The following is a 70232-nucleotide window of genomic DNA, read 5'->3' on the forward strand; positions in this document are numbered from 1 at the left end:
GAGGACCTGGAGGGAAATCCGTGGATCTGCCTTTACCCTGCCAGGCCCAAGGGACACCCCATCCTCTTGTGCTCATCCCACCAGCCCTGGGAGGGACACAGGGTTAGGGGCATTTGGGGAGTGGATGGTGCTGGGAAGGAGGGATGGTGGTAAAGAGAAGGGGATGGCCGTGGACTCACACATGTGTGCAGCATTCATGAAGAGGAAGGGGATTGATGGTGGGATAGTGGCAGAATTAACTGATTGCATGAAGAATTGATTGGTGAGGAAGAAGCATCACAGGGCAGGGAAATCCCACAGGGACAGCCAGAGAGAGGAAAAAAAACCCCAAGGAGAAAAAGGGAGATCGTGCTACTGGGCTCTGAAGACTTAATCTGGTAAATTCTTTCAGCATGTGGTGTGCTGGCAAAGCACAAGGGGGAGGAAAATACCTGTTTGTGGGGAAAAAACCAAAAATCAACATTTCAACTGTTGTGTTTCTTCTGAAATGAAGAGCAAGACCTTCCCCAGCCATCAACCAGCAGCACATGCTTCCCCATGTTAGGGAATGGGGAAATTTATATCTGAGCCTCTTCTCTGGCCTTTTTCAATTCCACCCATGAGAGAGATGAGTTCAAGACATTGTGAAAACCATCTGGAGACTCATTGAATAGCTGTGTGGTCCCACTTTGAGTAGCAGAGACATAGCACAGCCTCCCCTGCTCCGGTCCTGCCAGGGATAACAAACCCCAGAGCCGCGGGCTCCGGGCACCTCAGCCTGGAGCGGAAAAATCCCCTCTGGAGTTTTAGGAGGGTTTTTAGGAGGGTGTACATAGTGGAGGTGTTTTGGCAACCATGATTCACAGAGCTGCTGGATTCCAGCACAGCCATGACCCCAACCATGAGAACCACCTCAGTTTGGAACAACCTTTTGGAAGCATTTCTGAACACCCGGGGAATTTGAGTCAAGTGCTGAAAGGGATGTAGACAACACTCTGGTTTAAAAAGCTCCTTCAACCAGCATTGCTGCAAAAAAGCCATTCTATGGCCCAAAAAGACCCACTGCTGATGACATGTGAGGGCACTAGGTTGAATGATGGTGAAGCCATAACCCTTTTTTTGAGAACAAAGCAAACAATTGAAGTCACTGGTGCCCTGGTCTGGGATGGGAATGGGTGGGAAGGGATTTCCTGGGGGAAAACCAGCATCTCTGGGGGCTCTGGCCTGATACCCTTCTGCAAAGGCCTTCAGCACATTTCTTGAAGAAACAGCTGGAAATGTTCCAGCAGCAAATGTATCTGACTCCAAAAAATATCTTGCTTACATTAGAAGTGTCTGGATGGTGAATAATGTAGAGAGGAGAAAGTGTCATGGGGCAATTAATAAGCTGAGGCTGTACATGGTGGCAAGGAGAAGAAAATATTAGGGGAAGTGACAGGCAAAGTCAATAAATAGTGGAGTGGTATTTGGGAAAGGTCTGGCACTTCTGCAGCTGGCTGGGCACAGCTCCCTTGAACACTCCAGCACTGTCTTTTTCTCCTGAAGCTGGAATTTGCCCATCAGCTGCAGAGTGCAGGATGGAGACAGCAGGTTTCCTCTCCATCCATCCCCACATCCTTTTTCCCACTGGGTTGGCCTGTCAGGGGAGTGCAGTGGTTTATCTTTACAGTTCCTGCTCCTGAGAAAGTTGTAGGATTTGAGAATTTTAGGTTGTCAGGTGAGGTTTGTTGTGGAAACCAGGGTGGTGCAGGATCCAGACAGTGTGAGGTGAGAGCTGGGGTTTGTACCCCCTCCTTGTACACCCACAGCAGGTTACCCAATAAAATGAGAGACCCCTCCAGGGGGTTTGCAAACCCCACTGAGCATCGTGTGATGGATCTTGGCACAAGGGACAAACCAGTCCCACAGGGCATGGTCGGGGCCGAAAGAGTAATTTGAGCAGGCAAAAAGATCAACCACAGGTTTTCCCTGCCAAAGGAGAAATATGACTTGGGACAAATAAATTCCATGTTTGCCTGAACAGAATAATCTGCAAATGCAATCAGCCATTTGAGTGATTGATGCTCCTTGCTCTGCTCAAACTTCTCCGTCAAAATTGCGGGGGAAAAAAAATTGCTGCTGAGGAGAAACTCAGATCTCTGAAGTGCAAAGGACACAGCCACAAAACCCAGCACAGCCCCAAGGGAACTAACAAGAGTACAGAGCAGCATTTGATGTTCCTGAGCCTGCTCCAAGCAGCCCAGCTCCCCAGACCGGGAATCCGATCACGGTAACAAAAGCAAACAAACCACGGTTTAAATAGAAGCAAAAACGTTGGAAGGGAAAAACCAATGAGAGCAAATGTTTACTCCGAAGATGGGATAGTTTAGAAATTATGGCTGGGAGCCAACTCTGCAATATTTTTAGTTTCAGAAGGTTTGCAAACCTCAGCTGCCAATGTGGCCCTGGCTCCTCTGCCCTTGGATCAGTGACCTGCTGCAGGTGCAGATCCAGACACCCCTGGGGAGGAGCAGGAGGAAAGGTTCAATGCCTCATTTTGGGGGACATTAGAGAATGGTTTGCAATTTATCAGCTAATTATGATTAGAGCAGAAAAGGTAAGGTAATTATCATGGTTATGGACACACAGTGAAGCTCAGGGGGGCAATAACGGAAAACAAACAGACCCCAAAATGCAGTTTTAACATGGATTCATTCATACTGAGAACAAGTTCTTGCTATCTTTAGTTAAAAACCCAACTTGGAGAGCTGCTTTAAGAAGATGAAGTTCTGGGATTGTGATAGGAAATCACGAGGACTTAAGGAATTCAAGAGGAAACCACAAGCCTTCCAGTGCCTACAGGGTCTCTGGGAGACCCAGAGAGAGACAGGGGACAAGGGACTGCAGGGACAGGACACAAGGAATGGCTTCCCACTGCCAGAGGGCAGGGATACATGGGATATTGGGAAGGAATTATTCCCTGGGAGGATGGGGAGTCCCTGGCACAGATTGCCCAGAAAAGCTGTAGCTACTCCATCTCTGGACGGTCTTTAAGGTCCCTTCCATCCCAAATCATCCCAGGATTCTATGACCAAAACCTGGAAGCAGCAGAAGAGAGTGAGGATTGGACACTCAGGCACAGCTGCAGCAGCCAGTGCTGTCCTGTGAACACATCAAGGAGAGCTCAAGTACAGAGATAAGAGATACAGACAAGAGAGATAAAAATGAAGATGCTGCCTTGTGTTGTGACTGCCGCGTAAGGGAAGGACAACGATGCGATGGCTGAGCCCTCCCGGTGCCAGCCCTCCAGGGCAGCCAGCCCCGGTTCTCCCTGAGCACTGCCGAGGTCAGCCCCACACACAGAAGAAACAAACCAGCTGTGAACTTATATTAATTTTATTCACATTTCCAGAGGAAAGCATCAGTGGAGTGCAAGGTCATGGCTAGTGTGGAAAAGCTCAAGTATTTGGTTTAAAACAGGCAGACATTTCTGAGGCTGAGCCGAGGCCCTGCTCTCTTCCCCTGCACATGCTTCCAGTTCAAGTAAAAGGAATCTCCAAAATAAGCTGGCTTATCACATCATGGGGGGGATGTCAAAAACTTTAAAGCTCTCTGTGGTATAAATCCCTAAGTAGGGCATAAAAGTAGCACGCAGGAAATCTTGTACAGCTGAACTGGCTTATCCCTGGGCCAAGTGTTGGGCTTTTCCTTCAGCGGCAGAGTTTTGCTGTCAGCGATGCCAAATGCTCCTGTCCAACTTTAATGTGATTCATTACCCAGAGCTGAAATTTGCTGCTACTGGATTACGGGGATGATTGTTGGTGATGGCACAGAAAAAATTTAACAGGACTTCCAGCCGAGGAGAAGAAGAGGAAAAGAGAAAAATTCTGATTGCTTTGAATTTCAAAAACAACAAAAAGGGAACAAAAACACAGCCAGGAATAAGATTTTGGGAACTGGAAATTCCTAACTGCTCTGCTGGCCCATGGGAACTTGTCACAGCTCCGAGTTGGTTCTAAGGAATATACCTGTATTGCTAAGAGGCTCGTGGGTTCAGCTGGGCCAACAACTGGCTCTTGCTGACATCCAGCAGACTCAAAATCCTCCCAACCCCAGGTGACATTAATCAGCTTCAGTTTTGCTCCCCACAGAGCAAACTTTTGGATTTTTGCTTCAAAGTGCACATTTCAAATTACACAAGGCAGGCATCAGATAATCAAAGGCCTCTGCAGAGCCCTGGCCATGGCACAGGCCTGGAGCAGGACTGGGAACGTGCAGAGCAGAGTTTGGACTGGCAGCAGGAACAACTCACTGAGACACAGCGGGAAGCAGCACGCCCCGACACAAGCGGCATGGCACCAGCAACTGATGAATTCCTAAGTTATGGGGCTAAAAGATGAGATGGCTTAGTTTTTTTGCTATATTGTAAATATCAGGGAGTTTTAAATATGTCCAGGGAAGACACTGGAAGTCTTTTTGTCCTGTGAAGTTGCTGGATTTAATTGGAATACAGCTATATTTAGGAAAGGAGTGGGTAATAGATGTGTGCACATTCTTGCTTGCTCTACAAAGACAATTATCAGATTACAAAAAAAGGCACAAGAAGCACATTCCTCCTTCTTTCATCCCTAAAAGGTTCCTCCTTCCCCCCTGCTGAAAGCACTGTGCTGGCTGTCACTGAACAACCTCCAAGTACACATTTTCCTCTTTGATCCAGCTGGCTCGGAAGCCCCAAGGATTAAAGATTTCTCTTCTGTTTGAATAATGTCACTGACTAGAATCTCATGGCTTGTTTAACTGATTCTCTTTATCCTCCACCTATATATAGCAAAAGAAATGGAATTAATATTATATTTTGGTTTATTGCTAGAGGCAATCTGCTGTCCCCCCCAAATCAGGCTCCCAAAGGAAGGAGGTGAAACAGAAAATCTGGCAGGACTTGCTTGTTTGAAACAAGAAAAAGGCAAAATTGCACTTGCCCCACCTGGCTGGGTGTCACAGAGGGGGGAACTGGGGCAAGGAAGGGCTCAGGATTATTTAGCAAGTCAGTGGAGAGCCTGGAATAAAACAGCCCAGCTCTGGATCTTCTGTTCCAGTTGTCAAGAAACAATTTTGCTTTGCCCAGAAGGTGAGTTCTGTCAGAGGACAGGACATGCCACTTACAATTCAAGTCTTAATGTTGACACTGGATGTGCAGAGCGGGATAAAGGAATGTGGCTCTTTGGTGAATATCCTGGTTATCATACTAAAAATGTATTTTACTAAACTAAATTCACCCCTTGGCCTAGTCCTTAACACTGCAATAAATTTCTCCCCTGCAGCTGCCTGGCTGATATTTAATGGTTCAGCTATTAAATATCCCACCAAACCTGTGTCTTCTCTGTGAAGGCTTAAACTCCTAAAATTCTTATTAAAAATAAAAAATACATGGAAACAAACTGCTCTAAATATTATTCCAGGACTGAATTGCTTCATGGGTGTGGATTCTATTTACAGTTTTAAGGAACCTTCTGCTTCAGACAAGTCACAAGAACCTTCTCAGCAGTAGGAGGGTTGGACAAAGGATGTGGGTGACACAGGAAGGGGGAACAAGTGTGTTCCTTGTGTCACCACACAGTCATGGACAGCGTGTTCACTCTGTTCCTGACAGCTCCTGGGAAGCCACGCTGGTGGCAGAGATGCCAAGGGAGTTTGAGGTGCCTGTGGATGGATGACATCACCATGCAGTGTCCTGAGACACCCACACAGCCTGGCAGAGGCTGAGGGCAGAACCTGCCTTTGGCAGCTCCAGGTCACACCCCCAGTGCTCCCACGGGTTCCCACACGCAGGATTCAGCCTGGCAGCTATGGATGAGGGGCTGCAAGGTCTGCCTGAGCTGAGGTGGTTCAAGAACAGCCAAACAGCCATCGGGGAGAGTGGCCAAAGGGAGAGCCACGAGCTGGTGCTGCCAGCAGCAATGGGAACATCACACGGAGCCCAGCAGGACTCACCCCATCTGCCAGGGCTTCCATGGGGAGAGGACAACTTGGGAAGTGCCCATGTAGAAACCCTCACCCAGGATGTCAATGGGCATGCTCCTTAAACTGGCTCTGCTGGAGCAGGAGCCACCCGTGCTCCCAGCCAGAGCACAGGCTGCACATGCAGGAACACAGCCCCAGGCTCCACACCTTTCCCCACACACAGCAGCTCTCTTTTGGGAAGTAATTGTTCCCTATTTTGCTGTTTAAGTCCTGATTCCTCTCCAATCTCACATCCCTGTGTGCTCTGCCTGCTGCCCTGCCCTCCAGCTCTCTGGCAGAACACACCTGAGCCCACCTCAAGGGACAAAGACCAAAGCACTTCACATTCATCAGTTTGGATGGTTCAAAAGAAAAGCCATTTGTTTCTTGGAAATCTGTTTACACACACTCTCTGGCCACTGCTGGCTTTCCAACTCCTATTCCTAGCATTTGGCTGACAGTGGAGAGGGCAAGAACAAACACACACCAATGCCCAAGTGCTCCTGATTGTGCCATTTTGCCAGGTGTTCCTGGCACAGAAGGAGCTGCACAAAAGCACTGATGGGAGAATTGCAGCTAAAACACATCTCTCTGTCTCCAGCAGCAGATGCCCTTATGGGATCTTTGCCTAACCAAAGCCCACCTGACAGGGAATGACAGGAATGAGGATATTTTGCTTGCTGGCAGAACCAATGCAAGTCATCCCTGATGGAAACCCTCTGCCCACACTCCCTTCCTGCCAGGGTACAAGCAGCCCAGCAGCCAAGGGTATCACAACAACCAGGATCAGTATGAAAAACTGGAATTTAACAATCAGTCCTGAAAAGGTCAGCTCCTGAGTCACAGCAGTGAAGGATATGGGGGAATTGCTTGGAAGTGCATATTTTTTCTCTCTTATTACACAGAGCACATTAATCTCGCTGGTGATCACTCAGTCTTTCAGGCACTATCACTGGACACAAAGCCAGTCTTACTCAAAACTTTCTTCTTGCTCCTGCAGCTCCACCAGTGCTACCCTGGATTCCCCTTAGAACTGGAGGTTTCTTCTTGATCTCAAAAAGAGATTGATATATCAAAACCAAATTCAATTACAAAATATAATAATATCCTCTTCTTGGAAGTGAAGCTGCCTCATATTCCAGACTGTGGCAGGATTTTTATAACCTCAAACCATTTTTACTAAATTCTACTTAAAATACATCAGAGTCCCAATCCACCTGTCCAGCGTGTTGTAATGCTCACAGCTGAAGATCAGCTGTCAAGTCCTCCTGGATCTGCCAAAAGCCTCTTCTCAGTTGTCTTCTGCAGACTTGAACATGAGGATAGCATTGTAGATCTTCAGGGCAGGGCCCAGCTTGATGCTGAGTATTTTAACGATGTCATTCTGCTTGAGGAGCAGGAAGGCCTCGCCATCAATCTGCTGGAGGTTGGAACACAAACAGGACAGGGATTAACCACCAAGGCACAGGCAGGATTTGCACTTCTGGTCAGTCTGGATTCTTGCCTATTCTGGCCCTACACCCCATGATGTCCCCTTTCCAAAGGACACAGACCTCATCTCACAGCGCTTTCCCTAGAACTGGAGAAGCTCCATGTGTCCTGCCCATGGCAGAGGCAGAATGAGATGAGCCTTTCTAACTCAAACCATTCCATGATTCCATATGCTATATAGACTAAGGCATAGTGAAGATGCAATATGGCTGGAAAAACAGAGTCTCCTAATCCATCAACAAGGACATATATTTGATTAGATGCAAATTAAGTAAGTGATGAACATACTACCATGTGAAAATACAGGATGCTGTAGGTAGCAGCGAGTAAATCATGACACGCTGTTTCTGGAAAAGGTTAAAAATTCACTTGAGCAAGAACATCCACAGAGACAACACAGATATAATTAATATAAACCCCAAATGCTGCAGGGATGAAGCCAAAGATTAATGGACACAGACAAACATTAAGTGTCTCCCTAAGTTATTCCATTAAAATCCATTTACAGAGACTGACAGTGTCTCCTCCTCTCACTTGATGCTCACCAGTGCAGCACACAGCACTGGACAGTCAGCCCAGCCAGAATAACAATTCTGCTATTTTTGTAGTCTTCCCAAATAGAGTATTTTTGGATGTCAATGCCTGGTGCAAGAGGAAACATAGAATAAACTCAGAGAACACATGATTAAAGCGAAGAGCTGGGAGCCAGGAGATTTGGTTTTCTCACTCTCACCACACAAGAGACCCTCAGCAAGTTACTTAACCTGCTACTGAGAGTAACTGGGAAGTTAATTCCTGCACTGGGAATGACAGCAACGTTCCCAGACCACAGATGGCCACACCATGTCCTTGAATCTTATTTTCAAGCTGCCTCAAGTCTACACTGCTGCAATGAATGTGTTAAAAATAGCCTGAAACAAATAGGACTGTGCTGCTTAAATTAAATAACAGAGTCAAGAGGAGCAGAAAACTGCTGGAAAACAGTCCTACATTTCAAAATGGTTTTGTGTCCAACATTATTTATTCCTATGCTTCATTTTCACTGCACTTCCTTACACTTGCTTATTTTAAACAGTCCTGCCCTGAACTGGACCTAGAAGCAAGTCTGTGCTTTATTATTCATTCCTTTGTTCTATCTTATTTGGATGGGTTTTAGAATTCTGTGCACAATTTGTTCTCTTCACTCCTAATGTAAGCAGGAACTTATCCCCCTCCAGTCCCCCACCAAGGGAACCCTGCAAGGGATTTATTTGTCCTGGACATGAAGCACTTGGAGGCTGATCCTGGACAGTGTGGGGGAGTTCAGTTCTCACTCACACCTGTATTCTGGCCAAAGACAAACTGCTAAAAGGATTTTAATTTCAAACCGACAATGTGGTTTGAGCATAAACTGGAAAAACAACACAAGCCCCTCTAAATCAGGCACAGGGAACCACACTTTGAGGCTGCAGAAAATAAGGATTAGAACAGACTGGCTATGGCACTCTCAGAACCAGAAAGTATTCACTGTGTTCAGGACCTGAAGAAATAAAATACATGAAGAATGGTTGGATTTATTGGGAGATTTGCTGGTACATCTCACTTCTGTATGCACCTTCCCTAGAAATCCCTTTAACACAGCTACAGTGAAAGATGGGTTCATTTGAACAAATTTCACTATTCCCACTATATTCAGTTCACGAGTATTCCGCTGTATTGTCACATTGTGGACAGTGCTTTTTGCAAGCCTCTGTTTCTTTTGTTTCCTATTTTGTGTGAGTCTGCACAGTTTATAAAACAAGGGAAAACAAAACACAGATACATAAATCCACAAACTGCCCTGCAGCCTGATTCCCCCTGAAAGGGAGCCAGCTCTGGAGCAGACATCCATTACAGACCTGCCCTTTCCAGTCACTGCCATGCAGGAGGAGTAGCTCCAGCCCTTCCCTGGCGCTCTTACAGTCACACAGGAAAGCTCTGAGGACAGAATCACAGAACCATGGGATGGTTTTGGTTGGAAGGAATCTTAAAGCTCATCTTGTTCCACCCCCTGCCATGGGCAAGGACACTTTCCACTATGCCAGGAGGCTCCAAGCCCTGTCCAACCTTGCCTTGGACACCTCCAGGATGGGGCAGCCACAGTTTCTCTGGGCACCCTGTGCCAGAGCCTCATAGGGAGGAACTTCTTTCTAATGCCCACCCTCCTTCAGGTTAAGGCCATTGTCCCTTGTTCTGTCACTCCTCATCTAAAGATCCTCTCCAGCTCTCCTGGACCCCTTTAGGCCCTGGAAGGGGCTCTGAGCTCTCCCTGGAGCCTTCTCTTCTCCAGGGGAGCACCTCCAGCTCTCCCAGCCTGGCTCCAGAGCAGAAGGGCTCCAGCCCCTGGAGCATCTCTGTGGTCTCCTCTGGATTCACTCCAGGAGCTCCACATGCTTCTGATGCTGGTGCCCACAGCTGAAGGGAGCTCTGCAGGTGGGGAATCACCTGAGCAGGACAGAGGGGAAGAATTCCACCCCCAACGAGCTGCCCACACCGTGATGAGTCCAGGACAAGGTGCATCTGTGCAAATTCATTGGGGGCTCCTAAAGAACTTCCAAGTCATACCTGTAATGTAAGTGGAAGCTGAAACACCCAAGAGATCCCTGTCTGTGATCCACCTACAGAGCTGTGCCAAAAACCAGGACAGCCACACCCTGTGCCCACGGAGGTCTCCCAGAGGCCATGGTGAACACACCAGGAATGGGACCAGAGCCCAGCCCATGGCAGTACTGACAGGACACAACTCACACAGGACATGCTCTGACTTCCCTCTGACCTCTGCTTGTCGAACAAAAGGTTCCCCTCCTGCTCTCACCCCAGCCCACAAGAGGAAGCCAACAATTCCTGGGAATCCCTGTGCCTGCCAGGCTCCCCAGGAGAAACAGGCACATATCCTCGTTAGAGGCAGCAGATGAGATCCTCACTAACCATTCCAACAGGGCATCTTTAGAGCAGTGCCAAAACCATGGCACAACGGTCCAAGACAGGATGTTAAGCATAAGCTCCATGATTGAAACTGCAGGGGAAATTTAAAGCAGCAGGATGCAATTAGCCATGGTGGAATTCAGCTCCATGCTGAGGCTGCCTCCTAAATGCCACTGCTCTGCAATGAAATGGCTGAGCAGGTCTGAGCTCTCTGCTGTAATTCCAGGGATCTGCAGCACAGGGTCTGGGCACACCCCACTTACCTCTTCCCTGAACACAGATGCTTGCTCTTTGCAGCCAGGTAAACGCTGGATAAAGTTCACCACCTGCAATTGCACGTAAGAGAAAGGAAACACAGACAATTAAAATGAGAGACCATGAAGAAAAACCCTTTTATTTCTGTATGAGAATTCCCTATGCAAGAATTTTTAAAACTTTAATACTAAGAACTCTCACATTAATGAAAGATATAGATGGAAATCAGGGCTGGGTTGTTGCTGCAACTCCTCTGCATATTTTGGCTACCACCAATAACTGCCCCTATTGCCATTTGACCATTTCTCTCCTTGTAAGAATCCAGTTTCTCCACTCCTCTAGAAGGTTTTCACAGAATCAACATTACTTTTCCAGATAAAAAGCTATATATGGCTTAGACTACTTTAAATTCACTCACAACTTCACTTTCTCTACAGTACTGCTGGAAAGTAAAACTAACATGAAAAAAGGATTTAGACAATTTCCCAAGATGGCATGCCTGTAAGAGACAAGATAAACCAAATGAACGAGCACTGCTGGTTTACCAAAATGCAAAGGCAGAGGAGCTGGAAAGGAAGAAGGAACGAAGAAGAGAAGGAAAGGAGTTTTGGTTTCATTTAATCTGTGCTGGGTGCACAGGATCCAGGGAACCAAGCGGATTAATTTTACATTTCACATCAGGGAAAACCTTTCTAGGCAAGGAATCTGTTAACATTTGGAATAATCTCCCTGGAGTCATGCAAGCAGCCCTGGGGTTACATTATATAACACCAAAGAGTGTGAGGAGTAGCCCTGTGTGCAGTCGAGGATGACTTAATGTGCATTGTCTTCTCCAGCTGCAGCTTCACTGGTTCACAGGAGATTTGTATATTGAGGCATAATCAGAACAAACATCTCCTGTTAATTGGGTTCTCCCTTGCAGGAGCAGCTCTGCTTCATGAGGCATAACCATGTGAGTTGTTGCAGATGTGACATTTCTTCCCTGTACACAAACAAGCAGTTGGGAGGGGTCACTGTCAGATTCAGGCTCCCTTCAACTCAAAACTGTCAGTCTCCCCTAAATCACATCTCTGTACCTCCAGACCATCCTACCCCCAGACTTGGAGTCATTCCCTCCCCCCCAGTTCCAGGCAGGCAGAACGGGGCTCTCAGAGTGCCCTCCGGGTTTGCTCTGCCCTGGCAGGAGCAGCTCTGACTCCTGCAGTTTCTGTTATGTAACCTGAAAGCAGAGCATCCCTCTCCTTTGTCCTCCTCTTCCGCTCCATCTCAAAGGCAACCCCTAAAATGTCTCTGATAGATGGTGACTCCAAATTTCTTCTGTAGAAGTGTAAACTCCTATTAATAACCAATAACAAAACACTGCTTTCCTTCTGAGTCCCCCTGTCTGCTAATAATTAAAACACAAATGAAAATCGTTCTGCCAGGTCTGGCTTCTTTGAGAATTTACAAGACAGTTGGACCCTTGGGGCAATAGCTGAGTGCTCTTCACTGTCTGTGGCACTGAGAAGTTGGCAGACATCTCCAGGGAATGACCTGGGCTTGGCTTGTTCCTGTATCCTTCCCTGCACAACTGCTGCTGGCTACTGTCACTGACACGGAGTGACAGACCTTTGATCTGCCCCAAAGTCCTTTGTAGGGACACTGCAAGCTCCCTGCATCACTGGAGAGGTCTCTTGAGCAAACAGCAGCCCTGGGGTTTACCAGGAATGGAGAACAGAGAGGGAAGAAAGCTGCAAGAGAAGAAAATGGGAGAGAAGGTCCCCTGGACACGAGACAGACCCCACTGAGCCACAGGGACCTGCCTGGCTGTCACTGCTGGGGAGGAGGGCTCCAAAACCAAGATAGGGCAGTTGAGGGACGAGGGAGGCTTGGGAGCACAAGAACAAACACCACAAGAATCCTACACAACCCCACAATACTGGCAGGGAAGCCTTGAACCCTGAGAAAGGTTGTGACTGGGAGGGCTCAAAGTGAGGGTGGGACAGGTGTTGGACAGGTTGGGAACATCTCAGTGGGATCAGAGCTTTTCTATAAGGAGGTAAAAGTCTCCTGGCCCTTCCTGCTGTAACCATTCCATGGCTCAGAACTGCCTGCTGGAAACTCTTACACTCTCAAAGCACACTGATGAAGGGAAAGGGCTTTGAAAAAGAGCTTTGTGCAATCCTGAGAACACACTGGAAACTGGACACGACCCTTCTGGAAGGTGCTGATGTGTGGCAGACACACTGAGATCAGCACAGGATTGATGGCCCGTGGTGATGAGGCAGCCCCACACCACACCCCTTCAACAGCTAATGCAGGACTGGTCCCCTCTGAGGTCACAGAGGAACTGTGATTTAGAAATCTACTTACACTTGGCAAAAGGACAGTCCCCTCTGCCCAGGCACTGGCATTTGAAGCAGGATTAACTAATGAACAATACAACTCTAGCACATCTTAATGTTCTATGAGTCAATAGTATGTGCTCTGAAAACATGAAAGGAAGCTTTCAATAAATACCAAAGCAGCATTAAAGTAACTTCTCTTAGTGAGTGCTCAGTGTTACCACGACTTTCTTAGCTTGAGGGCCCCTAAATACTGCTACTGCTGCTGCTCTGCCATTTCAGCTGCTCTCAACCAGCAGAAAATTAAAGCAACTTTTTTTTTCTTTAATGTGGGTTTTGTAAAATAAAAACAGTTCTTCAGCCTGAAACCAAAGGAGAATTTTACACCCCCATCACTCCTGTTTCAGATCAGCACAGGACTCCTTTGGACTCCTTCAGGACTCCTTTGTGCAGCAGAGTTCAAAGCACAACCCAATGGCAAATGTTTGCCCTGCAGGAAGATGTTGGGAGCCCAAATGCCGACAGACCAAATGTACTTTGGACTCCCTAAAACACAGCAAGTCCTGCTGCTTTCAACTCCCAGATCTGTGGCTGCATTGCACTGCACATGCTGATCCTGCAAATGCTCAGAGAGAACCCCAATTGATTCTTCTGGGAATTTGTGATGAAGATGATTTTCAAAACCAGACGCAGTTTACTGAAATTCAAGATAAAACCTGTAATGACTTCAGCCAGTACATTGTGGTGCTGCAACTGAGCTTTTTAATGTGCCATTCACACTGCTACCAGCAACCAAAAGTTCCCCAGTTGTTTCAGGGTGCAGCAGAGTTCAGTTTATTCTGGGTTTGAATCACTATATCCAGTGCCCTGCATCCATGTCTGTGGTCCCTACTCACACACATCTGTTATCAAACTAATATCCCAGTTAAATCTACCCAGCAGTTGCTTTAAAGGTCAACTGCAAAGGACAAATTTTATTTGGCTTGGATCCTGACACTGTACTCTCATGAAGCAGCCTCCCGATTTATCCAAAAGAAAGAGATTTTGATTATCATGTCAGAGGATTATCTGCTTCTGACTTTATTGATTTGATAAAAGGTCTTTTGGACAAATCATTGGAAGCTTTCTCAAAAGGACGGGAACAGTAAATCTTTCAGAGATTTTTTTTTCCTCCTTGGTATGAATTTAATTCTAAGACATTTTTATTAAAAAGAACAAAAAAACACAACCAAAACCCAACACTACTACCAAACCACAACAACTCAACAGAAAAAAGGACCAGGTTTTAAAACATCAGCACTAATTGCTCTGTCCCTTGTCAAACTGCTGTGGTTCCCATCTCCCACATCACTGCAAATCCCACCAGACTCCTACCACTCCTCCAGCATGAAGAACAAAGTCAAGATAGGATTTATCTTAGGGAAAATGCACTTTCTAAAAGTTTCTGAAGATCCTCTCTGCATCATGAGCAGCAGTACCTTTTTCCTGCTTTGCAGATTCCCTGCATCCTTGCAAGCACAACTCTACAGCACATTTCTCTGGAAATAAATGTCCTGCAATTAAGCACCAGGATCCAAATTATAACCACTTCCCAAGCGCAGAGAGAAATATTATTTATGCCCAAGGCATCGAGGCAAAAACCAACTACTCAGCACACAGAACACTCTGGCTTTTTCACACACCACCTAATTACAGGAGACATCTCAAGAGCTGCAGAGACACATCTCCAGCTGCACAGCTACCTCTGCCAGAAATCAGGTCAGGCTGTGGGCAGTTTTGTTCCTAGGGAATCAGGCAGGGAGATGCAGCAGGAGTGGGCATGCACAGTGCAGTTTGGAATTCTCTGCACTGTAAAAGTGAATCAGCAGGAAAGTCACAGGAGAGGGGGAGGGAGATCAGAGAAAGGGAATCTGCTGTCAGAATAATGCTTCAGGCCTGAGGACTGAGAAATCAAGGGGTAAATAAACAGAGGGAGGGAGGGAATCCTGTTAAGGGCACTAAGCTGTGGATACCAGAGGGTTAACAGGAGTCCTTCCCCTCCCTGATAAAGGGTCTTGGGTCTAACTTCCAGCTGAGTCAGCTGTGGCACATGCACAGCAAACAGAAGAGCACTGCCTAGGAGAGGGAAGGAAATAAACATGCCTCCCAGTAAGCACTCCAGAGGAAGAGTGCTCTGGCATTCCTGCATCCCGGGAGAGCAGAACAGGGAACAGGTAACTCACCTCCTCCACAGTCCATTTGGCAACTTGTTTGGCTGTCAGGCCCGAGACCTCCGGCAAGAGCCTGCAGTGCTGCTCCCAGAAGAGATGGAGGCGGTGGGTCGGGTTAGAGGCCAGGGAAGGCATGAAGATAGACTGGTGGAGGGCCTGCTGGAGATCCAAATCAGTGCCTGAAAAAGGAAACAAGACAAGTCAGAGCCAGGCTTCAAGCAGGAGCAACTACAACAAAGCAGGAAGAAGGGTCACAGCCTGGAGGGGAGAGCAGAGCCAGGCACGGCTACTGTGTGGCACACGGCGCTCTCAGGACGTTCTCCCCCTCCCAAGCAGGAGAAAGGGGGAAAAAAAGACAAGATTGCCAGGCTGGAGGCTTTATCGTTAGCTTCTTCCCTGGAAAATGATGTCATGCTGCTAACAGAGAAGATGTTTGCAGCATTTTATTGACAAGGTGGAGGAATTCTGGTAACAGCATCCTCAGCTGGGAACTGATGGCACCGTTCCAGCCCCAGCTGTAGCCAGAGCTCTGTGCTGCCAGCATGGCCTGGGCTCACTCCCCAGGAAACTCCCAGGCCAGGAGTGCTCAAGGTACCTCCAGACATCAACTCCCTCCTCATGTGTCAAGTGAAGCTCTGAAAACCAAGGCAAAAAAAGGAGGAAGGAATCACCCCTCCCTAATGAGATCACTGGAGCAGTGCAGAGTCACGGTCCTACAGGGATGTGCTGGTTATACAACAGGAAGCCAGGCAGAGGATGGGAGCAGGCTGGGAAGCACTCCTCTGATTTACAGCGGCACGGGGGGCTACCCCCGACCCCCCCCCTGCCGCAGGCTGCCCAGCGCCATCCCGTGGCATCCCCGAGCATTCCCACTGTATCCCAGCCCTCGGGAAGGCTCCGTGTGCCTGGAGCAACCGCTGCTCTGCCCCTGCTGCTCTGCTGCCCCTGCTGCACTGCTGTCTCTACTGCTCTGCTGCCCTGCTGCCCCTGCTGCTCTGCTGCACTGCTGCCCCTGCTGCCCCTCCTACTCTGCTGCTCTGCTGAGTGGCTCTCACTGGGCTTGGGTGTAAGATGCAGGGGGTAAGCAGTCACTATGTGGAATGCACAAAGGAAAATGGCAGAAATACAAAGAAAAAGCAGATTCCCGGGGTTTGCCAGCTGCCCCCGAGCTGAAGGGGAAGCAGCTCTGGAAGTAAAGCCTCTCCTAGTGAACGGTCACTCTCCTGGCCTCAGAGCCCACTCAGCTCATCGCCACATCCCTAATGGTCATGAGACAGCACCAAATAACATTAAATTTCTAATAATGAAACCAAGGGAGGATAAATAAAACCTGAATAAGAACTGCTCAGTTCAGGAGCTCTTGGTGGAGAGATGGCACAGGACCTGCTCCTGAGAGGGCTGTCACCCCCTCCTTCCCTGCTGCAGTGGTGGGGACAGACAGCACCTGGTCTTGTCCCCACCTCCTGCTCCAGGAGGTCCCACTCGTGCCTAAGGTCTCCCCCACTGCCACATTCCTGCTGGGTGGGCATTGCTTCCATCTCAGACCAATTCCTTTTCTCCACTAAGCACAAATCCTTGGACTAAGCACCCAAACCATGACCTAGACAAGTGACTTTCCCTCTGACAAAGAAGCAGTGATCTCATAGTTTAAACACAGCTGGGAGGAAAGCTCTGGGTAATTGTGAAATTACAGGTCATTGGATGATTGCATTTCCCTCCCCTGATTTCCACCACTCCCTGGAAGGTGAATGTGATGGGAAAGTGGGCAGCTTTCCCTGCCAGCTGCAACTGCAGCTTGGAGCTAGCAGAACCCTCAGTTCTGACTGCAGAACTAGGTAAAAATGAGTATTAAAAAAAAAAAAAAAAAAAAAAAAAAAAAAAAAAAAAAAAATAAAAAAAAAAATAAAAAAAACCCCAACATCCAGGCACCTGTCCCAGTTTGTGCCTGCTTAGCTATTTTTGATTGGAGACTTATTACCATCTTAAATCCTCCTAAAAGCCTGGTCAGCTCTGTTCTCTGAAATGGCTTTTTATAGTAAATCTGAAAGTTAAGCATATGGTTTTCTAAAGTGATAGCAGAAAGCTGCTCTGAAAACTTAACCTGTCACGTACCAGGAAAAAAACCACTCTGTTTTTCCATTTAGCTTTTCGTTTTCCTTTTAATCCTTCAGAGAACCTTTAAAAAGCCCTCCAATGATTCAGAATATGTTTCTGAATAACCATGAGGGTCTAAAAAAAGGGGTTGATGGAACCTAAACTATCTGCCAGGTTTTGAGCAAGTCTCCCTTGAGCCCTGTGCTGACTCTGTCCCAGCCTGACACAGGTCACAGACTGTTTAGGAGCCCCTTGTCACTACAGAGGAGTTAGCAGTGGCACAAAAACCAGTGCACACTTGTCTTCTCAGTTAATAAATACAAGGCTCCACTCTACAAAGTGTTGAACCTTTCACTTCTAAGTGATTTTACCCTTTCTCCTCATTTTAAAGGAATTGCCAACATCTCCAGCATGTGTTTTCTCTTGACTGTGGAATCAAAGACAAAAAAATCTGTGATTTCTCAATGATCCTTGTGACTGTGGGGATATTGCACAGATAGGCACACACACAGAAAGAAGGAATAAAACTTAACCAACCTTTCCCATTGCTTTCCTGTTTCACTAGCTGAAACTTGATATAGGCATGTGAGCACCCGAGCCTGAAAGCAACAATTACAAAACATTTCAGAAGACACAGAAATGAATGTAATTTCTTCTCCATACAAAGATACATGAGATTTATAGAAACTAAAAACTTTTTCCTCTTAAAACAAGCAATAGCTCCATCCCTGACATCTCTCAGAGCTAAGGGCTGTTCTATTGAATTCATGGCCTGAACTCAGATCTGAGTTTACTGCAGAAAAGAGAGGGCCCAAAACAACAGGAGGAAGGGAAGAGATTCACCATGTCATTGTAAAACACTCTGCTGCCAAACTTCAGTCAAGTTGGGCTGTTTGTTATTTACATCTTCATTTCAGATACAGCAGCAGCAGCCTCAAGAAACACAACTGTTAATGCATGACAAAAGTCTTGTTTACGTTTTTGGTGTGGCTTTGATGTCTGCAGAGGAATCCTCCTCTCCCCAGCCTCTCTCCCGACTGTCTTCCGATTGCTCTGATGGAGTGTGGATGCTGCTTTGACACCACTTTTCACTGTCTGGTGCAGATTTTCTGGAAAGACAGATAAATGACAGTAGCTGAGCTGACATCCTCTGTTCCCTTTTCCCACAGGAGAGCAAAGCTGGCTGCCCCTGGCAAGTGAGAGCAACAACCACCACCTTGTGGCAGAACTCTCCTCTTCCCTTCATGAATACAAAGTGCTTTGTTCCTCTTCTGCAAGGATTGAGAGAGTTTAAGTGAAATAAATCAGCCTCTGTAGACTCAGGCTCTGATCCCAGCAGCTACAGGAAACCACTGCGTTATGGTGAAAGCAAGAGATTTAAGATTTCTGAAACTTGATACCTCTGGATAACATTTAAGAGTTTCCATGACTAAGTTTGATGCATAAACTGAGCTACAGAGCTGGCCAAGGGAGGACAAGCAGAAGGATGATACCAGACTTACAGGCTGAATTCGGACCTCCCACTACCAGGAAATGAAATACTTAGAAGAAAAGAAATATATTACAATTCTAAAATGCCACTTATTCTGTGAGAATTCAGAATCTCACAAGAGCTTTATGGTAAAAGTGCCATTGAAATGCAATCAATTTTGGTGTGGAAATTAGGGAATGAAGATGCCTGCATAGTTGTAGCATGGGAGGAAGCAATTTGGCCGTGAAGGCTAGGGAGGAGAAAGAAGCATTCATTCCTTTTTTCTGGACAAATAGATCTTGAAAATGTTATAAATCTAAACAAACAGATGAACTTTAAAATACAGAGAAGCCTTCACATACAACAAAAAATCAGAGTATTGCTGGAGTTTGCCCTAGTGAGACTGGATTTGTGAAGACTAAAAATGATCTTAAAAATCCTTCACATCCTGGTCTGTCCCATGACAGGTTTAACCGACTCCTGCACTCCAAGAACCAAGGCACAGTTTCCATCAATGCTGCTCAGTCGCAAGATTTTCTTGTGAGAAAACAAAGTATCTGAGAGTGCTCAGCTTGCTTGCTGCTAAGTGATACACACACAGTGCTCAGCCGACCCAGGATGGATGACAGGTACTGTTTAATAGTGCAAAATAGCCTTGGCTTGACAGTTTTAGGACAGGAAACAAAGGACAAGAACATATTTCAAACTGAAACAGCAAAGAAAAATTTAGGGAAACAGAATGCAATTTCTTTTGTTGGAATATGACCAGAGCACCAGGATTAAAGAATCAAGAAATTTATTAAGGCATATGAGGGTACAGAAGTGCACTGCTCCGTGTTAAGAGTGACTGGGGCACACGTCAATATTACAGACAGATGAACTCAGTGCTCCGCTGTGTTGCTGCCAATTCCAGTGTTTTTCATCCTTTTAAATTGTTTTGCTCCCTAGTACCTGGCCAAGAGTAAAATCCAGCTCACCTGGATTGTGAAGAGTCGCCCTGAGAAGACTCCCCTGCTCCCAGCAATGGGCCAGGGGTCTCCAGCCTCCTGGCTTTCTGCATGATGTTCCCAGGGGAAGGTCTCTCCCCACTCAGCCGGTCCTGTAAGAGGTTTTCTCTGCTGAGGTTCACATCAGAGTATGGACAGCCAACTAAGCTGTGATGGAGAAACAAAAAGAGAAAAGACAATGAAAGCTTTACAGTCATACAGTCTTCCCTACCTCAGGAAGAGAAACCCATCACAAACCCAGAAAAAATGAGGCCACAAACACTCAGGAGGTGCCATTACTCAGCTCTAAGTGTGAGAAAGCAGGGGACTATATGGCAGAACTAAAACCCAAAGTCATGTTGTTAAAGAGCCACCGCAGAGGACAAGAAGAGCTCATCCTCTCTAACTTGCTTATCAGAACAACATTTCATGAATCAACAGAGTTCTGCAACTTTCAGTCTGAAAAATTCAAAGCCCTTTGCTGCATTATAAGCTACCAGGTCTTCTGACCTCCCACCTGAGATTGTTTTCTTGCTCTTAAAATAATTTACTTGAGAAAAAGCTTCCTCTTCCAAGAGCACACAAGAAATCAAAACAAGAGCAACCTCTCCTCACTTAGACTTTAACATCCTACCCATGCCCTCTCCTCTTAGTAACTGCCTTCTTGCATGTTGTTCTTGGGTATATCATTTCACAAATATAACTCCTTCAGTACTGCTGGAATGTAGAAACTGGAGTGAATGAATCTGTTTGCATTGCAGCTATCACAACTATAGTGGTATAAACAAAATTTATGCTCAAACAGCCTGCTTAGACACAAGAGGGAGCTGTGATTGCAGTTATAGCTATCTCCAGAATAACTACCCTGAGATCATTTCAGTGCGGTGCAGTTGCTTGGTGCTGTATCATTATTATTATTGTTGTTGTTGTTGCAGCTGTTGTTATTGCCATTAACAGCACTCATCCACATACGTGTAATGTGTTCCGTATCGGGGGCCCCGCACGTGCCCGATCCCCTGGCAGCCTGGAGTAGGACACGTCTGTCCCACTGCTCCCTCTGGATCTTCAGCACCTGAGAGTAGTGAAAAACGGAAGATAAACAGATTTGCACATGAGGAGCAGATTGCACTTAGGAAATTATCCAGCATAACAACAGCGTGTGCTGTATTTACCTAGAGGGACCTGCAGAGCGTGTCCAGTTTTGTCACACCAGCCTACAGGATGGATGTCAGGGCTGTCTGCATCCACCCAGAAATCGTAGTGATGGTCCCAGCCATCAAAATGTATCTGAAAGAAGCAGAAGTGTCAGAGAAAGACACAGTTCAGGGCACGACTCAGTTCTTATGTTAACTACCCCTTTTGTTTCACTTTGCTCAGCTTGGGGCTGATTAATTCTATCTTTCAGATCAATTTTTCAGTCAGGCAAAATCACCTCTGTGCTCAGTTAACTCTTTGTTTTCCTGCATCTGTGTTTCACAGAATAACCAGGTTCTGGTGACACAGTCTGTCACCGCACAGCCCGTGGGATGCTCTAACATGTGAAGTCCAAAGCTATGCACACACAATGCTTATTTGTTTTGTTTTCTGTGGATCCCAAAGCCCATAAAAGCCAACAAGTTTGGTGAGTTTTGCAGTGAACAAGCTGCAATTTTCTGCTGGCTGAAGAGACTGGCAGTAGCTCAGATCCAGGTCAGGTTAACAGAGACTGAGGATCACTGGAGTTTAAAGACTACTGGGTTGTTCATGCAGGAAAGTTTCAATGCATGAATTGAGTAACATGCCACTATGGACTGGCAAAGCTTGGCTTTTGTTCACAGCAATGAGACTCACAATTAACCAGCTAATGGGGAGTGAACTCCACTCCTGCCCATGTAATCACCCTTTGGGAAGGAGATCTGTGGCCATGGAGTCTCCATCAGTGCAGCCTCCACTTTAGCTGGCTCATACTTAGTTTCTCAGAAGCCAAAGCACAACAGATTATGTGAGCAATATATTTGCATGAAAAGACTAGGTTAAAATGCATTTATGTGACAAATTTGCACTGGAGAATGATGCTGCTTCCCACATGTACCAGGGTTTAAATTGCTTTGGGTTTTCCTTTCCTGGTAGGAAAAAAACACAGTCAGGCAGCTTCTCCAGCAGAACGCTCCTGCTGCCATCAGTCACAGAGATCACAGGGAATATGCCAAGAGATGGGACATCACACTGTCAGGTGTTAGTTCAAAACAGTTACTTTAGAACAGTAACTTACACCACGCCAATTCCATCAGATTTCAGCAAAACAAAGCAACAGGAACCATTTCCAGCTGGGCAGGCCTGGATGCCACAGCAGCTGCCAGGCTGTTGTTTGCTGCTCCTTGTTCCCAAGCGCTGTTTTCCCTGCGCTGCCCATCCCAGGGCTCTCAGCACAGGCTCTGCACTTGGGAGCAAGGTCATACCTTAATGCGATGGTTGTCTTTGTCAATGATTGTTGCCACTCTTATCAAGATGGGATTTCGTCTGTCCACAGCCTCTAACTTCATATTAACCTGGAATCCGTGAGGAGGACGCTGGAAGAGAGGATTGTAGGCAGAATGCTAAGAAGCCTTGGAGTTCAGAGCTGGCACCTGCTCTGAATGAAATGTGCTTCAGTTTCCATCCATCCCTAGCTGCCTTTGGAGCTCTGGGTTATCTCACATGGCAGACTGTTCAGAGGCTAAAATCAGAGTTTCCAAGAGGTTAAAATCACTGATTCCAAGAGGACTTAGTTGAGTGTTTGTCAGCAGCCCCAAACTGCTGGAGAGGCAGCCTGAGGTGGCTCAGCACAGAGAAGCTGTTCCAGCCAGAATAAGAGACCCTTCCCTCACAGACAAAAGGCCAGGGACCATCGCAAGTGGCTCCACAGCCTGAAAGAACACCTCCCACATGGCAGGGACAAGATCTTCTCTAGAAAAGGAGACCAAGAGGGGAGAGATCCCAACAGTCCATATGAATGTCTCCAGGGCAAGTGTCAGAGGATGGTGCCAAACTCTCCAGGAGGGCCCAGTGACAGGAAAAGGAGCAATGGCCCTGAAATAATACACTAAAACCTCAACACAAGGAAGAACTTTCCATGGAGGGTAGCAGAGCACTGGAACAGCTGGCCAGGGAGGGTGTGGAGTCTCTGTCTCTGGTGACATTCCAAACCCGCCTGGATGCAGAATTCCAAATCCACCTGTGTCACCTGTTCCAGGTGACTCTGCCGTGGCAGGGGGTTGGAATGGATGATCTCCAGCCTCTCTTCCAACCTGACTATTGTGTGATGTCACACCAGCAAGGACAGTGGCCAGTTCCCCACTTTTCACATCTGAACACGCCATCGGGTGAAGCCTCTCTTCACTACCCTACATCCTCCCTGGCATCAGCTACAGCTCCTGGCTATCAGAGTTACCCTCATTACACAGATTACTCCTTATGACAACACCTGTGCTGCTCATGAACAACTGCTGCGAGCTGCTGTGCTGGGGCTCACAGCAGCTCTGGCCGCAGAGCCTCCCCTGCAGAGGTTCACTCACCCTTTTCCTCAAACCCTGAAGATTTTGGGGAAACTCCAGAATGTCCTTTGACCTGATGTGTGCCCTTTGCAGTACACTATGTAACCTCTAAGCAGCAGTTTTTACCAATTTTTCTATTTATCTGATTGCAAATTCCTCCTCTGACCTCCTCAGCAGGGGGTTATGATGGTCATCCAAAACATGTCCCTCTTCACTTCTGCACACAGAGGTGAGGGTTTTAGCAAGAAATTATAAATTGTCTATTTGAACATGACTAGGTTAATGAATTATTAAAATCACTCTTCCCTCCCAGTCTTCCTTACCCTTGTTATTGCCAGTGGCTGGGGGCAGGAAGGAGATGCACTCTTGAGCTAAGGGGTTTAACTCCACACCTGAAGTTCCTCTTTGGCCATTTCACCTGGACACAGACATCTATCAATGGGCTGTCAGACACTGGACACACCACAAAACAGACAATCTAAACTGCTTTTACTTTCAAGAACATCTTATTAAACCAGCCAACCTTGTCTGTCCTCCTTGAAGAAGGAGCTGAGTGCTCAAGGTCCAAATCCTGCCCAGAAGAGGAGCCAGACTCTTTGCTTAAGCCTTGCTGAAGGGTTGCTGCCCTTTTGGCAATAGCTTATGAATGTTTTGGAATTGCCAGCCCAAGAGGATGGGTGAAATAACAATGCTTACATTGGAGCTGTCTCCTGAGTTTTTGGGTGGAGAGGGCAGAAATCCAGACCCAGGACCTGCTATTTGTGCTGATGACCCGTGTCTCCAGACTACATAAGATAGCTCTTTAAAATTGTTAAAAGCTAATTCAGTGAGAAATGCCTGTTCTGGCTCTCAACCCGCATTTTATATACTGATTTCCTGTAATTGCTAGCTGAAATAATAATAATTATTTTTAAAAAATCAATACCTTTGCCATTTATTTGCACTTCAGTCCAACCAAGCCAAAAAAACCCCTGAGGTTTGATCTTGAAAGAGTCCTATTAACTTCTGATATATCAAATACCTTTTCTTTTCTGTCTCATTTTTGAAACACAATTTTAGATGCTAATTTGCACTCTGGAGTTTCATGAGGGCCAGAATTGGTCTTTCTACTCTTCTCTCAAAGCCTTATACCTGAAGGAGCAGAACAATGGCTGCAGAAATGTCTGGAAAACAGGAAAGAAGGCAGACAAGGCAGCTGCATCTCCCTTGGGAAGACACTTCACTTTGGAAGACTACAAAGAAGGGAGTTCTCAGTACTGAACAGGCTCCCTGTCCTGAGCAAAGCCCTCTTATGTTCAGATGACATCTCTCACCACACTTTATACCCTGAAAATCTGAGGGAAGAAGCCACAACGACAAATCTTATAGAGGACTTGGGCTGGGAGTTTTAAGTTCACATTTTCCAGCTCTATTGGGATTTCAAAAGAGCTTAGTCCACCCTTGGGGCAACAGCTGTGTCCCACTGACAGGCTCCACTCCTCATCCTGCCTGCCCCTGGCTCCAAGGTGGTTCCCAGCTATGGGAAACCTCAATCCCAGGGATGTTTTGGATGTGCTGCAGAAAACTCCAGTTAAAGCCCTACAGTTCTCTGAAGAGGCAAAAACCTCTTCCACCTCCCTGACACCATTTTGCAGCCTGCACTAACCTCATGTGGACACCTGCTGAAATCTGGCAATTATCAAATCTGTCTGGCCAGATTTTTGCCTGTCTTATCTGAGGCCTCCCTGATTGCTTTTCCTCCTCAGTCCCAAAGACCTTTCCACAAAAATACACAGGAGGGCAGCAGGTATTAACCTGCAACTCCCACTTCAGAGAAAGGAGCCAAGGCAAGTGTCATGATGGCAAAGGAGAGTTTTTAAACATAATGTGAAGTTTAGCAAGGTGAGCCAGCAGCGTGGAATGGAAAAAAATCAAATTAAAAGTACAGTTATTTTAGAGGCTTTTGGTTTGTTTCTGCTCACAGTGAGATTCCAGATAAACACACTGAATTGCAATGAAAGAAACAAAAGCTTACTGTCTCAAGGTTGAGAGAAACACCTTCACACTGAGTCTGCAGGATGGACTTAGGGGCTTGGTAGAGATGCTCTTTCATCTGTTAATACATTTATTTCTGTGGAGGGCACAGCTGGCTCCTCCCCAGAAGGACTACGATCTGTATCAGCACACGTAAATCCTTGATATGAACTTCTCTACCTTAATTCCAGCCTCACCAGCCAGGGAAGTACGGATCTGCACAACTGCAAGGTGCATTTTAGAAAGGTTTTTAAAACTTCATGTAGAGGGGACACCAGATAACTGCACTCTTTCTCCTCTCTGTGCCCTCTGCCAGGCACTTCCCACTTACCTCTGGAAGCTTCTGGACTGAAGGCTCTGCCCTTAAATCTGCTAATGGAGCCACTGAAGATACTTAAGTCAAAAACCCTTTCCAAGCCAGCCTTCCATAGCATTAAAAAACAAAAAAATCTTGTATTTTGCTGTGTGTTTTTGTTTTAGCAGCACTGAGATGATCTTAAACTCAAAGTAAACTACAGTTTCACCTTCCTCGCACAGACAAGGTGAACCATGCTCAAATAAAGCCTCCAGCAAAAAAGGGTGGATAACAGCACCTGAGCAAGAGCAATCAAAGACATTCACATACCAGTTTAAAGGCTCTTGCTGGGGCTGCTTGGGAATTAGTTTCTTCCAAGTATTTCTCCCATGAGAAGGCTTTGGAATCCCTGTGTCCTGAAAAAACAGAGAATAAACACTTCTGTAAGAAAAACCCCACATTTACTGTTACAGACAGCAAAAAGGCAGCTCTGTGACACTCTAATGAGCACTTACAATGGATGGTGCTGGAAAGTGGCCTGTTTGCTCCTACCCACCACCTCCAGAACCCAGAGCAGCTCTGCCAGTTCCCCAGTTTTACACTGGGCTTGAACCCTGGTGAGTTCACTTCTGCACAGCTTAATCAATTCTTATTCTCTAAAGAAAACTCCAATTGTGAGCTAGACAGAGGATTCTGTGTTGTGTAATGGCATCACTACATTAATTTCCTGTTTTATTAACTGCTCTCTGTGTGAGCACCTGTAAGACTGTAGAACTTTCTCCTCTCCTGCTGCCTGCTCACCCAGGCTGAGTAAACCCAGCAGCCTGGAGAGAAAAGAAAAGGCTCCATGGGTGTGCTGCTCTAACAACAGTGAGATGTCTCCCTGGCAATTGCATTTAAGAAACTGCTCTACGTTTTTCCTATTTCAGTAATGTTTACCCCCAGGACAGGTTCCTGTTGGCAGGAGGGTGCAGTGACTAAATGCAGAGCACAGTCTGCAAAATGCTGCATTTAAATCCTTCAGGAGAGAGACCAGAACTGGCTGCAGGTGTTGTGGGGGCACAAGAAATCCTGATATGAGCAGAGAACTGCAGAGTCCTGCCCTGCTGAACCTTCCAGGAGCAGGGACAGATGTGGTGCTGCTGAGAGGGAATGTTCATGACCCCTTCTACATCTATGGTGAAGACACCGAGGCCAATTCCCCCCATGCAGAGGGACTGGGCAGTGATTCCTGCTCCACTGAACCTGGAATAGAGCAACTACAGGAATTCTTGCTCCAGGGCTGTCAATCTGACAAATGTCAGGCTTTACTTTTTTATGTTTGCTATTTTTAAGGTGAATGTGCACTTCCAAGGCCTGAAAACAACACTGGTTTCCCTGTACATTCTGTCCTCTCTTATGTGCCAACATTCTCTTCATTTACCAAATTCCAGTACAGCAGAAAGAGATGTGGATTCAGTTACTCCTTGATTTCCAGAAATTCCATCTAGGAAATCATTAGAGCATGGTGCTAACAGTGCCAAGGCTGTAGTTCAATCCCTGTACAGGCCATTCATTTAAGGGTTGGACTCAATGATTCTTGTGGGTCCTTCCAACCCAGAGTATTCTGTGATTTCCAGAAATTCCATCTAGGAAATCATGGTACAGATCCCTTTTTCTCCCAACTCACCTTGAAGAAAATGCTGAAAATCCTTCTCCCTTTCTCCCTTCCAAAATCAAATTCAATTATAAATTACTAAACCCTGTTCCCTTTTGTCCTAGCTTTTTCCCTAATAAAGAACTGTTATTCCTATTCCTATATCTTTGCCTGAGAGTCCCTTAATTTCAAAATTATAATAATTTGGAGGGGGGTGGTTTACATTTTCCATTTCAAGAGAGGCTCCTGCCCTCCTTAACAGACACCTGTCTTTTCAAACTGAGACAGATTTCTTCAATGAACTATGAAACAACATAAATTGCAGCAGCAAAAAGCAGGAACAACAATATTGTTCAGGCAGTAAAGAGTTCAGAAGCGAACATAGAACCTGCAAGTATGTAATTACGTGGAAGATATAGTTTGCAGGTTTTTTTGGCTGAGGCAGGAAGTAAGTCTCACTTGCAACCTACCAGGTGGTGTTGTCAGTGGGGTTCCAGTTTCTTGGCAGTAGCCGACAGGATGGATATATGGGCTGCTCGTTTCACACCTGAATCAAAGAGGGAAAGTTGGCACCAGTCAGATGGAAAGCAAAAAGAAAGGCAGGATTTCAAATGCTGTCTGATAGGCCTTTGCTGGGTGAGCAGATGCTTTCAGTGGGTGTGATCACGGTGTAGAAGACAAGCACTGCCTTGTTAGAATGTGTAACACTGGATTTTCAAGGCATTCAAGCTGTCCCAAAAGAAAGGGAAATACAAAGTAAATCTTGCAATGGTTTGGGTTGGAAGGGACCTTAAAGCCCATCCCGTTCCACCCCTGCCATGGCAGGGACACCTCCCACTGTCCCCAGGTGCTCCAAGCCCTGTCCAGCCTGGCCTTGGGCACTGCCAGGGATCCAGGGGCAGCCACAGCTGCTCTGGGCACCAGTGCCAGAGCCTGCCCACCCTCCCAGGGAACAATTCCTTCCCAATATCCCATCTAACCCTGCCCTCTGGCAGTGGGAAGCCATTCCCTTTGTCCCGTCCCTCCGTCTATTGTCCAAAGACCATCTCCAGCCCTCCTGGAGCCCCTTCAGGCACCACAAGTTTTCTTACTTCCAATGCTTCCCAGACAGCTCAGGCAACCCCCAGTGGCTCTGTACTGACCTGCCCAGCACCCAAACAGAAAGGGAACTACCGGGCAACTTTGTGAAAACCCCAAGTAATTATTCAGATGCCTGAAAACTGATATAAGATCCCAACTTTAGGGCCTGCATTTAACACAAAGCCAGTCTACCTTCAGACATGTATCAGAAATAGAGTCTTTTACCAGTAGTCGTAGCTCTCATCCCAGTTATCGAAATGGATCAGCAGCCGGTTTTCCACCATGTCTGTGATGGTGGCGACACAAACCAGTGACGGGTTCTTCTTGTCCACTGCCTCCAGTTTCATTCCCAGACGAAACCCAGAAGGTGTGACAGGCTGAGGAACAGGACACCAGGAAAGAGAAATCAGCCACATTCTTGACCAAGCCATTGAAATCCCCCTTATAAACTCCTTTGACCCCAAAACCCACAGACCAAAACACACTACAGTGACTATCAAGAGGTTTGCAGACATGATTTTCCCTGAGTCCTGGCGGTGACTATTACTGAAAATAGTTAATGTGGCTCAAAAAACCAGCATTTCCAGGTACACTGACCATTGCAGCCTCCCAGGCTGAGACACCCTGCAGTGATTTGCTGAGGATAATGGGCATTGCACATCCTCTTTTACAGGTGGAAACGTTAGGAGAGTCTTCAAGAAGATGAAGTGACTGAGTGGGAAGTAGGGCAGAGCTGGGCCCTGATCCTACTGGAGTCAGTGACTGTCCATGTGCAGCCTCCAATCCACCAGCCCGTGGGCTTCATGTCATCCCAGTAACATGGAATGGGATGGAGGATTTCACAGGAACTGAGGTTAACAGCCACTGAGAGAGCACCAGTGGGGAAGGATGACAAATGCTCAAGATCCACAGCTCCACAATGAATCCCACGGCACACATGAGCATGCTGCTGGAATCCAGAAATTATTTTGGAAATGATTAAACTAGATGAAAGTGACACAAATATCTTGACTGTAGGGGCACAGTAAAACAGATGGCTGTAATATATTTAATAAATGGTTCAGTAAATCTCTTCCTCCAGCATTAAGGAGGAAGGGAAATACAAATTCTTTCTCTGGAAAGTCAGTGACTGGGGAAAGAAAGAAAAATTGTACGAGTTTTCCTTCTTAAAAATAAAACACAGCAGGAAGTAGTTTGCATCTGATTGTACTATGGTTGTACCTCTGACATAAGCATATTAAAACCACATACTTGTTCTGGTCAAAACTCACTTAGCACCAGACCTATTGAAACCCCTTCTATTCCATATCACCACTTACACTGCTGAGGGTTTTAAAAAGGCTTTTTGGAGCTGCTTGAGCTTTGCAGTTCTTCAGATAAGTAGTCCAATTAAATTCTCCCTCCTTGAAACCTAGGAAGAGAGAAAAAAGATTGTTTTCCATGGCCCTGGTACATTCTGGTGGGTTTTTCATAAATGGAAATTACCTGTAAAGGATATGAACTCTGCATGATAACTGCCCTGCTATGATCTCCAGAGGCTGGGCATTTCAACTAAACCAGCTCTCTCTTTTTCACCATAATGTCCAATCATTAATCTCAACCTTCAAATGTTTCTAGGAAATTGAATGCAGGAAAGAACTGAACACAGAAAAGAAGCAAGTTCTGAAGCACAGAGAGACATTCAATCCAGAGTTTCTACTGTAACTAATAATGTCAGTCTTTGGGAATATCACAGAGAAGATATTTTGCTCTTTTGTGAGTCACTGTGTTAGTTAAATCTCTACCCTTTAGCCTCTCAGATTGAGTTCCACGATGAAATCACACTAAAAATGAAATATGCAGAGACAGGATATCTTAGTAGAATTTATGGTTTCTTATACACTGCTCTATTTTCTGTCATACCTTTAGGAGGGAGCAGCTTATGGCTTGTTTTTTCACACCAGCCCACAGGGTGGATGTCTGAGGAATCAGCATTAGCCCAGAAGTCGTAGCACTCTGGGTAACCATCAAAGTGCAGCCGCATCCTGTACCCCTGCACCTACAGTGAGAGAAGCTCTGATTATCACCAAGGGTCACAAAGGAGAAAAATAATCACTAATAAAACACTCCCTCATATTTGCACTTACAGAGAAAGTAACTTAGGATCGCATTTATTTCTCAGAAACTCTAATTGTATTTTAACTAATTTGCTCTCCCAGTTTCCATGCTCCTCTTTCCCCACTTCAAACAGCTGGAAATAGAACTGGTCAGTGGAACCTCCCTGAGCCCCTGCCCCATCCATGAACACATTTCTGGAGTACAAAAGCAGCCACAGAATATAAATGTCTATACCAGATCAACCCAGATTTCACATAACTGAAGCTGCATAAAAGCATTCTGACTTGTTTCTATTTACTAAGTCATAGGGCCTCATGGCATTGTTCTTTTTCATATCTGTTCACTACAGGCAATTAACAGGTTTGCTATTCTTAGTTACAAATGCAAAAATATGCCAGTAAGATTTCAGGCAAAGATCCTTAATTACATAACACCTTTCTTTCAGTGTCACCTTGAACTCCTACCATTAATTAACTAACTAAAGTACTATTATTCTTATGTTTCTAGTTTTTATTGAAAAAAAATTATAGATGTACATGGGACTTTTGGAATCAAAAACAAGAAAAGCAACTACCTCAGCAACTGTGAGAACACAGAAGCGAGAGGGGTGCTCAGGATCCACCCCTTCCAATTTCATTCCAACTTTAAATCCATTTCGGCCTTGCGGGAATGACTGATACTGTGAGGGGGAAAGAAACATTTGTTTTTAATTCCTAAAGACAAAATCTATTGCAGAGCAGTCATAACATACTTAAGACTTCAATTTTTATATTTCAGGCTTCAAATGCTCAACTCAGAGAAGAAAATCCCACCCCAAGTGACTGTGGCTCCAACAGACAGGTACAGGCTCAGGGATCAGTAATGGCACCATCACCATAATTCACATTTACTCCTTATTCTAATTAATCTCTCAAAACCACTGCACTGTTGCAATTAGCTACAAACACACCTTTGAGCAGATGCAGAAATGAGCTCTTCTCAAACACAAAAGAATCCCCTTCCCAGCTCAATGCAGAATCTAAGAGCTGGGAAAGCTACAATCAATCACTTTGTGTCAGTCCAGACTCTCACCAAAAGGTAACTGGTCATCTTCAAATGGTGAAAGGGACAAGGCAGGCTTGATCTGCAGCCTAGTTTTACAGTTATTCTAGAAAACATTTGTGTCTTTCATTTATCTGCAGTCTTAATCCAAGTGAAACAGTTGAAATACAGTAAAAGTTTAAAAGCACCCTGAACTGGGATTGCAAATGATCCAGTGCAGGACTGGACCTTCCTTTTAAGCTCCTTCTGGAAGGACCAACAGCTCTGGGCTCTGGAGAGCTCACTGGGAGCTGCACATTTAACTGAGGTGCAGAGGCAGCTTCACCAAGCTGAACTCAGCCTCTGGCACTGCCATGTGCCATGCACCCTCCCTCCTGGCACTCCCCACCGTGCCCACACCATCCCCTGAGCCAGCAGACTCATGGCTTCCCACAGGGACAGGCTGGGAGGGCTCTGTACAGTCCCACAGGATATGTGACAGACAGCAGGCTGTCCCTCCCCAGCCATTCTTGGAAGCTGCCTAACTGGTCCAGAGCAGAGCAGATCAGATCCAAACAGCTGCTGCTTATTTGTGAGATTCAACCAGCATTTTTTACACCCTGGTCTGGGATGAGACACCCAGGGCAAATGCCTGTTTCCCTGGCCTACTTGTACCAAAGCAACTCAGAAAGACAAGTGCTAGCTTAAGGGTGGTCTTCAGTCCCACCTCCACCGAGCTGGTAATCCTGTGACTGCCAGTAATCCTGTGATGTTGCCCAAGAAAAACAGCAAGAGAGTGAAAAAACCTGCCAACCTCTCTGAACAGCTTTTGGGGAGCAGCTGGCATCTGTTCCTCTTCCAAGTAGGAAGACCAGTTCCATACCTTCTTCTTTCCAGGAAGCACTAATTAATCAAAAACAACAAGAAAATGAAAGCCTCTCTCTGATGCCTCCTGCTCTGCTTCTGCTCCTCTTTTTTCCTTCTCCTCCCACGTTTGCTGTGGCACCCCAGAAGAGGCAGTGTTACTCAGCTTCTGAGGAAAGGTTTTGCTTCCCTTCTTTGCTTTTGCTTGCTTTTGGAAATTTCAGCAATAGGAAAACCGTGCTCATTCCTCAGGAAATGAAAATTTATTGTATCACAGGTCAAATGAACTGTGGCATCTGGACTGCTGGCAAGCTGCCCGGGGGAAAGTGCCAAGGGAAAGTCCGGACAAGACAGAAAAACTTTAAATTATGGGAATTAATTCCTCCTCCTGACATTTCACAGAGGAATAAGGGGTTAAATATAAACTAACAGGCAGCAAAGAGAGGCATATAATTGCAGCTAAAATAAGCCTAAAATAAAATAAGTGATTTTTTTTGCTAAATTCACAGTATTTTTTATATACACACATATATTTATAACCTCCTAATAACACAATGAATCTACTACAGAGGCAGCTCCCAGATGATGACAACAACTTGGATTCATTGTAGTAGAACCACAGTCATACACACAGAAAATTACATTCTAAATGTATATTAAAACTCTCCCACCCAGTTACATATATTAAGGTATTTAATACATTTAACTCATAATCTACAATCAATCATGTTGTTTACAATTTATTTTCTACTTAACACTGTAGGCTGTGGCTGAAGCTCTCCAAAGTTAATGAAAAAAAGATTCTTATTGTCTTCAGAGAGCTCTGCATGAAGCTGGCTCCTTCTAGATCCTTACCCTGTATCCATCATGCAGGCAAATCCAGGATACTCCTGCTAATACACCTCTGAAGCTGACAATGGTAAAAGGGTTATGTACCTAATAAGCTGTTCTGAATGTGAAATGAGCTCTCCTGTCCTTTATTCTTCTGTTTATTATTATTCACTTTATAATAGCTACTAAAAAAATCTATAAACATTAAAGAAAAGAGACTATGAGCTTAGCTCACCTTGTTTTATTGGTTTAGTGTTTCTGCGGCTTTTCATATTATTTGATTTATTCTTCTCCTAGACACAGATATGTTAAAAAGAAGTTTAGCAAGATTGTTTTTCCCTCCCTCTGATCATCTCACAATGCAGGTACAACACGGATGTAACAGGTATCTAAAAGGACTACTAGCCAGCATTGCTGTCTCTTGAACAACCCTGAAAGACCATCAGGAGGGAATGTTACACAGATAATGCTGATCTTGGTATCCCAAAGTGCTTTACAAGTCATTTAATATATGCTACTGAAGTTCATTTAAATGTGGCTGTTAAAGAGCAGCACAGGACCAAAATCTCCATTACAATACAGAGGATCTGCTCTCTGCAATGCAGAATTTGCTGCTCACATCAGCAGCCTTACTGGAACACTCCTTTTTCCTTCCCCTTTCTTACATCCATCTATGCAAGGGAATGGATACGGGGGAAAAAGGGAAGTGATGAAGCCCTGAAGGAAGCAGAAGCTTCAAGTAACTCCTGTCACAGATGAGCACCCCAGACAATGTGGTCTCTCTGTGTCACACTCCACGCCCCACCATCATTCCCATTTCTTCTGTGTGTTTGCAAACTCAGCCTTGCTTCCTCCCAGGCTGTCATTTCTCAGAGCAAACCAAAACCAGGCAAAATGTGCCATACAAAGCTGCCTGCCAAACACTCCCCAGAAGGCACAGGGGCACAGTTTCTAATGAGAACGAGGAGAAGGGGGAAGAGACAGACTGCAAGGACTTCTGAAAACATCCATCCCTTAAAACATCTCACCCACATCCCAGAGAAAAGCTGAGCAAGACAATGAATTAAACTGCCCATAACAGCAAAGGCTGCAGCTTTATTGCCCCTGTTCTGCCATACAGAACCCTGCATTATGTGAATAAACATAAAATGGCTCAGAGCGGCACTGATGGGCAGGAGCAGAGCACGGGGCCCCAGGAGGGAGTTAGGGGCTGCAGGAAAATGAAGGAAAGATCAGATCAGGACTGAGGTACTGCTGTTTATACACCACTAATACAGGTTTCTGGTGGTGCAGTGAGAGTACATGTAAGTATGTAATAAAACCCAAACAAACCCTGTGGTTTGACACTGATCTACACACACCAGTATTTGAGTGTGGCTATTCTGGAGACATGTGGTGTTATTACTGTGAACTCCTGACTTTCACTTCACCTGAGCTATTCATTCACCCCTGTGACTCCTCAGAACAGATATTCCCATCACTGATGTAAATCAGGATCAGACTCAGACCATTCCCTGGGTACAGAACAAGCTCCCTCAGCCCAGTTGTCACTGCACAAGGAACTCTGAGACAACTGCCCCTGCTTTTCACAGCTCTCCTTAAAGGAAGTACATGCAGCCTCATTTACCTCATCCTCATATGCATTTTCCTCCTCATCCTCCGAATCCAGAGGCAATCTTCTCTTCCTCCGGAGACGTCTGACAGGTCTGCCAGCCTCAGCCACTTGACAGCCACTGCTGGTAGTAAGATTTCCATTATTTCCCATTTCTGCACTTATCTGGAATGTCTTTGATATCATTAAACATCCAAAATTAAAAACAATATAAAATTAAAACATTATTCCTGCACTGTTTCCAGTGTCTCTGAACATCTTGGAATGAGGAGGCCTGGGCTGAGGACCTGAAGAAATGAAAGGTGTCTGCAGGATTTCCTGGATATAGAACTGTAACACTTGGTCTGACAGGTTCATTCTACTCACAGCAACACCATGCTCCCTTTAAGTGATTTCAAACAAAAAATGGGAAAAATCTGGGATTTCTGTACCTCTCCCTGTGCTGCTGGGAGCCTGTTTGATTGCAACTCTTTCCATTCTCAAAGCAATCCATTTGCTCGCAGGTTTGGGAATCAGAGCAGGGCACGGCTTGTCTTGGCACTGCAGGAGTAAAGAAAAAGACAACTATCAAATTAAAATGTTAAAACACCTTTCAGGCAATGAGTTCTGTCAAAGTCCTTTATAAACTTTCATTAACTGACACTCATATCCCATTGTGAGGGAAGTAACTATCACCAGGGTGCTGCCACACCAGCTAGGCAGAGAAAACCCCCTTTTATTTGTAATGTTTTTATTTTGGAGCACTGGTCTCCAATAGCACTCTCAGGCACATCTTGGTTGACTTGATGATCTTAAAGGTCTTTTCCAACGTTCATGACTCCTTGATACTATTGTGAGGGAGCTCTGCTGAAACAGTGAGTAATTTCATCAAAGGAAACTGGTGATTTACAAAGTAAGCGATGCTGAACAGCCTGAAGAGCTGACCCCGGAGAAGAATGACCCACGTTGCAGCAGTTTGTGGAGAACTGTTGCCCATGGGATGGACTCACTTTGAGAAGTTCGTGAAAAACTGTCTCCCACAAGAGGAACTCCCTGCTGGAGCAGGGAAGGACTCTGACTCCTCTCCCTGAGCAGCAACAGAAACAACCTTGTGATAACCCCCATTCCCATCTCCCTGTGCCGCTAAGGGGAGGACAGAGAGCTGGGAAGGAGGGAGGGGTCTGACACTCACCCCTGCTCCAGCACAGCCCTGCACACACTCAGCCTGTCCTGCCAAGGACATCACAGAAATTCCAGATGCAGAACCAGAAAACCCATCCAGACACACATAGGGCAGCTTTGGAAAAGGCATGATACGTGGCAGACTTCAGAGATTCATCCTTGGAGCTTAAAACACAGGCCATGCAGGAACACTTTACTGGTCCAGATAAAATTATTAAAGTGTGTTAAATAGTGTCACTATGCATCTTTTATTACTCCTGACCTGTAAATGCAACCAAGCATAAAAAAATTAAACTAAAAAAACCACCTTTCTGATGAGCCAATAGCTGCAAAGATTACCCATTCCTTGATCTTCCTTACTGTGTGCATTATGGAGCTACTGAACTCCAGAATGAAAGAGGCAAGTCAAAGGTGGTTGCATTTGCAAGCTCTGCTCCAAAGCTTTCATTCCAAGCACTTCCTTAGTCTGAGACCTTTTCTCAGCCATCTGCACTTCACTGAAAGTTCAGTCTGAAAGCATTTGCTTCACTCTGAAACAGGGCTCCTTTGTTGAATGGAGAAGCCCCGCCTTCTACTCCTGTGTGCTTCCTGGCCTCAGGATCCTGCCTCCAGCACCCTATCAAAGCTTCATCCCAAATGTTCTTCCCTCTCTTTATCTAAAGCTTGTATTTCTTAAAGCTTCAAAGATGCTGGACTTGCTTCTGGAAGGCTCACATTCTTCTTTGCAGACCGAAGGAGACAGAGCATCATTTCATTTCAACACAAAGAGAAATGTCCCATTCTGAAGAAATGATAATTCTAAGTGGACTCAGCTTCCTGCAGGATTCCATCCTGTTCATCTCCCTCAAACACTTCAGAAGCAGCAGCATCCTGGTGCAGATTCCAGGGGCAGAGGCTGATGGGACAGCTCAGTGCCATGGCAGAAGGACAGTGGAAGGAGATCCCCAAGCTCCACATGCTGTTCCAGACAGAGTTCCTGTGCCCAGGAGCTGGGAAGGTGCCCATGGTACTGCAGGAGCAGAGGTCTCCAGGGCAGTGATGCCCCTGCACATGAATGAACAGTTCTGGTTCTGCCCAAACCGGTGCAGACGGAGGCTGGGGCTCCCTCCTGCCAAAATCTCACAGTGCACCTGTGACCAGGTGAGCTGGGGAAGCCCAACCCAAATCCCAGAACACAAAAATTTGTATTAGAAAAACAATGAGCATCTTTACTAACAGTCTCTGATCTGAGGGTGAGGCCTGGCTGATCATGGGGAAAACCTCCAGTTTCATCCCACAGCTCTATTCTTCATTCCTAAGTTCTGGAAATGCAGAATTTACTATCAGGACTGAATCTTCCTTTACACAACAGAGCTCAGTGGAGCAGGTTTGCTAATATGAAATCCACACAAACACTCCAGAAATAATCTGTCCTTCCAGAGATGTTCCTGAATGGTATTAAGGAAAAATGCATTTTGCGCATGCAAGAACTGGAATATAAAAGGGAGAGGAGGAAAAAGGATTAAACAGGAAAAAAAAATTCTATTTGGCATCTTAAGGATAAAGCAGCTCTCTGGGCAGCCAGTTATTGTGTTCCAGCTGAACATTCCAACCAGATCCACTAAAAATCTGTTTTTTTAAAATCTAACCACTGATTTGTTTGACTATAACTTTCCCAAAACCTCACTTCCTCGTCAAACCATGACACCAAGGTACTGAGGGTTCTTACACTTGATCATCTAATATAAAACAACACATTATTATTTGGTGTCTTTCAGTCTAATAAATAACGTGGTGCTTTGTTGATTCTCTGCTATTAGGAGGAATCAATAAAAGTGAAGCTCTTTCTGCAATGGAATGTTACTGCTGGGTAAGAAGCAGAAGTGTAATGACTTGGATTGAACACAGGGCAAAAGTCACACCACTGCAAAATAACCCAAAGGAGTCAATGGACCAATTCCATGTTTTATGGGAGTGTAGACCACTGATCTCAGAACACCCCAAACATGAAGGTTTATTCACATCTGCTGGCAGAATTGTTTCCTCATAGCTTAAGGTCCTTCATAGCCCTTCCCCACTGCTCAAAGGGAGGAGGAGGAAGAAAAGGAAGATTATGAACACAGGTTGAACGTTGGGGGCCTGATTCTGAATGCCTGACGTGGTAAAAACAACCTGATTTTTCAGAGCTCTCAAGTTCCTTCAGCTCAAATTTATCTCACTGGAAATTGATATTTTCCTCCCCAAGACTCAGAACTTGCAGCCTTGAAGGCAATTGTGTGTATTTGTTTTCAGCACAAAGGAACAGAACAGCTGAATACCTTCATTTGCAAATGAAGGTCAACAGCCACTCCCCCTCCTGTAACACAGAAGCCCAGGTTTGTCACCATCAGACCTTGGTTCTGGTTCATGACAGCCCTGTTTGCCCCTGAACTCCATTCTTGACCTGAAGCCTTCCAGGTGCTCAACTTCCTACCTACAGGCTCAGTGTGAGCATAATTCAGCCAAAGGCAGACCCACAGACATGATGCAGGCCAACACAGGACACTTCAGCATTCCTGCAGCTCCAATCCCAGCACCACCACAGCTCTTTATCATTATTTTAATTGGGCCAAAAGCAGGACAGATGTTTGAAAATGGCAATAGCAAATATCTCTGGGACAACCTCTGCAGGAGTTCCCCAGCTTCCACTGGTTTATTGGAACTGCAGGTGTGGAACATCTGCGGCCGGTGTCCGTGTTCAGGGTCACAGAACACATCCACATCCCCTCGGCTGCAGGGAGAGGCAGGAATTGGACTCAATGAGCTTGTGTTGGGTGGTATTTAATATATTAATATTTGACGTAGCCTTGTACATCTATAAACATTTGTTTGTAGCAAATGCTTGGTTGCCAGTTTCAACAAAGGCAAGCCCATCCCTTTTTAGATTTTATTCTTTGCGTTCAGGCTTTAAAAATAAAGAAGCTCAAGTGTCAAGGTTATTTACAAAGCTCCCTCTGGGAGAAGGAGTTTGGAAGTTACTTGGACAGAAGTAATTAACTTGGAGAATTTACTTCAAACTGGGCCAGGAAAACTGTCAAAAATCACAATGCAGAAAATAATCTTGAACTTAACCAGAGAAGTCCTGATAAAATAATTGGTCTTTCTCATCTCTGCATTTTATAAATCCAGTAAAACCAACACAAAAATATAATAAAGAAATTGCTTTTCTTATAACGCTCCCTTATCAGTAAAATCTGCAATAAAATCAAGACAATCCAATAAAAGGCAGCAAATAGGACAATTAAAAGGAGAGTAGAAACTAACATGAAACATTTTGAAGAACAATAGTCAGGCCCAAACATTCCTTGTTTGTCCCAGTTTGTGATTTCTATTCATCTTTAGCATTTTAAGTCTCAGAAACATTAAGGCAAAAGAAGATACTGCAAACTGAGATGAGTCATTCAGTTCCAAGTTGCAGATTCAGATTTATGAAATGATAAATGATTGCCAGGCTGGCAGAGATAATGAAGCCTAATTAATATGCTTCCACCCAGACCTCTATGCTTTATCTTTAGACAGGGAATCCATAGGAAGAGGTCAGAAATACTCAGGGTTTGATCTCATTTCTGCCCCTGAACCAGTGCAGGCTTAGGAAACCACCTTATTGTTACTGTAGAAAACCAGCTTTGGCTTTTAACATACATCTTACCTTTGTCAGGAGATGAAAAATTAAAAACAAAAACAAAAAAAAAAAAAAAAAAAAAAACAAAAAAAAAAAAAACAAAACCCCAAGAAGCATAAAGGGTAAAAGTTCACTCAAAGTGAGTGTGAAGGCTAAATGGGTGGATGGAGGGTCACTCTACTTCTATAAACACCATCAGACTTGAATGGGAAGAGAAACATTTCAACAGAAATCCCATTTCAGGCACTGCCAGGATAATTTCCAATGAGATGAGGATTTCAGTGTCTCTCTCTGGTGAGGAATGAAATGGTGCAATAAACCCAAAGACTGTAAATCAAGTATTAACATGAAGTTTACAGCATTTCTGGCTAAGTTTCCATGGACCAGGAGGGAAAATCCTATTCAACAAGCACCTGGCATCAAGGGAACCATCTAATACTGTGCTGTTCTGGGAATAACTGATTTACAAATCACCTTTCTGCCCTGAAACAGGGCAGGAGCTGAGCAGAGCTGCTCCTCTCACTCAGTGCAAACTGGCTCTGAGACCTCCCATCTCCTGGGAGCTCTGCAGCAGTGTCTGACACCTGACATGTGACATCTGCCAGGCTCTCCTGTGCCATCAGTGAGGAACAGAGCTGCACTTTAAACACAAACACACAAACCCCATCATGACTCCTTGCAGCACAACTAAAGTCAGAACTGCTCAGAACACTTAGGAGCTCAGACACAGCCACCTCGTCTGTACTTGGTTGTGATGATGACTGATGATGCTTTACTCACCCATCAAAACCTGTTACTCACCTCAGGCAAGCAATATTTTGCAAGGCTGAACTAACAGCGTTATCAACTAAAACCCCAGCCTCATCAGTTAGGGACTGAAATGAACCTTCAGAGCCTGCAATGGAACTGTACCAATGCCTCAAAAGAAAGTGCCAGTAGCCACCAGCAAGCATTTATTGCTGTGAAGAGACTGTCTATGTCAGTGAAGGGAAAAAAAGACAAAATTCAGAACTGAAAAATTCCGAGCTGCCCATTACACTTCTTACTAATTTTTGTTTCCCATTAAGAGGGAAAAATTTTAACAACAAATCAAGGAAAAGATTGCTCTGGAAGATTAGAGTGGGAAAAGGATCTAGGAAAGGAGAGGGATGCTTTGGCTGATACAGAGGAAAAGCAAACACTTTTTGTCTAGGTTCTGCCACAGGACCACAAGATGAAGTACTTGGGTTTTCAGGAGTTTGTCCTGCTCATTTGTACAACAGAGCCCTTCCAAGTTTCCCCTAAGCACATGATAACATATGGATTATGGTATGGTATTGCACTGGGAGACAAATAAACAGCACCATGGCAATGTGATCTCAATCAGCTCATAGGATCAGACAGCAAAATTGTGAGTTTACTCTAAACCAGCAGTTCATCCTAGAATGAAGCCCAAAGCACTGCTGGAGTCTTTGAGCTGCTCATCTTGGTTTGCTGACACGGCTGTGTCAAAAACACACTCACGTATCTATGTCAGCAGTCAGAAGAAAAGCACTGGCACAGGCTGTGGCTGCTGAATGTGTGCCCGTTCCACTCCCAGCACCTCCCTGCCGATGCCAGCCGGCATTCCAGCGTTCCCAAGGAGCACATGGATCACACACCTGACAGTGCTGCCTCGTCGAGTCTGACGGTCCCCCTTTGCCACCACACCCACGTTCCTGCCTGTTCTGTAGGTTTGGGTGACACCGTGACAGCCATGTGGCAGCAGCTCCTCTCTCCTGTCCTTACAGGCACTCGGTGCCATGCTGGACATTCTGACCTATTCCAAACAGACTGGGAGGGACACAAAAGAAGGCACAAAACCTTTATGGAAAGAGAGGAGCAGAAACAGAGTGTACTTCCAGTTTTATGGCTTTCACTAGGAGTCTTTGGTGCTGAGCTGCTTTCCCAACTCTCATCTCCTCCTGCTTGGAAGGGCAATGGCTCTGGGGAGGGCTGCATGAGCCATGCACAAACGTCCATGGGGCTCAGCTGGGATCCCCAGGAATGCCTCCTCCAGGCTTGAAACCAGAGAGCTGCTAATCCCAGTCCCTGGGAATCACTCGTAATCACTACAACACTTAAACACACTTCTGAACATCACCTGAAGCCACACAGGAATTACACACCTTAAAAACCTTCATGCTCTGCAGGAGTGACCCAAAGTAGAATCACAGAATCCTAGAATGGATTGGGATTGGAAGACACCTTAAATTCCATCCAGTCTCACCCCCTGCCATGGGCCGGGACACCTTCCACTATCCCAAGGTGGCTCCAAGCCCTTTCCAGCCTGACCTTGGACACTTCCAGGGATCCAGGAGCAACCACAGCTACCCTGGGTAAGCTGTGCCAGGGCCTCCCCCCCCTCACACAGAAGAATTCCTTCCCAATATCTGACCTAAACCTGCCTCTGTCAGTGTGAAGCCATTCCTGTTTCCCCTGTTGTTCCAGGCCCTTGTAAATAATCTCTCTTCAGCATTCTTGTAGGTTCCTTTTAGGCACTGGAAAGCTGCAATTAGGTCACCTTGAAGCCTTCTCTTCTCCAGGCTGAACAAACCCAATTCTCTCAGCCGAGTTAAAAAGCTACAGCATAAATAGTGTTGTCAAAACAAATCCCGTGTGATTCATGAATACAACCTCTACCTGTTTGCTTAGCTCTGCCATGCATTTATCCCATCACTTTGCTGGATTCAATCAGAAATTTAAAAAACAAACCAAAACAAACAGGAGGTGAGCCAAAAGATGCTAAACCTAGCAATAAAACATCCTTTCCTTGGGGGTAAAGTATTTTACCAATAAATTAAACCATTCTCTGGAAAATAATCTGCCAAATTCAGCAAAGCATGTCTGCCCTCACACCTCACCTGTGGAGAACAGCGAGTGATGCTAATTAGGAGAAAGAGGGTTTGGTCAGATCTCTGTTGGCTTTGGTTGGTAATTGATTCCACGTGCAGGAGTGTGCAGCTGCCAGACTTCCTTAACAAGGACTCACTTGGTCATTTTTCCCCCCAAGTCTCCAATCTGATTCTTCATCCTACTGTGTCTCCTTCTTCCTGCTCTTGTGCCCATGCAGCACTATTGGAGGGCTTGAGGAAAGGCTGAAATAGATTAAAAATTACAGAAAATATGGGACAGAGAGAACAGTGTGTGGGGAAGAAGAACCAACAATGCAACTCATTAATCACCTTGTTATTTCACAGAGAGACTGTAAATGCCCAGAGTAATCACTGCTGTGGGTCAATCTGGTTTTGATCCAGTTTATCTACATTTCCTTGATATTCAAACTGTGCAATTCTGAGAATGGGATTTAGGCCTCCAGAACACTTTCCTGCCCAGAGGTGAGGCATGGACTGGCACACAGACACCTCACAGCTATAGTCTGACAACACTCACAGTGGGATTGTTGGGGTGTCCTGTGCCAGGACTTGGACTCAATGATCCCTGTGGGTCCCTTCCAACTCAGGGTATTCCATGATTTTATGATCTCCATTGTCATCGCGAGAAAATCTGATTCCATGTCCCAGTGCCAGGCTTGCAGCACGTCATCTCTCAAAAACTACCAGCACTCATGGAAAAGGACAAGGGGGTTACACTGAAGCTTCACCCTCAACACCAATGGAATATATTGTCATACCCAGAGGTATCTGCACTAAACACTTTGCATGAAGATAGAAGTGAGATAAGGGCTAGCCAGTCCTTCTCCTGCAGATAAACCAACACAATTTTAAGCGCATTTAAAGCAAGACTGCAGACACTGCTTTAAATAAATTCACAATGCTACTTTTAAAAATCAGTGTGAAGCCTTAAAATTTCAGTAAATAAAAAACTGGTGATAAAATTGCTGACAAAGCATGGCTGATGCAAATAAAACACACCCTGGGTCCTGAGGAGTCAGTGGGGCAGCAGTGGTCTGTAGAGTACATCCAGCTGTGTACCCACTCACCTCCTGCAATTTGCTCATCACGGCAATGAAATCCTGAAGACAGAATAAATCACCTCTGGCCAAGACCAATGGAGCTGGCCCTGCACAACCTGCCCAGCAGTTGTACCCAGCTGTCCTCAGCAGCTCAAACTGGGCTCTGATTCCACCCCAGCACTCACCAGGAATTACAATTCATTTCACACACGTTCAGCTTTAATGGGATTACTTGCAGTATAAGGTGCAATCAATTTTAGGGCAAAACCAGTGCACAGAGGCCAAAAACATCCTCTGTTTTAATTGCATCTGTAATTACTTTGTAAGACTGCAATCCAGCAGACTACCCTGGGGACTCCTATTAATGATTATTACATATCTCCCATGGCCAAGCAGGAATACTCGCTCAGGAAAAGACTGTTCCCATCCTCAAAAAGGTATAATCTGAGTAGATTATAGATCATAAACTGAGGAAGCAAAACGCTGATTAGACCACGCCAGACTGCTCTTAATTGCTGTGTAGGGAAGGAAAGCTTGAAGCACCAAGTCCCTGTTCTCCCTCCTTTTTACTTCTGTTTTACTATATAATAAAACACAGACCAGAAAGCTTTGTTACAACTTGGCACAAAATATCAGAGCTCTTTATCCCTTAATCCCAGTTACAGGCTATTTTTTAAAATTTATCTGGGCAGTAATTGAATAAATGAAATGTTTTCATAGTATAAATCTAATCCGATTTCTTGCAGCACCAGGAGCCCACAAAACTGTTCTAATCCCTTTCTCCTGACACCAAACATCGCTCAGACTGTCCCACACCGACCCCCACCCGCACCGATCGATACTTTTGAATGATTATATTTATCCCTCTATTTATTCAGCGCGGTCATCCCCTCCCAAAATCCCTATTCCATTAGTTCTGCACTTTGAATTTGCTGCCAGAAAGTTTGGTGGTTTTTTGCTTTTTCCGTCATGTAGAATCTGTTTGCAAACTTAAATCTTTCTGGTTTTCGGGAGGTCTCCAAGCACGGATTCCACTGCACGGGATTTATACGTTTGTTAGTATTTTTGAGTTGTCACAGTCCCGAGGAGTTCACCGGAGCGGCGCCCCGGCGGGATAACCTCGATTTTCTCCTCAACTTCTTGGGTCAAAATCGGGCAACCACCACCTCAGAAAGTGTAAATACTTCATGACGGTGCAAAGAACTTAAGTCCGCATTCTACCGGCGCCCATCGGCGGGTTTGCCCCTTTGGGGGTTTAAACGCACTTTCCGCCCCGCGGGGCCCCGGCAGCCCCGGCCCCGCGGCGCCATTTGCGCTCCGGGTCCCCCACCCCCCAAGATGGCGGCGCCCCCCCGGCCCCGCCGCCGCCGCCGCTCCGGGGCCTCGCGATGGAGCCCAGGCAGCGCTGCGAGCCCCGCGGGCCCCCGAGCGCATGCGCGGCCCCGGCCCGGGGGAGGCGGCGCTGGCTGGGGATGGGGACCGGGAGCGGGGCGGTACTGGATGTGGTGTACTGGGATATGGAAAAGTGGGTGTGTGGTACTGGGATGGGGGGCACTGGGTATGGGGTACTGGGTTTGGGGTACGGGGAGGACCTAAGACAGAGCTGGCAGTGGGGTGGAGATGCACTGGAGTAGGGATGGCACTGGAATGGGGTGGTACCGGGACATGGAAGCGTGGGGTGGGAATGAACTGGGATAGGGCTGGCACTGGGACAGGACTGCCTCTGGGATAGGCGTGAACTGGGGCAGAGCTGGCGCTGGGACGGGGCAGACGGGGGCACTGGGAGGGGGCACGTGGTGTGAGGGGCACAGCCCCGCTCCCGGGCCGGCCGGGGAAGCCTGGGCACGGCCGTGGGCCTTGGGGCACGGTCACGGCTGAGACGGGGTTTGGGAAGGGGAGGTTTGGGACGGGGGCTGTACATCGCCATTGCCGCCCGCATCCAGCAAATCGTGACCACGGTGTCCCGCTGGAGTAACAGAGGATATTGCCCCGTCTTCTCTGCATTTGTTAAACTTGTTTGTCTTCTCATCTGGGACTATTATTTTCCTTTGTATTTGGATTTTGGAACAATAAGAGAGGTGGGGGTAGGATATTTTAATGATGCGTCGGGGGTTTCCACCAAGAGCACAAGCGGGCCCCAAGCTGTGACAGCTTAAATGGAATGGGATTTCGGGAAAATAATAGATGAGATTTGCAATGGCTCATTTGAAATACACATCACAATATTCTTCATCCCTCGAGTGAGGCACATAAAATACCCTTTAGAATCTTTAAATTTAGTCAGAAAACAAATATATTTCTTACATCATCTGTGCCAGCAAGTTCCAGTTAAAACGCTTACAGCCAGTGTTGAAGCATTCAGTGGGTCCAGGATTACAGGGCTGTTGGAGCTAAAAAATTTTACAAGTAATTGAACCATCCATATTTATTTAGACTCTTAATTTGATTTTAATTGTTGTAAGCTTTGTTGAGAGATCCCTGGTTTGGGGCTTCTTGCCCTTTTATCTTGTGCTCTACTGATTGTTGTGTCAGAACCTGCCCGGTGCCCACCACATGCATTCCTGCCTTCCCTCCTCAGAGCTCACCTCCAAGGTGCCCCATAAGACAATTACCCCAACCCTAAATCAGATTTGGGGCTGTTTTTCAGTGCATTTTGTGTAGGTACTTCCAGCCTAAAGCTGAGTTCTCACTTTGTATATAATTATTCACACAGAAATGTTACTTGGGAATATTGTGGAGTTATTGCAATAGACATTCCACTAATCTTCCTCTCTGGCTATGCAATATAATAATTATTGTTAATATTTTATATTATTACCATTGCCCTGGTTTCACACCTGCTGCCAGGCAGATCTCTGCAGTTTCAGGAGATCAAGACTGTAGCAAGTCCAGCCTGAGAAAGGCAAAGTGCCCACACCAGGGAGCCATATGAGCTGGAGGTTTTGATGCAAATCCTACACTTTAATGTAAAATTAATGGGTGAGACTCGCTCAGTGAAGTTTGTGAGGCAGAAGTGAACACTGAATGATGCAGCAGCGCTCAGCTGAGGCATGTGCCTGGCACTGCCCATGGAATCACTGTTCTGGGGACACTCCCAATGCCTCACACTAATTATCAGCAGTTAAGATGTCTCAAAATGTCCATTCCCTGAAACTTCCTGCTCCAACACTCCAACCCACACGTGTGGCTGGGGAGGATGAGCTCATCCCAAGGTCTGTCCCTGCTCTGGGCAGTAAAGCACAGGTGCTCCTGCAATGGGTGGTGTGTCCAAACCCTGCACTGCACACCCAGGAACCACCATCACTCCAGGTGCTCACACATGAAGGATTTTTGGCTTTCTGCACAACTTCCACCTCAGACAAGTTTCCCACATACCTCCCTTAGGTATGTGGGAGGTCTGTCCTCAGGTATTTAAGGAATAGATGCTTCTCCCAAAGGGTTCACTAAAATCTGGCTTGGTCATTTGGAACACAGTTGCCAGGCAGCAGAAACTGGAGTCACTTTTTAGTCTTTACCTAGACTGTATAATTTGCAGATTTTCTTATTTTTGTTAATTATCCCTTACTAGAAAACATCTTGCCTTGTCTGGTTTGCTTCTGTATTAAGCACCAAAAAGGATTAAAAATGTCATTTTGAGAGTATGAGATGTTAAAGCACTATATATATATATAACTGGAAAAGTCTTTTCCTTCTGAAGGTATCTCTTCCACAGTGATGTCTCATGCTGCCATGGTAATATGACATTTGATAAAGTCTGAGCCACTTGCCAAGCCCTGACCCCTCTCAAAGTGTGGGGAGATATTCTGTGTTGCAAGCAACTCTGATGATCTATTACCTCTTAATCTTTTTAATATGGCAGGACAAGTTCCAAATGATCAAATTACATGCAATTACTGCACCTATGAAGTGACTCTCGCTGGAGAGCCGCTGCCATCAAGTTGTGAGCAGTTTGGAATTGGCTAAAGGACAATATTAGAGGAAGCTGTAACTAACCTTTTTATTCTAGACCAAGAACTCACAAAATACATTTTGTGTTCTATTTTTCAGAATGTTTCTTGCAGGCAGAACAGGTGCTGGGAATGCCACTTCTTCATTCAAAGCTGATTGTGCAGGAGAAGAGATTGTGGGAAGTTCAGTCTGAGCAATTTGCAAATGGCCCAAGTCTAAATTTGGGATATTATTCAGGAACACCTACACACCTACAAAACTCTTGCTAGAAGCTGCCCTCCCATCTCCCCAGGTCCCCAGGGATGCTGGGGCCATAGCACAGAACAGCCACCACCACCCTCTGTGCTTCCAAGCCCAGAAGCACATCCTGAGCTTTTTCTTTTATGAAGGCTCTTCTCAAGCACAGGTGTTTTAGTAGGAGGAGAAACTCCTGAAAAATATGCTGGAGAAATAAGTTCTTTATCTGGACTGTACTCAAGTGTTGTGCCTACAGTGAATGTGAAGTGACTTTCTGAATTAGGAACCTTTTTTCTGTGAGTGACTCTCTACAAATTCAGGCTTACCCTGATCAATAGAAAATCCTGACAATCACAACACAGCACCACGTAACCAAATATCATCAAGCAAAAATAGTCTTTATTCAAATTTCATGGAAACGGGGATCACTGTACTTTGCAAGACAGGGAAAAATAAAATAAAAAAATTTAATATAAAACAAGGATATTGTCACAATACCAGAATATGGAACTATAGTTATTTTCCCTATAGATTACTGCAAGTACCTCTATTTTTTTTTTCCTTTTGACTGTGCTATTCACAACTTCGTAAGTCCAAAAAATATGGAACAAAAGTAGTATGAAACTTAAGACTTAGCACTTCCACTAAATGGCAGACATCAAAGGGCAATCGAGGGCAAAGTCTGTTGAATCCATCATACCTACCTATCAGTCATCATTGTAATCCCATAAACCCACCAGGGCACAGTGCTCATTCCCTGGGCTCATTCCCCGCAAGGCTCTCCTTGGAAAACAGGGCAATTTGGGGGCTCGAGGAAGAGCTGCTTGTAAAGAGAACCTTTCTATTGGATAGAAAGTGAGTGGAGCAGCCTCACACCAGAGAGCACTGCAGGGAGAGAGCGCTGCAGTTAATGACAGACAGACCATCAGGTTGTTAAAAATACACAGCATCGACAGGGTTTCTACTTCAATCACTTGGTTACAGCTACTAAACATGTACAAAAGACTTCTCCAACCATTCCAAGTGGTGTGGCAGCAAGGTTAGGATCTGGAGCGGGACCTTGACCGCGACCGGGAGTGTGACCGAGAGGCAGACCTAGACCTGGACTTGGACCGGGATCTTGGCTTTGAATGAGATTTAGACCTGGAACGAGAATCTGATTTGATATTTGGTTTGAACTTGGAAATGGACCTAGACCTGGAGCGGGACACCGCATCCTCGCCCTCGCCTTTCGCCTCTTTCTTGTCCGACTCGGATTTGAGCTGCTCCTTTTCTTTGGAGCCTGACCTGGACCGCTCGTGGCTGTCCTTTCTTCTCTTCTTGCTGCTGCCTTTGCTGTCTCGCTTGCTGCGCCTCTTGCTTTTCTCACTCTTGCTGTGGCTCCGGCTTCTACTTCTGCTGTCATCCCTGCTCCTTTTCCTACTTTTCCTTTTATCCTTGCTGTGGCTCCTGCTCCTGCTCTCATCCCTGCTTTTGCTCCTGCTTCTACCCTTGCTAATGCTCTTCTCCCTGTCTTTGCTTCTACTCTTCTCCTTGCTTCTGCTCCTCACGCTCTCCTTCGCCTCTCTCCTCTCCTTACTCCCACTCCTGCTCCTGCTCTTTTCCTTGCTGTGGCTCCTGCTCTTGGCTTTCTCATCGCTGTTATGGAGAATGCCCTCAGATTTATCCTTGCTTTTGTTTCGGGATTTCTCTGCACTCCTGCTGCGGCTCCTACTTTTATCCTCTTTACTTGGAGTCCTGCTTTTATCTTTCTGGCCTCTGCTACGGCTCTTGCTCCGACTACGGCTCTTGCTTCTGGAACGGGACACAGACCTGAAAGTGCAAAAGCAACAGAAAGCTCTGCTTTAGAGAGGCAAGAGCTTGAGCAGAGCGTGCAGAGAATGGGAGGGAAAAGAAAAACAAAGTGTTCCTGCTGCAAATTTAACATGATGCTTCTTCCAAGACAAAGACATACCTGGATCTAGATCTGCTCTTGGAGCGGCTGCTACTAGCACTGCGGCTCCTGCTCTTATGGGAGTGTCTGCTTCGAGAGCGAGACCTGCAACACAAGGAACCACCTTCACATTAGCACATGTCCATGGGGAGCTTGTGACCCCCGTGGGGAGAACCCCATGGGGCTAAAGCACCTTTCAGCAGTCAAATGTTCAGGGTTACACAACACAGTTACAAACTCAGAGCGCCCTCTCCCCACCTCTCATCCCTGCTGCCACGTCTGGCTGCGAGCAGGGTGCTAATCTGGGAGAGAATATGCCAGTTTATTTAAGGGACAATCACTTTCCCAATCAAATCACAGTTTGAATATGGTGAGACACTGGCATTAAGTTTTGATTTCAGATTTTTATTTCATAAGCAAGTTCTTCTAGGAACAGTAAAGATTTACCTGAGTTTTCTTGCAACAAGTTCTACGCCAGAATGGAAAGGGGAGAACACTTGGTGCTGCTGAAGCAGCTCTTGGTCAGTCAAGGAAAGCAAAAAATCTCTGAGAAACAGGGAACAGGTGGAGGTTTCCAAGCTGAGAAAGAACTGTTAGTCCTGGTGCTTGGAACAGAACACAGTGTTCACAGCTGAAGTGTTAGAAGCACCTTCTGTTTCATTCCATGAGCATGGCTCCACCGGCCACACAGCTGCTCCCACAAAGAGCAAGGGCTGAGTTATCAAGGAAGAACAGTGACAAGTGTTCAGGGAGCAGGTCCACACATCCACCAAGGGAAACACCTCAGAACACAGCCCTCATTTGCTCTGGATATTAATACGTGCTCAAAAAACTAGACCTGTTGAGAACTCCAAACATTTTGAGTGTTTTGGAACCCAAAAGTCTCAATCCGCTCTATGTTCCTTAACTGCAGCCTGAGATATGTTACAGACATACCTTGAATGGCTTCGGCTTCTGGAGTAAGAGCGGCGCCGTCGCGATCCAGGTCTGTCTTCCATTAATCTAATCTTTCTGCCATTTACTTCTGTCCCGTCCAGCTTTTCAAGGGCTCTTTTCATGTCAGAATAGGATTTGAACTCAATCACACCTTCATTTTTCCTTCCTTTGTGTGCATCTGCATATGTCACTTCCCCTGCCTGACGCATATAATCCTAGAGGAAGAGGACAGAATCACCATCGCCTTGAATCTAGAGCCAGGCTTCCAGCTGACCCTGCTCACTTCTGACACAATGCTCCCTGAGCATCTTCTATTCACAGGGATGTCAGCAAGCGTTTGACCTAAGCAGCATCTGTAGTGCCAAATAACACACTATGACTTCACACAGTTGGTGTGATTAGAACCAGGTTGATAGTTTTGAGCCAAATTATAACTTAAGGTCTCCCACTTCAAGTCTTACATCAAATATGCTCGGGGCTCTTAAGTTTCAAATTACAGAAGTGATTAAAGAAGTAAAATGCTTGCTCTCCAAATCATGTTTTCAAAAATAATTAGGAAAGGTGATAAAGGTTAAATATGAAGAGGTGAGAAGCCCACAGAAAAGCAGACCTCCCTTCATCCTCCACCTTGTCAACATAGCTCGTTCTGCAGAAAAAAACCCACAGAACTCCAAGCTCAATTATTTTTCCCACTTCATGCTTCCTGGCTTCTCCATTTCAATTCCTAAACCCCTCTGTTTATCAGGGGTCTGTTCTGCCCTGCTTTGAGCAAGGCAGAACAGGGCCTTTGCCAGGCCAGGGCATCTTTCAGCCCCTGTGGAAATTGGCTGCAGCGGAAACAGGGCACAGAGCTCTGATTTGGTTTGTTTTCAACCCAGCTACTCCCACTTTAAGTACAATGAAATGAAAGGTATTCCCAAAAAAGCAGTAATGCATCCACTGGAGGATTAATCATGCCATGCTCTACTTAGGATTTTAATACCAGAAGCAAAGACAAGCTATTGATAGTGTGAAGCATTAACAACAACGACACTGGAAGCATCTCTGTACGTACCTGAACTAGTGTAAAATTCACTTACAGACCAGTTTCTACTACGTCAAAGTTTGTTTAGAACAAATTTTACCCTTAAAAGAGAACCATAAGAGAAAGTGTTCCAGTAAGAACAAGTGGGTTTAACCATTGCTGCTCAGTTTGATAAGGAAGCACTAATCTTTTTGCATCCACTATTGAAATCCTGCCCCCTGAATCCATGATGTGGATAATCACGAGCCAACACGTCACCTCTAGAGTACTCAGAGGTACCGTGGGCTCCACAGTGTCACTCAACACCTCCACTACTAAGAATCACCTGCCACTCCTTTGGACTTCAAAAATAAGTTTTTGGCAGAGATTTTTCATGATTATTCATTCTGGAAGCATCCTTTCCCTGAAATTCTCCTTAAACCAGCTTCAGATGATGTGGAAATTCCTAATAGAGACTTTGCAGGAACACTGCTTTGTTTCAAACAGCTGTAGCACCTTACAAGATGATGGGTTAAATCCAAACTGACAAGGGCAAACTGCTTCATCTCTAGTGCATCCTACCCCTGGCATGATTTGAGTATCTTTTGACAGGGCTTAAGAGAAGATAAAACACACCTGTACATGATGTTAGCTGGTGCTAAGGATAAAATTATTCTCCCACTGTCCAGTGCCACCAGTTCTGCAGGTGCAACTCCCAACCTCTCATAAATTATTTCATATATGCATGCTCCTGTATTAAGGTGTGTGTAACTTCCAAAAACTACTCCCCATGGAGTTGCTCAGTTGGAGCAAAGCAGAGCTGCTCATCACTTTGCCTTGCTGAAGATGTCTTTTACCCTTTGTGCTCTGTAACAGAGAGAGGGTAAGGAAAGGGGCCCCATACCTTCAGATCCTGCCAACTGCAGCGGCTTGACAAATTTTCCACAATCAATCTGTATTCTGTACGGGTTGGGGGACCGTACTTATCTCTTCCGCTTCTTCTATAACCATATCCACCTTTAGGAGGTGACAAGCAGACAGCAGAGCTTCAGCCAGGGAAATGGAGCCTCGCTCTCCGCCCCGATGGAACTGCTCTGCCCCGGGTGTTCCCAAAGACATCACAGAGCTCCCCTCAGGGCTAAATCCAACCCCCTTTATGTAACACCTTACAAAGACCCAAAGCATTTTAAAACAGTTTCACTACAAGCTTGTAATTAAACAAGGCACAGAACTATAATTACGCTAGAATTAACATGCAATTATATTTAATATTATTTTTTAAACAGTTTGAAAGAAGAAACTGAATAAAGCCAGTTGACTAATATTACTTACATTGCTTAAAAGCTTTCTGAATATCTGACATGAATACAGCTTTTCAGGCACCTATTTCAGATTAATCTCATCTGTCTCTAACCCTTGGGATCCTCACCACCCAGGTCTAATGGGAAAAGCTTGAGGTCGTCACATGGCTTCTTTTTTTTTTTTTGGACAGCCAAGGGCCACAAAGGTCAAAGAGCCACTCATGGAAAGGTACCCCAAGGTCAGCAAATGGAACAGGCAGTCATCTTAGCCTCAAAGGACGCTTTCAATTAAAACATTGAGGTCTTTGTTAAATCTATGTTAAACATCACATTGTAAATAAACGATTCACATAGTTAAACAAAATGATAATAATAAAAATGGTACAAGAAACTGTGTTTATTAATGTATCAATTAAAAGAGTTTAATACAACAAACAAATTAATAAATATTCAGATTAACAATTACATTTACAGTTACAGAACACTAGTCACAACTTCGTATTGCTTTCCTTTTATATTACTTTTATAAAAGAGTAAAACAATGTTTTATTTAAAATAAGCCATGGATACAAATGCACAGGTGCTTACTGCGTCCAGAACCGTAACTGCTGTCCCGGCGTGGGCCCCGGGCATGCTCCACGATCACTCTCTCCCCACACAGATCTTTCCCATTCAGCTCATAAACAGCATCGTCAGCATCTCGCAGATCATCGAACTCCACAAAGCCGTACCTAGGGACAGGGAGGGAAAAGGGATCACTGGGAAGGAACTGAACCGGAGATATCTGTGTTCAAAAGCAACTCATGGGTTCCTGCAGAGGCTTGTGTATGCTGTCCTGCAGATGAGCCTCCCGAGCATACTTGAGGGTTCAAGGTTTTGAGCCTTGAAAAAAACCTAAAAAAATGAAAACCCTTCCAAAAACAGGGACAGAAATAGGAAGGCATGAAAACACATTTGCTGATTCACTGAATTGAACCTAAAGTAATTCTTCATCAACAAAATGATAAATCATGTGAGTGTAATGGCTGAATTAATTTGTTAGCAAGAGACTACTATCATGGCATACCCTTTGATGACATCAAGGGTGTTATCTGTCTTTTTAAAGGTAGAAGTTCCCCCCCCCCGCCCCCACTAAAAGTAAGTACTATCCCACACACCAAATAAACACAGAATCACAGAACTGTTCAGTTTGGAAAAGCCCTCCAAGATCAGGGAGTCTGACCATGATCTAGAGATGGCCTTCACCATCCGTGGAAGTGCCCAAGGCCAGCCTGGATGGGGCTTGGAGCAACCTGGGACAGTGGAAGAGGTCCCTGCCCATGGCAGAGGGTGGAGTGGGATGGGCTTTAAGGTCCCCTCCCACCCAAACCACTTCTCTTTGGAAAGCAACACTGATTTTGAATGGAGGTAGATGGAAGAATGGAAGTTTGAAGCTTTAACCTGTGTTCCTCAATCCACTGTAGAAGTTACATCCCTCTGTCCTGCAGGTGTTATATTAGGATGAAGCCTTGAATTCTTCAGAGCTGCCCAGAGTAATGCAGGCAGGTAAGCAGAGGAGTAGAACTAGTTTGGTTTTTTTCTTAGAGGCATCACAAGCAGATTTTAGTGTGTTCACAGAAAATAAAAAGCAGGCTGAAATGTTCAATTTTCTGGTCACTTCATACATTCACTGCACACACAGAGCTGTGACTGTCAGTGCAGCTCTGAGCACAAAGGAGTGTGAAAACTAAGAGCACACAATTAAAAATTACAATTTGAAATGGAGAATCCTATATGACCCACATTTTCATTTCCCCATCCTTCCCTCAGGTAATAATCGCTTTAAGCCATTGAATTTCAAGCTCAAATTACAAGTAGTGAGTCCCAGCTAAGCTTTTAGAGCTCTGTGGTGTCACTTTGCATTCCATTGCCTCGCAGTTTAGCTGCTGAAACACCCAATGCAGGATCCACCAAGGAGAACCCCCAGATTTCCAGAAACAACTCCAAGAATCTCTCCAGTCAAACACCATGCAGGAAGTTTGAATGTTTTCCTAAGCAATACCAGAAATAAGCCATGGAGGAAGGCTCAGGAGAGCACAGCTCAGCCCAGGGGCTTCCCAAGCACAGACACAAACCTGACTGGCTCAAGTTGCATTTTTGACAAAGAATTTAACTTCAAATCTGTCAAAAGACTTCAGAGTACAAAACTTAAAAAACCAATTAAATTGACTTAAAAGCAGAAAGACAAGTCCCTTTACCACATCAGCCACATAACAGCAGTTCCACATCTGTTAAGAAAGTTTAGTTGGCTTCCCTTCCCCCTCACCTCCAACATGTGTGAAGCAGAAATACTGAATTTGGGTCTTACTCAGCAACAGGAAAACTGCCCCCCCCAACATTTCTAAGGATACACAGCGGGACTGGAAAACAGCAGCCTAAGGTATTTCAGCTAATCTTCAACAACACCTGAGGCTGTGTGGGTTAAGACACTGACACATGAACACTTGTTTGCTTTAATAATGGAATTTATTAATCTTATAAACCTGTTAAATGTCCACCTGCCAGCACAAGCAGCATTAAAACTTAATGAAGCTCTTTCACTTTAATGCTCAAGGAGCAACTTGTACAAGAAATTCCTCTTCTCTACTATAATTAATACCTGCCTCTCCTGGCTATATAATGATAAATCCATATTCCATTCAGTCTTTCTAAGGAAGGCTTCAAGCTGAGTTTCTTGGAAACAGCAAAGGCACTCATAAGGCTTTGGGTGTTGGGAAAAACTCCACCAAAAATGGCAATTTGCTTTTTCTTCAAAAATTCACACTTGAAGGTCTTGACCTGGTGGAGCAGGATCCAACCCCTGGAGATGCAGTGAGGGCTCAGTTGCTGGAACAGCACAGGTAAGAACACAGAGGTATGGTGGGTTTGGGGGGGGCAGAACACACCCCTGGACAGCCTGCAGGCTCTGGGAGCAGCTCTGCCCCCCATACCCAACACAATGGGGTTCTTTTTGGGGAGGTATTGTCCTGGGGTGCAGAGGGGCCTGGGGGGGCCCACAGGGTGACACGCCCTCCCTGCAGAAGGCAGGGCAGCACACAGATGAGCTGGCCCTAAGAACTGAAGTGGGACTGAGCTGTCCTACCCCCCAGTTGTCACAGCAACGCAGGTGTCCTGCCTTCCAAAAAGGAGAAGCCCACCCACCCGAGCCGTCCCCAGAAGGCGAGCCCAGGTGTCCTGCATCCACTCGAAAAAAAGGGGAACCCAACCGTCCAGCCTCCCTCACCCCTGCCCAAAGGAGAGTCCAGGCATCCGCATCCCCCCCAAGAGAGCCACAGCCATCCTGCGCCCCAAAAAAGGCCCAGACAGCATGGCCCCCCTTGACAAGAAGGGGAACCCAGGCATCCTGCTGCCCACCCCAAAAGGGAACCCGAGCATCCTGCTTCCCCAAGGGGAGAGCCCAGGTGTGTTGCTACTCCCTCGCAAGGAGATCCCAGGCAACCTGTCACCCTCCCCAGAATGGCAAACCCAGGCGCCCTGCCCCCCCCCAGAAAAGGGGGAACCAACGCATCCTGACCCCCTCCAGCAGGGGCCCAGACGTCCTGCCCCCTTCCCCGCAAAAAAAGGGAGAAACCCAAACGTTCCGTCCCCCCCCAAAAAGGAACCAAGCAGACTGCCCTCCCACAAAAACAGCCCAGCCATCCTCTCCCCCGCAGAAAGGGCGGACCCAGCCACCCTGTCCCTCCGCCAGTGGAAGTTCAAGCGTTCTGCCCACCCCCTAAAACAGAGAACCCAACACACCGCCCCAATAAAGGGCCAGGCTTCGCGTCCCCCACCAAGGGGGAGCCCAAGCTTCCTGCCCGTCACCGCACCCAAAGGAGGCGACCCAGCCGCCTTGCCCCCACTACTGCCCAGAGCGCCCCGGCGGCCTCTTCCCCCGCGGCCCCTCCAAGAGCCTCAGGCCCCCGGGGAGGCCCGGGCCCTCCCCTCCCGAGCCCGCGCTCACCCGTTCTTGAGATCCACCTCGAGGATCTTGCCGTAGCCCTTGAAGAAGCGCTCCACGTCGCGCTCCCGGGCCTGGTAGCTGAGGCGGCCGATGTAGACCCGCGGCATCGCGGGGCCGGGGCTGGGCCCGCGGGGCGTGAGGGGCCCGGGGGCCGCGCGGCCGCCTGACGTCACGGCGGCGCGCGGGCAGCGACGCGGGGCAACGTCACCGCGGGCCACGCCCCTCGCGCGGGCTGGCTCTTAAAGCGGCCATGCCGCCGTGTGGGCCCCACCGCCCCGAGATGGGGGTCCCGTTCCCCACGGAGAGCATGGCTCGACCCCCCCTTTCCTGCGCGCGGGCCCCAAGTGGGCGTTCCCACGTGTCTGATGGGCAGGGCAGGGTGGGGTCACCCTTCCCGTGGGTCACGGGGCTTGTGGGGTTCCCTCTCCCCATACACCGCGTGTGTCGGGGTCTGCCTTCCCATGGGAGTCCCGTTCCCCATGGAGGGGATGGATCGATCCCCCCTTCCCACGTGCAGGGCGCTAACGAGGGTGCCGAGGTGCTTATGGGGGTCCTCTCTTTGCCCCATTCCCCAAATGCTGGATCCTGATGGGACCCCAAAGGCAGGCAGGGATGGGGGTCCCCCATCCCCACACTCGGGCTGCCCAGGCATCCCCCCATGGCATTCCCCATCCGTGACCAGACTTGGCTTTTCCTCATTCTCTCTAGTGAGCAACAACATCCCGCTTGCTGAACTCTAAATGTCAGTTTTGGGGAATTATTTTTATCCTTTCAATTGAGACGTCAGATGCCTAAATCACACCAAATCCTAGCAGAGGCTCTTGGAACATTCCAACATTAGCAGCCACCCCCCTAAAAAACCCCACAATCACCTCCAAAATGATTAATATTGTGTAGGTGCAACACCAGCAGCTGGATTTCCAGCCACGATCTTGCTCATTTGACAAGGAGAATTAAATTTATTTATTTCTTCCTTTGTGCCCTGGTGCAGGAGTGAGAGGTCAGAACATTTTGTGAAAGAGTTCTCTAAAGCATGTTGGGTTTTATCACTGAGCCAAATAAACAATGAGGGATAAAAGCTATGCATTAATTTTTCTGGTTTATGCCATGCTTAATAGTGCTCATAACGATCTCTTGGTTCTTTTTTTGCTTTTTTTCCCCCAATTTATCCATCAATGAGGAAGCACTGAGGCACAGGATGGGGCTCTGCCTCCAATGCTGGCAGGGGGAAGGAAAATGCAAAATATTGGGGGATTTATTAGGGATGGAGGAGCAGAAGGAAGATCCTGGTGCAGAGTCTATCCTGGGGCACATCTGCTCTCTGCTTAGGGAGGTCTCAGTGTGAGGGGTTTTAGGGGGTGAAATGGCTTTGACACGTCCATTCAGTTGCCAGCATGACAGTGGGGTTTAATTTCAGAGTTCTGCTCTTCCAAGCACACATGCAGTTGTCCAGTGCTCCCTCCAGTCCTGAGCAACATTCCTGCCCTGCTCTTCTCCTCACCCCATGGGACCCAGAAAATCCCCCAAATGAAGGTACACTTTCCTGGGCTGTCCCCCACACCCTCTCTGTGCACGGGAATGACAGTTCAAGTGGACTCAAACAGAGTCCATTTTCCAGGAGAAAAAGAAGTCATTTGCCCAGGGTCTGGCCACCTCCCTGGGCCCCCCAGGCCTTTGGTAGATCCAGAGAGGCCCTGCCATAACCCCACCAACTCATCCAGGACTCCAGGATGAATCCTGGAAGAGCCTTCAGTTGACACAACCGGTCCCTCACAATTCCTCTATCCATGCACAATTCCACACAATTCCGCAGTCCTCCCACTCAGAGCATGTTGGGAACTGGGCACAAGGCGGGAGAATGCCAGTGAGGTCCCTGGGCTGGGTTCTGAAGGTTCTGAGGCAAAGAAAGTTCGAGGAACCCAACCCAAGGGTGGTTATTTCCATTGCAAGATGTGTTTGAGGAACATTTCCCCTATAGTTCATCCTATGGAGCAGCATGGAGAGCCTGCTGGGATCCAAGAACATCACCCAGGAACAGGGACAGTCAGAGCAGAAGCAGCCCTGTGGACACCACACACCTGGGTCATTCCAGAGCAATTCCATATAGGCATTTCTGCATGGGGCAGAAGGTGCCAAGTGAAAAATCTGAGGTCTGGGGCATTTGGATGCCCAATGCTGTCCCCTTGCCCATCCCTCCCTGGGCACTGCTCCCAGGAGCACTGGGACACAGCACTGCCCTGGCAGGACATTCCACATGGAAATACAGCTGGAATCAGCTCTGGGCTCAAACAGATCTCTGGGAAATCAGAGTTTTGAGGTTATTTCTGTATCTCCCACCTCCTGCTGCCAGGAGACAGGTGTCACGCTGTGATGTCGCTGGGATGGAACATAGGCTGGAGAACTTCCCAGGCAGCTGGAGCCATTGGATTCCATACTGCTGACTGTCAGGACCAAGAAGCTGGTTGGAGGCAGCCAAGCTGTGGAAAAATAAGTCTAAATGGAGCTGTCGTCACAGGAGACATCCTGTGCTTCTGTCCTGGAGGATTCTGCTTGGTGTGTGGCTTCAGCATCTCCTGACCGTCCCAGAGATGATATAGGACCATCTTGGGATGCTGCTGTGGGACCCCCTGCAGACAAAAACGCCCTTGAAGGTTGCCCTGATGAATCCTGGGACCACAACATGAAATTTTTCTCCTCAGAGAGCTCTGCTAGCACCAAATCTTTGGCTGACTCTTTCCTCAAGAAGCTCTGGGAGATCCTGAGCAGCCAGAGTTTTGAGTCAATCTGGTGGGGCAACAACGGGAACTGCCTTGTGATTGGAGAAAAGCTCTTCAGGAAGGAAGTGCTGGGCAGGAGAGGGCCCCAGAAGATCTTTGAAACTGAGTCCATGAGAAGCTTCCTTCTCCAGCTCATGTTCCATGGATTCCGCAGAATGGAAGGGGATTCTCCCCTGCTGACCTCCATGGAGGAGCTCAGAGCAGTAGCAGCAGCTGGGTCTGCACTGGGAAAAGTACATCAGCTCCTCCCAACTCAGAGATTCCTTGGGACACTCACAGGGAGGTTCAAGTTCAGCTAAAATAAGCCTTGACAAGGCTGGAGACTGGATGGGAACAAACAGCTTTATTTTGTCCTGGAGTCAGTTACTCTGGACATGCTGAGGGGCCTGGAAACTAGCGGGCTTTGGTTTTCCTCAGCAGTTTTCTGGCTTTTGAAAACCCTACACTTCTCTGCTCCCAAATGCTCAAAACATGAGGGTGGATGTGACTTTACAAAGCTCTGTCCTAACTTTACTCAACCAAAGCCTTAGGTGTGAAATGCTAGAGTCCTTTAACACCCTTTTGTCCTTGCTTGTGCCACCTCCCGGCTCTCCCTTGATTTTCTCCCTCCTCCTTGCATCAAACAACTCCTTCCCTTTGCCTTTTGCAGCTGCTGTTCTGCTCCAACCCCTTTCTCACGAGGGATGACCTGCCCTGTGTCCGGAGGGGTCTGCAGGTGCTGGGGAAAGCACAAACCCCCTGGCTGTGCCCCCCACCGGGCACTGAGATCCTGGCAAAGCACCCAAGGAAAAGGTGGGATGCTCAGCCGGCGGCAGGAGCAGAGGAGGAGGGGGACGCGCAGACACCTAGGAGCAGCAGCTGCGCGGTGCCCGAGGCACGGGCAGACACAACGGCCCGGGCGGGCAGCGCCGGGCCCGCCTCACGCAAACGGCCCCGCAGACACGGCCCCGCCTCACGCAAACGGCCCCGCAGACACGGCCCCGCAGACACGGCCCCGCCGCGCCCCGCAGGCCGCTCCTGCCCCAGCCGCGGCCGCTCGCCCCCACGCCGCCCCTCCTACCCCACACGGGCCCCGCACACTCGCACTGCCCACACTCCGCTCCGGGCAGCCAAACCCAGGGGCTGCGCCGGGGCAGGGGCTGAGCCCCCCCCGCGCTCCCCTCCGTGGTTCGGGATGGCCACGCTGGGGCCAGGGCCAGCGCCGGCCACACTGCGGCCCGCGGCCACTGCCCCCCCTGCAGCTGCACAGCCAACGCAGCCGGACCTCGGCAGAGCTGGACTGGCAAGAGCAGGGGCCACGGAGAGCTTGTGGGGTCATAGAGTAGAAGAGCAGCACAGGAGGAAGCAAGAACACATTGCTGGTTGTTGTCAATAATAAATCTTTTCACAATGCTCTGCAGTGTCACAGTCACTGTTCCACACCCGGCCAGGAGGGCCTTCAGGGACACTGAGGGTCTGGCCCCAGCCCTTGCAGTGCCCTTGGCCAAACCCAGCCAGGGGTGACCCAGGGCTCCTCCAGGAGCGGCAGCAGCACCTAGGGCCACTGCAACCACAGCATCCCTCACCATTTGGGGCAGTCAATGTCCCTTCCTCCTCCTACTTGGAGGCAGCAGGGCTGCAGGGAGATGACTTGGGCTTCCCTGCCCATCCCACATTCCAGCTGGGATAACTACAGCCCTGCCAGCCCCAAAAAGCACATCTGAGGGGGAACTGCTGCTCTTTTCACACCCTGAGCTGAGCGAGCCATCATTTGGGATCCCAAACTCACCCCAGCCACAGTGAGATGCAGCCTCCCTCCCGCAGCACTTCCACACAAAGCTGCGGAGGCTTTTAAAGCTTTCAGTGGGCACCCACAATGTGATAAACAAAGGAAAAAAAAAAGAAATTCAATGGATCTGGAGGGTCTTTTCCCCACTCAAGTCTGTGGACAAGCATGTGGAACAGGACAGGGCTCCAGGAGCTGCAGGTCAGAGGAGGAGGATCTGCTTGGAGGACACGAAGGGCTTCATGGAGGCCTCCAGCGCTGCCCTGTAGTCCTGAAGCGGGACCTCGGTGCAGGCTGGCGCCGTGAGCTGGCCCCTGCGGATGAGCTGGCACAGGGCATCCATCATCGCAGCCACGCTCTCCTGGTCTGCACAGGAAGGAGGGAGTTCTCACTGTGCCATGTCGGGCTATCCACCACCCCTGGGAACACCTGCCCAAGGCCATACGGGGTCCCTGGGTGTGACATCCCCCAGCTCACACATGTGGGATGAGCAAAGAGCCCCTAGCATGGTCCCTGCCTGAGGCCAGCACCACTGCCTCAGCACCCTGGTGATGCCTTAAGTTTTAGCTTTCATATTTCCCAGATTCTGTCCTGCATTAGTGTGTAACTCTGAACTTCATATAAAGTGTCAGCAAGTTCTCCTCACAGTTCAGTCAGACAGAACAATCCTTTTCCAGCCCCAGAACCAAGGACACCGCTGCAGCTTCAGGCCCAAAAGTGCAAACAACAGTGAACTGAGGAGAGCAAACTGGGAGGGTGGGACTGTCATTGGACAATTAACCCCAATATGGAAATGGACCAAAACTTACAGAAGTGTGAAAACTCGTGACCCACCGTCCATCTTGGGTGTACCCTTGGCTGGGCTTTGTACTGCCCAAGGTGTGTCCTTTGAGGAAGCCTTTTAATAAATCCCTACTTTATTCCTTTAACACTGTCCAGCCTCTGTTCTAGGCAGCCTCTCAAGGCATCACTGGGACAAGAGAGATGGCTCCATGAGTGGGAGTGAGGGTGTGCTGGGTGGGGTTTGTCCCCGCTCCCATGCCCAGCAGGGGAACAGACCCTCAGCTCCCCCAGCTCAGGTCCCTCAGCCCCCCCAGCTCAGGTCCCTCAGCCCCCCCCAGCTCAGGTCCCTCAGCCCCCCCCAGCTCAGGTCCCTCACCACCCTGGCTCAGGTCCCTCAGCCCCCCTGGCTCACCCTGTGCGTGGTCCTTCCGCCACTGCGTCATCCAGAACCCACGGAACCGCATGTCGCGGAAGATGAAGGCGCTCTGTGGAATGTATGACACCTGTGTGTCCTCCTGGTACCCAGCAACACTCCTATGTCCCCTTGTGCAAATGACACTGGCATCCCCTTGTGCATCCAGTGACTCCCATGTCCCCTCACACAGGCAGTGACACGTGTGTGTCCCCTCCCAGCGTGACAGTGGTGGAAAGTGGCAGTAAGGCCCTTTGTTAGAGCTCCCATTTGTGAGCCAGGGATGTGGAGAGGTGACTCCAGGGATGCGGAGAGGTGTGGAGTCAGGGCAGGTTTGATGCTCAGCACCTGCGGGATCATTTACCCCCTGGAATTTTTCGGCAGCCCAAATCCTCCATATAAAAGCCAAGAGCCCAGCAGTGGATGCAGCTTGTCCTGTGACAGACCCCATCAGGTAAAAAAAGGCTGGAGGGTCTCAATCTGCACCTGGGGAGAGCCAGGGGCTCACAGTACTGAGGGGATGGGGACATGCAGTGGAGCACAGGAGACTAAGGAGGGACATCCCCAGTACTCACCACAGGCACCATCACAGGCTGCTTTGCCATCCCCCCGTAGGTGACCATGGTCCCCTTGGGCCTGGAGTAGGAAAGGGGTATTGGGTTAGGTGGTCCCAAAAGTGCAACTCTGAGTTGCCACCTCCTCCTCTGCTGTCCCCAACCCCACTGGGGCTGTCCTTGCACCCAGAGCTCCCCAGTTACCCCTCAGATCCCACTTTCCAGGCTCTCTTCTTGCTTCCGTGCACCATTAGCTGAATTTGCAGCTCAGCACACCAGTTACACCTGGCCAAGACTTGGGGGACCTTCACAACTGGACCCCAACTACCCCCAGCAGCGTGAGACTTCAAATCACTGTTGTTACCCAAAACCACTTTTCCATTCATCTTCCCTCTCCAAAAGTTCAACAGACTCCAGAGCAGGACCCTCTATTGCCAGTTTCTGTCCCCAGGCTTGTGCCCAAGCCACCACCCAGCCAAACTTACTGCAGGTGCCGCAGCATCTCTGTGGTACTTTTGCCTCCGACACAGTTCAGGGCGAGCCGGGGCCTCGGGATGCTCTGCAAGGGTTTATGACAAAGGTTCCCAAACGTTATGGCTTCTTTAGGGGATGGGACCATGGCTCTTGATAAACCAAGCATTAACCTCAACATTTACCTGAGGGCTGCTGAGAGTAGTAGAGCTAAAATCTGTCAGAATCAAGGAGCAGCTGGGGTTGGAAGGGACTCATTCCAATCCCCTAACATGTGCAGAAGACACCTTCAGCTAGACCAGGCTGCTTCAAGCCCAGTCTGATTGGAACCAAAATCTGTGATCCTTCACTTGTGGCAGCAGCAAAATCCCTCCACTACCAGGGCTAAATCCTGATCTAGAGAGAAATTTGTCCTTCCCACCATCCCTGCCCTTCTCCCCAGTGCTGAACAGCAGCGACAGTCCTGGACCATCTCTCAGTGGGATAAGCATTGAGGTACCTTAAATATATCTTTCATCTCTGGCTTTCTCAGCATCTCCTCTGTGACGACATGGTCAGCACCCAGGGCCATCAGCCTCTCCACCAGTTTTGGGAGATCAGGTCTGGGGAGGGAAAAAGGAGATAAAAAAAGAGGATTAAATGAGCCAGGAAGCAGAGTCCCCCCTTCTCCTTCCTTCTGCTCTGACGTTGCGTGGGGACAACAGGGAAGAGGCTGGAGAACAACTTGGAGGAAGAAACGGGAGAAAATCCTGGGTTCGATGGGCAGGATGAGCAGATCCAGCTCCCAAACTTGCTCCTCCCCAGAGGACCCACCTGTCCCTCACCACATTGATGGTCTTGACGCCGGAGGCCCTGGCGATCTGGATGACGGCCTGGCCCACACCACTGTTGGCGGCGTTCTGGATGACAGAGTCACCTGGATGTGAATAAACCCAGATTCCCACTGCACAGGCAGCCAGGAAATCCGTGTGGAATTGCTCCCTCATGGCAGGGCCATACCGGGCGCCAGGCTTTCGAAGTCAGCCAGCAGACGGAACGCCGTGCAGGGGTTGACGCTCAGAGTGGCAGCACAGAGCACAGGGATGTCACTGGGCACCTTCAGCAGCATCTCCTCAGGGAACACTCCCCGCGTCCGCCACGTCCCTGGGAACAGCAGCACCATGGGCACAGCCACAGCAGGGGGGAAAGCAAAGGAAAACCATCAGCTCACACTGTAGCCTTGGCTCCAGCAGCATTGCACGCTGGGAACCAGCTACACCCTGGAGAGAGAATTATAGAATGGGTTCCCATATGGGTAGAGTCAAAATGCTCCAAGAGGCAAGGAATGGATTCCTCACTGCCTGCCAAGATTTATCACCCAGCAAAGCCTAATCATTTCCTAGAGGGATAATGGGACTAGGATTCCCTGGGTATGTGTGCAGAGATAATGGAAATACTCTCCATCCTATGGATGAGCCCATATATTCCAAGCCAATTTAGCGAGCTTTACTCCCTCTATGCTTATATCCAATTTAACCCTCTATCATCTATTTACAGCATTTTTATGCTTAAAAATACACCATTTGGCTCTTAACTCTATAGTTTTCCTTCTCTCATTTAGCAAAAAGTCTTTTAAGAGGAAACAGGCAAAGAAAAAGTTGTGACACTAAACCACAACCAGCAAATATCAGGCCATTGGCATTTTGGAGGAGCATAGGAGACATTTGTTGGGAAATAAATTACCACACTTTCCGAGCAGAGCATTATTAAAGAGAAAACTGCAGTGAGAGGCCACCGTGACCTTGCCCGTGTGAAATGTTTCATCCCAGGTCTTTAGGGAAGCTCTAAGCTGATGAGACAAAACTTGGTTGTTTCCAGAGAAACACAGATGGCTGCAATGCTTTATAATAGCACAGACATCCCATAAAGGGTCTATGCTACAGAAAAGAAGATTATTGCTAAAATTAAGTTTGACATAAGGAATGGCCTTGCCACTACTCCTATTCCAGGTGTTCTAGGGTGCATGGTAAGTCCTGTGCACAGAAGCCCCTTCCCTGGGGACCCCCATCCTTCTTGAGAACATTCCTGTGTCTGTGGAGGATGAGCAGCATCACTTGCTGGGGCTGAGCAGCAGGAACTGAGTTTGCTTTTAAAAAATACATTAAAAGTAAAATAAAAATAAATTAATTAATTTAAAAGAAAAACAGGTGGTAAAAATAAACCAAGACATAAACATGTAAGAAATAACCTCATCAATTATCCCAACTGTCTCATTATGATTGGTCTCACATGGCACTAAATGGGCTCCAACTCCTGCTTCCCTCGCCCATCATTCCCTAATGGAGTTTTGTTCCCCGTTTTGAGTCCCATCCCATCAGGTGTAATTGCTGTAAGTGCAGGGGCTCATGGCTCTACCCACACCCTGCAAAGACGGTGCTTTGGAGAGCTGTGCTTTTGCTTTGGAACCCCCAAAATCCCCACAGCAGCTCACACAGGAGCCCACCACGGGTTTGCACTCTGGGCAAGCCTGGGCACCCCCCATGGGCTCCACCACCCCAAAAATCCCCTGGGAAGATGCTTTGCTGGAGGGGTGAGCAAGGACCCAGCAGTGCCGAGGCTGAACTCACCGAGCCCGGCGTCCGCGGGGATGACCCAGTCCCCAGGTTTCAGAGCTGTCACACGGCGCCCAACCTCCAGCACCTCCCCGACACCTTCGTTCCCCCCCACGGCTGGCAGCGGCGACAGGAGGGCGTAGGTCCCTGCAGGGAAGCTGGAGGTGAGCTGGAGACCCCCTCAGACCCCAAAATCCCCGCGTCAGGAGCCATCTCTGAACCCTCCGAGACAGGAGTTGGGTTTGAAGATCCTCGTGGGTCCCTTCCAACTTGGAGCATCCTGCAAGAACCAACGTGCAAAGTATTAATCCAACACACTACCTTGGATCATGTTGATGTCGGCAGGATTGATGGGGGCTGCCAACATCTTGACGTGGACATCGCAGTCCCCCAGCTTAGGCACTTCCAGATCCTTCAGTCTAAACAGGGAGACACAAAAGAAAAGGGCATTAATACCAGTTTGTTGATGTCTTCTGTGCTGTGGCTGAAGTTGGAGGGTGCCTGTACCACCTCCACACCCTACTTAAATTAACAGCACTGTATGCCCCATCCCATCAAAAAAATCAGATTTCTGTTAGACAAAAGGACAGATTTTTTGGAGGAGGCTGCCAAAAGCCAACCACCCGAAACAATCCCGTGTCACTAAGCCCAGTGATGCTCACTAATCTTAAGAAACTCAGCAGGTTGTGTAAAAGAGCTGCGGTTTTGGCTGGTGATTTTACGGCTCATCCTGCCCCGCTCAATTATGGGAACCTGGGGTATTTCTGGAAATCTGTGAAAAAGGAGAAGTCACAAAGCACAAAGCAAGACCAGTCTTGCACAAGCAATGGGGTGATAACAGCAAATCTCAAGAAGTAGCAGTGGTGACAAGCACCATTGCACAACTAAATGATCATTTGGAAAAGCAATACTCCTTCTCCAAAAAACCAGGGGATTGATGTCTGGATGCACCTGGATAATGTATCAGCATGAACTGAGCTGGTTCACGAGGGGCAGCAAGAGCTCAAAGTCTCCTCCCTTGAAAAAAAAGGCCTAAACTCCACTAAACTACAACTTTCTCCTTTCCAGGATTTTTGTTGCTAAGCATCAGCAGTTGTCCCAAAAAATGCTTGTGATGCTGCTTTGGCTCCTAAATTGGGACCTCAAAGGGAAGACCCATCAATGGGATGCAACCCAGGGTGAAGCTGGTGCACAGTGATGCTGAGGCTCGGACCTCCCTTCCTCCAAATTAAGCAAGAATGGGCTTTTTTGAGAAAAACACGAGGTTTAGGACAATTGACAGAGCAGCAGCAGGTGGGTGGGGGGATATGGAGGCATCACCCCCAGCATCCACCTGTGAGACCATGGCACCAGGAAAACACTGGGGCATCCCAGGGTCCTCCTGCGTGTTCAGGGGTCCCACAGGGAGCTGCAACCCATGCCCACCCTCTACGCCTGGGGTGCACAAGTCCTGACCCCCCCTGCACTACACCCCCAAAGCAGCCCTGCAGCACCCCAAAACCTCACCTGCACCCCCACTCCTCTCTGCACCCCCGCTCCAGATCTCTGTCCCACTGTGCCCCCCCAGCCCTGGCCCTACACCCGCACCCCCTCCCTGCAATGCCCCCCACATCCACACCCACCCCATTCCTGCACCCCGCTGCAATGCATCCCCGCGTCCCGCCCTTACTGCACGACGGCTGCGGGCTCCCCGTGCCGCTCGTAGAGCAGCCCGAGCGGAGGGGTCCCCGCCGTGGCCGATCGCGCCCGCACCGGGGGGGTCCGAACCAGGGGGGTCAGCACTTGGGAGGTCCGAACTAGGGGGGTCAGCATTTGGGGGGTCCGAACCAGGGAGGTCAGCATTTGCGGGGTCCGCGCCCCGCGCAGCACCCGCGCTACCGCTCGCTGCATTCGCCGCCGCTCGGCTGAACTCGGCTCCGCTCGGCTGAACTCGGCACTTCTCGGCGCTGCCCGGCTGAGCCCGGCGCTGCTGCCGCCGTTGACGCTCGGGTTGGCCCCGCCCCCGGGCGGCCCCGCCCCCGGGCCTTAAGGCGGCCCGGCCGCTAGCCCCGCGCCCTCAGGGCCCGCTTCCCGCTGGTTTGTGCCCGGAACGCTCTGAAGTTATTAACCGGCTCCGCGTCCGCGCAGCCGAGCTCTCAGCCAGGCTCTCTGTGCGACGGGCATCGGCCATGGGCGCAGGAGCATCTCGGTCCGCGTGGTCACTGGATCATGGAATCGTTCAGATTGAAAAGCACCTCCGGGATCGTCGTTGTGAGACACCCCTGGATCCCTGGCAGTGCCCAAGGCAGGCTGGACACTGGGGCTTGGAGCAGCCTGGGACAGTGGGAGGTGGCCCTGCCATGGCAGGGGTGGGATGGGATGAGCTTTAAGATCTCTTTCCACCAAAACCATTCCATGGTTTTGTGATTTTGGGGAGAAAAATCCCTTTTCTCTGCTTTATTATCCGGTGCTTTCCAGCTGCTCTGTCTGGGATAGGAACGCTCCCAGCAGGGAGAGCTGCAGGGAAGTGTTCGTCAGATGATTATTTAAAACAACAGATGCCTGACACAAGTGGTGAGAAAAAAATTCCCGATAGTACTTTAATTCAATGTTTCGTATAATTATCTTGAAGGAAAGGTCTCATTTAGTCTTCCAATTAAAACTGACTAGATCAGAGGGGGAAAAGAGAAACAGAGCCTCCTGCCTTCCCGATAGACCTGTGACAGAGACTTGCTTTGCAAAGGATTGATATCCAGGAGAGGATCAGCCCCACAGATTCCTGCTGGATCACCACCGATCGTCCCGAGACTGCCCCTCTCCGGTGATCCAGCACAGACAGACACTGGTGGGTACTAAAACAGGCCAGGTGCTCAGGGTAGGATCTTTTCAGTCTCAGGTGACCCAGCCCTAAGGCTGTCATGATCCTAAATGGAAGATTTAGTCAAGCTGCTTGATAGTTCACATCAATTTTTTTAATAAAAAAGGAAAGCAACATATTCTTTGGGGTGTGAATTCAGATTCAAGATGAAGGAAAAGTTCAGGTTTGGAAAAAACTCTCTTCCAGAGTGCTGGTGACAGGTTTTCTGCCTTTTCTGGGGTATGATTTGCTTTTGGGGGTGCCTCAGAGGGCTCAGGGTTGTTCCCACCAGAACCTCTGTAACAGCACAGGGGAGAGAGAGAGAGAGAAAAAGAACTTTTTTCACCGACTTCTTCAGTTTATAAGGAGCCTTGAGGTCACTTGTAGGTGGATGTAAAAGTCTCCCATGTGATGGCACTGCAAGGACAGCAGAGTCAGAGGACAAAACAGCCTTTTCCCACCTGGTTGGGGTCCTGAGCACATCCAGGTCCTGGCAGCACCTCCACCCCAGGCAGGAAGGGGCCTCCCCAGCTGCCTCCAGCATGGCTGGGCATTTCAGTCATTTAATCATTTTAATCTAATCACAGCAATAAAATAATGGGATTTTAATAACCTCAAAACCTACAGCTTTCCAAGGACGCCAGGAATGCCTCAGATGTTTTGTGTTTAGGGGGGATGCACAAGCAATCTGTGGTGGAGGAATTGTGTCCATGCTCTGCCCCGCATGGCAAAGGGTTAATCACTAATTACAGAAGCCAAATGAGAGGCCTCTCCATCCCCTTGCAAACGTGTGCGCCCGCAAATCAGAGCTGGCAGACGATTTATGATTATTTTGTTAATGTTTCTCCTGTAACAAGCGCAATTTCCGCATGATTAATGACTACTTCATATCCTGGAATTGCACTTTTTTATAGGAGTGTTGCATGAAAATCCACTTTGCAGTTGAGGGTTTAGGAGTGGGTGGGCAGAGGAGGAAGAGGAGATGATTTCCCAGCACCTGGTGGGGGGAAGGAGTGCTGTCCTCTGCTCCTCTCTGCTTTAACCCCTGTTATTGTTCATGAGCTCTGATTTATCATAGTATCATGATTTATACAGCCATCAATTAATTGGAGTTGTTCACATTTGGGCATGGCTGGAAAGCAAAAGTGCTGATGATAAGTTGGATTTGTTCCTGCAGGCGTGAGGGGATGCAGGGTGGGAACAAGCACCTTTGTGACACCAGGGTGGCATTTGCTGGGATTTCATCCCTAAATCCTGTTGAGGACAGAGATTTTAT

The 70232-nt window shown here is 47.5% G+C and overlaps 3 protein-coding genes across 12 annotated transcripts; all 3 read right to left on the reverse strand.

Moving 5' to 3' along the window:
- Positions 1 to 3338: 3338 nt before the first annotated feature.
- LOC121359949 (lethal(3)malignant brain tumor-like protein 3) lies at positions 3339 to 45810 on the reverse strand. 9 transcript variants are annotated; one of them, XM_041479359.1, is made up of 21 exons: positions 45732 to 45810; positions 42504 to 42609; positions 35124 to 35232; positions 34708 to 34813; positions 33316 to 33373; positions 32200 to 32288; positions 30940 to 31044; positions 30171 to 30306; positions 29588 to 29679; positions 28494 to 28645; positions 27659 to 27735; positions 25883 to 25968; positions 22171 to 22281; positions 20905 to 21019; positions 20705 to 20804; positions 19724 to 19900; positions 18253 to 18384; positions 17813 to 17874; positions 15194 to 15360; positions 10656 to 10718; positions 3339 to 7378 (listed from the first exon to the last, which is right to left on the reverse strand). In XM_041479359.1, coding segments are annotated over exons 2-21 (2067 nt in total). In that variant the 5' UTR covers positions 42505 to 42609; positions 45732 to 45810; the 3' UTR covers positions 3339 to 7249. The 9 variants fall into 9 exon arrangements, with proteins under 9 accessions (XP_041335293.1, XP_041335292.1, XP_041335296.1 ...); XM_041479358.1 differs by having other exon boundaries at positions 34708 to 34816; XM_041479362.1 differs by having other exon boundaries at positions 42376 to 42609.
- A 2181-nt stretch (positions 45811 to 47991) lies between these two features.
- Positions 47992 to 56941, reverse strand: SRSF4 (serine and arginine rich splicing factor 4). The gene is made up of 6 exons (XM_041479356.1): positions 56768 to 56941; positions 53374 to 53516; positions 52389 to 52501; positions 50482 to 50696; positions 49567 to 49650; positions 47992 to 49424 (listed from the first exon to the last, which is right to left on the reverse strand). Exons 1-6 carry the CDS (start codon positions 56872 to 56874, stop codon positions 48653 to 48655), a joined length of 1434 nt encoding a protein of 477 aa, XP_041335290.1. The 5' UTR covers positions 56875 to 56941; the 3' UTR covers positions 47992 to 48652.
- Positions 56942 to 60903: 3962 nt separating this feature from the next.
- Positions 60904 to 68136, reverse strand: MECR (mitochondrial trans-2-enoyl-CoA reductase). Of its 2 annotated transcripts, none has more exons than XM_041479442.1 (10): positions 67790 to 68136; positions 66442 to 66539; positions 66136 to 66267; positions 64529 to 64672; positions 64343 to 64445; positions 64029 to 64131; positions 63544 to 63617; positions 63080 to 63140; positions 62505 to 62577; positions 60904 to 61675 (listed from the first exon to the last, which is right to left on the reverse strand). In XM_041479442.1, exons 1-10 carry the CDS (start codon positions 68008 to 68010, stop codon positions 61512 to 61514), a joined length of 1173 nt encoding a protein of 390 aa, XP_041335376.1. In that variant the 5' UTR covers positions 68011 to 68136; the 3' UTR covers positions 60904 to 61511. The 2 variants fall into 2 exon arrangements, with proteins under 2 accessions (XP_041335376.1, XP_041335377.1); XM_041479443.1 differs by having other exon boundaries at positions 67948 to 68130.
- Positions 68137 to 70232: the final 2096 nt, after the last annotated feature.

This window comes from Pyrgilauda ruficollis, unplaced genomic scaffold, assembly GCF_017590135.1.
Source record: "Pyrgilauda ruficollis isolate IOZ18807 unplaced genomic scaffold, ASM1759013v1 scaffold48, whole genome shotgun sequence".
NCBI lineage: Eukaryota > Metazoa > Chordata > Aves > Passeriformes > Passeridae > Pyrgilauda > Pyrgilauda ruficollis.

Coding starts and splice junctions, on each gene's coding strand:
- MECR (XM_041479442.1), bottom strand. CDS start 68,010: ATGCAGCGAGCGGTAGCGCGGGTGCTGCGCGGGGCGCGGACCCCGCAA. Junction 64,446..64,528: donor CTTCGAAAGCCTGGCGCCCG/GTATGGCCCTGC, acceptor ATTCACATCCAG/GTGACTCTGTCATCCAGAAC. Junction 61,676..62,504: donor GCGGAAGGACCACGCACAGG/GTGAGCCAGGGG, acceptor CTTCCTGTGCAG/ACCAGGAGAGCGTGGCTGCG.
- LOC121359949 (XM_041479358.1), bottom strand. Junction 34,817..35,123: donor TCCCAGCAGCACAGGGAGAG/GTACAGAAATCC, acceptor TCTTACTACCAG/CAGTGGCTGTCAAGTGGCTG. Junction 10,719..15,193: donor CCAAATGGACTGTGGAGGAG/GTGAGTTACCTG, acceptor GTGCAATTGCAG/GTGGTGAACTTTATCCAGCG.
- SRSF4 (XM_041479356.1), bottom strand. CDS start 56,874: ATGCCGCGGGTCTACATCGGCCGCCTCAGCTACCAGGCCCGGGAGCGC. Junction 50,697..52,388: donor GCAGTTGGCAGGATCTGAAG/GTATGGGGCCCC, acceptor CTCTTCCTCTAG/GATTATATGCGTCAGGCAGG. Junction 49,425..49,566: donor AAGAGCAGATCTAGATCCAG/GTATGTCTTTGT, acceptor TTGCACTTTCAG/GTCTGTGTCCCGTTCCAGAA.